General features: G+C 40.7%; 3 protein-coding genes and 1 long non-coding RNA gene across 4 annotated transcripts; 1 reads left to right on the forward strand and 3 right to left on the reverse strand.

The window, feature by feature from the left end:
* Positions 1-14,843: 14,843 nt before the first annotated feature.
* LOC110775302 (uncharacterized) lies at positions 14,844-26,327 on the reverse strand. The gene is made up of 13 exons (XM_021979911.2): positions 25,903-26,327; positions 25,528-25,590; positions 23,314-23,736; positions 21,565-21,636; positions 20,707-20,832; positions 19,812-20,024; positions 19,193-19,240; positions 17,571-17,726; positions 17,168-17,329; positions 16,305-16,398; positions 16,090-16,208; positions 15,937-15,981; positions 14,844-15,430 (listed from the first exon to the last, which is right to left on the reverse strand). Exons 1-13 carry the CDS (start codon positions 26,251-26,253, stop codon positions 15,197-15,199), a joined length of 2,106 nt encoding a protein of 701 aa, XP_021835603.2. The 5' UTR covers positions 26,254-26,327; the 3' UTR covers positions 14,844-15,196.
* Positions 26,328-28,862: 2,535 nt separating this feature from the next.
* On the forward strand, positions 28,863-31,463 carry LOC110775301 (60S ribosomal protein L32-1). Its single transcript, XM_021979908.2, has 4 exons — positions 28,863-28,990; positions 29,138-29,236; positions 30,870-31,051; positions 31,161-31,463. Exons 2-4 carry the CDS (start codon positions 29,147-29,149, stop codon positions 31,288-31,290), a joined length of 402 nt encoding a protein of 133 aa, XP_021835600.2. The 5' UTR covers positions 28,863-28,990; positions 29,138-29,146; the 3' UTR covers positions 31,291-31,463.
* Positions 31,464-32,182: 719 nt separating this feature from the next.
* On the reverse strand, positions 32,183-35,540 carry LOC110775300 (multiple organellar RNA editing factor 8, chloroplastic/mitochondrial). The gene is made up of 4 exons (XM_021979907.2): positions 35,137-35,540; positions 33,516-33,613; positions 33,356-33,421; positions 32,183-33,085 (listed from the first exon to the last, which is right to left on the reverse strand). The coding sequence occupies exons 1-4, from the start codon at positions 35,511-35,513 to the stop codon at positions 32,412-32,414; spliced, it is 1,215 nt and encodes a 404-aa protein (XP_021835599.1). The 5' UTR covers positions 35,514-35,540; the 3' UTR covers positions 32,183-32,411.
* A 5,019-nt stretch (positions 35,541-40,559) lies between these two features.
* On the reverse strand, positions 40,560-41,675 carry LOC130466835 (uncharacterized). Its single transcript, XR_008926976.1, has 3 exons — positions 41,316-41,675; positions 41,101-41,217; positions 40,560-40,768 (listed from the first exon to the last, which is right to left on the reverse strand). It is a non-coding gene; the product is annotated as an uncharacterized lncRNA (long non-coding RNA).
* Positions 41,676-71,818: the final 30,143 nt, after the last annotated feature.

The raw sequence follows: 71,818 nt of genomic DNA on the forward strand, positions 1-71,818 counted from the left end.
ATACATTTATACATTCTTAAATACAAATACATATACATTGTAAATACGTAGATTGATACCCATGCTGTGGTCTAGTCTTCGTATGGTTTCTGCTTAGGGGGCGTAATACGTGTCATGTGTCATCCTCATTGGTACACGAAGGCATGGTAATTTTGCCCACAACATTTGCCCCTCAAGAAGGGCATTTCTGGAAACACTTTCCGGGTATCGCTTCTTGACCTTTGATTTGCATCTTCGTCTTTGGGACAGGCGTTGAGGGGGTGACACGTGTCACCTTTCTCCATTTTGCCCCTCCCTATATATAGAGGGGGGTGAAATTCATTTATTACATTTCGTTTTCACAGAGCTATTCACAGGCGATTTCCGGCGAACTCCCACCACCAGCAGGCGATTTCCGGCCACCGCGAGACCCAACCTGTTCTTCACCAAACTCAACCTGTTCTTCACCAAACTCAACCTGTTCTTCACCAAGTACTTCACAGATCCTTCAAGGTTAGTTTTCGCCTTTCTTCCTTGTTTTTGTTATCCCCTCGTCATTTTTTCCCTTTGTTAGCGGCCGGCCTCCTAGTACTAGGTAAGGGTTTGAAGGTTTTAATTGAGAATTTTCCGCCGTTCGTCTTTTGTCGGGGCGGACGTCCAATCGCGTCTTTTTCTTCTTTGTTGGTCACTCCTAAGCCGTGCTTCGTTCACTATGCAGAAGGCATGGCTAGAACCAAGCAAACGGCAGATCCTACGCGCCTGCGCTTGCGGGAGGAAACATTCACACCCCCTAGGGAGAGATATTCTTCCACCGCCCCGGCAGCCGACGAAGAATATGCCGAGCTCTTTCAAGAGATCGATGAATATGTCGAGGTGGAGGAGCAAACGGCAAGCTCGTCAGGGGGTACAGCGAGCCAGGCAGTGGGGGAGTCGAGCGTCGCTCCATCGCCATCGGCCGACGAGGAGCAAGAGGCTGCTCCCCAGCCTAATAGGCCCAGAGGACGGGAGGAGGCCCAACTGCTTCCGTCGGAGATTCACCCAGACATGGGCTGGATGCGGTGGCTAGACAGGCATGGGGCCCAGATGAGGGACGACCTCTGCGTGGGGGAGGGGTACCAGATGCGTGTGTCGGCCGGTCTGGACTCGACCGTCAGCCTGCTTGCCGAGGGAGAATTCCCAGTGTATGCCGCATCCATCAAGCTCGGCATGAGATTCCCTCCACACCCCTTCGTTGTGGAAGTGTTAGATGGTTTTAACATTGGGGTGGCCCAGCTGACCCCCAACTCGTGGGCTGATATCTTTGGCTATATTGCCAAATGTGCGCTGAACGACGTGGAACCGTCTTTCAACGCTTTTTTGCATCTGGTCCCCCTCTCTCGTTCCCCCAGTGCCGCCAAAGGGTGGTTCAAGCTGAGCAGCCGTGGTACATACCAGACAGTGGTCGGCAAGCTCAGCAAATGGCATATGTGGAGGAAAAGATGGGTCGTGTTTTACACGGACGACCAAGAGATGTACGAGAGGATGAGCCGCTGGAATTGCAATGCCAACTATATGGACCGTGACGAGCCCCTCCCACCCCTTACTGCCGAGGAGTGGGATCAAATAATGGTCATGTTCAAGGCCAACACTTACCACTTAACCGCTGACAAGACTTTCCATGTGCCGGCCGAGTGGTTGCCGCACATTAGTCAGTTTCGGAATGAGGCCTTTCTAGCGGCCGTAGGCTTAGGATATTCTATGACTCGAGGTTGTATGCCAAATTATGTGCCGTCCCGCGTTGGTCTATTCATTTTTTCTAATTTTGGATTTATTTTGTTCACAGCGGAAGGGATGAGCAAGTTATCGGCGGCGGATATTGGGAAGGGCGACATGACCGATTGGATGGCCGACATCTATGAGGCCAAGATGCAGAAGGCCAAGGCCGAGTTGGAGGAGAAGGTGAGTATTCTCTTAGGTTGTAGTCTTTGCAAGTTAAGCTTTTCCCGTCCAGTGTCTACAGTGTGCGTCTTTTTTAGTGACGAGCCGTTATCTTGGCGTGTGACCCGTGTTTGCTAAGGTAGGCCTCGTCACTTTTTAATGAAGGGCCCCTAAGTTAGTGTTTTTCTTGCAATTGCCAAGGTGTGCCTCGTCACCTTTTAAGACGGGCGTCCCTTTGGTGACGAGCCATTTTTTTTTCGCAAGTGACTCGTGATTGATAGGGTACGCCTCGTCATTTTTGAGACGGGCGTCCTTTTTAATGACGAGCCACTATTCTGTGAGTGACTTGCACTTGGTAAGGTACGCCTCGTCATTTTCGAGACGGGCGTCCTTCTTAATGACGAGCCACTATTCTGTGAGTGACTTGCACTTGATAAGGTACGCCTCGTCATTTTTGAGACGGGCGTCCTTTTTAATGACGAGCCACTATTCAGTAAGTGACTTGTGATTGATAAGGTACGCCTCGTCGTTTTCGGGACGGGCGTCCTTTTTAATGACGAGCCACTATCTTGTGAGTGACATGTGATTGAAAGGGTACGCCTCGTCATTTTTGAGACGGGCGTCCTTTTGAATGACGAGCCACTATCTTGTGAGTGACTTGTGATTGAAAGGGTACGCCTCGTCATTTTTGGGGCGGGCGTCCTTTTGAATGACGAGCCACTATCTTGTGAGTGACTTGTGATTGAAAGGGTACGCCTTGTCATTTTTGAGACGGGCGTCCTTTTGAATGACGAGCCACTATCTTGTGAGTGACTTGTGATTGAAAGGGTACGCCTTGTCATTTTTGAGACGGGCGTCCTTTTGAATGACGAGCCACTATCTTGTGAGTGACTTGTGATTGAAAGGGTACGCTTTGTCATTTTTGAGACGGGCGTCCTTTTGAATGACGAGCCACTATCTTGTGAGTGACTTGTGATTGATAAGGTACGCCTCGTCATTTTTGAGACGGGCGTCCTTTTGAATGACGAGCCACTATCTTGTGAGTGACTTGTGATTGATGACGAGCCACTATTCAGTGAATGACTTGTAATTCATCACGAGGCCCAATATCTGACTGTCCTTTACGCTCTTTTTCTTTTTAGCAAGCTAAGGACGCGGCTAAGGCGTCAGGGAAGAAAAAGGGGACGACTCTGTCCCAATTGAAGAAAAGGGCCGTGCCAGCTGGCTCGGAGACTCCGAGTACCTTCAAAAAGCCCAAACCTATACCCCGCCGTCTAGTGAAGAAGGGCGAGTCAAAGGTTGCTGAGGGGGGTCGCCCTGATGACGATGAGATTGGCGTGGACAAGCCGTCTCTGGTTGTGGACTTGGTGTCCAAATCAAACTCTGGTGGGCATCCTGACGAGTTGGAGGACCCTCTTTCGGGAATTCCGGTCGACGTCCGTTCCCAGATTCCTGCGGAGGTGGCCCGCCGAGCTAGGTCATCGGGCGGTAAGTATTATTCAAACGTCGTTCAGACGTATCGATCCTCCTCTGGCAGTTCTTCTTACTCTCCGCGTCATCCTAAGGCCGTTGTTTTTCCTATAGCTAAAGACAAAGGGAAGGACGCAGCTGATGCAGAGGACGAGAACGTACCCGCTACTCCTCACTATTCGTCAAAGGATAGGGTGGCTATATGCCGTAAGGTATTTAAGGCCGTCCCCGCAGAGTATGTTGCTTCTCTTCCTGGCCGCAAGACTGACGCCCAATTTGGTGCAATCCAGGCCACCCTACTCGACGTGAGTCTATTTCCCACTTTGCTTGTACTTGTTTTTCTTTTCTTGTACTTGTTTTTTCTTTTCAAGTCATTTACTAACATGTAGCTCCTTTTGCAGTTGTTCTGCCGCATGGAATTCTGCAAGAGTTGGAAGACGCGCACTGCTGAGGAGCTCAAAGCTCAGGTGGCTGAGTCCACCCACCATGGCGACTATGCGTTCAAATCCATTGAAGAGGTCTGCCTGCAGATGCAGAAGACCATAGACCTTCAAGCAAAGGAGGTAGCTTCATTGAGGTCTGACAAGGCCGAGCTGCTTAAGAAGATCTTGGCGCAGGACAAAGACATGGTGACAATGGTCGAGGAAGCCAAGACAGCGGCAGCGGAAATACGGACGCTTCAGGACCAGTTGCTGGAGTACCCTCAGGTCAAAGAGGCGGCTGAGGAAGCCGAGCATCTTCGGGGGGAGCTGGAGACGGCCAGGTCGCAAGTTCGCACCTTGCGTGAGCGTCTTCTGGAATCCTATGATCAGGGGGAGCAAGCGCCAAGGACGCTGTGAAGCACGCCTGGGAGAGCCACATGCCAGAGTATGATCTCGCGTGGTTCCAGCGGCGATTGGAACACAGTGCCGCTGTGTTGGCTGCTGAGCGTCTCGGTCAGCCGCCCCCTGAGTTTGTACCTTCTGATGATGAGGACGATGCGGCTGCTCCCTGATTTGCTTCCTTCCAAGTTCTTCAAAATTTTATTCAAGTGTTCCCATGCCTAAGGGCAAAAACAATTATTTTGTTAAGTTTTGGCGCTGCTGGCGTCTGTACCATTGTGCCTGCTGAGCACACAACAATTTCTTTATTTTTTGTTTTTGAATTCTGGGCTACTTTTACACGCCTTTCTACGGGCGTTGTTTTATAAGTAAATAGGTTATTTTTGTTGCTTCTTTTATCTCGCATTTATTTGCTCTTCGTAATTTGATTATTCCTTAATCAATAGGCTTAATCAATAGGTATGGTAGCCAAGGTGCAACTGAGTATACACTAAGCACGTTGGTGCCGCAGGCAACTGAGTATGCGCTAGGCACTACTGTGGTCGTCTCTTTCCTTGGCGAGCGTGTCTATACCGATATTGATTGATGCAAGTCAATCAATAGGTATGATTGCCGCTAGACATGCTCGTCAAATGGACTGGACGGCCAAATGTTCGTGCCGCCGCACTTTTGAGCAAACAACCTTTGTTTCAAAGTTATTGGTGCCGCAGGCAACTGAGCATGCGCCAGGCACTACTGTGGTCGTCTCTTTCCTTGGCGAGCGTGTCTATACCGATATTGATTGACGCAATTCAATCAATAGGTATGATTGCCGCTAGACATGCTCGTCAAATGGACTGGACGGCCAAATGTTCGTGCCGCCGCACTTTTGAGCAAACAACCTTTGTTTCAAAGTTATTGGTGCCGCAGGCAACTGAGCATGCGCTAGGCACTACTGTGGTCGTCTCTTACCTTGGCGAGCGTGTCTATACCGATATTGATTGACGCAAGTCAATCAATAGGTATGATTGCCGCTAGACATGCTCGTCAAATGGACTGGACGGCCAAATGTTCGTGCCGCCGCACTTTTGAGCAAACAACCTTTGTTTCAAAGTTATTGGTGCCGCAGGCAACTAAGCATGCGCTAGGCATTACTGTGGTCGTCTCTTTCCTTGGCGAGCGTGTCTATACCGATATTGATTGACGCAAGTCAATCAATAGGTATGATTGCCGCTAGACATGCTCGTCAAATGGACTGGACGACCAAATGTTCGTGCCGCCGCACATTTGAGCAAACAACCTTTGTTTCAAAGTTATTGGTGCCGCAGGCAACTGAGCATGCGCTAGGCACTACTGTGGTCGTCACTTTCCTTGGCGAGCGTGTCTATACCGATATTGATTGACGCAAGTCAATCAATAGGTATGATTGCCGCTAGACATGCTCGTCAAATGGACTGGACGGCCAAATGTTCGTGCCGCCGCACATTTGAGCAAACAACCTTCGTTTCAAAGTTATTCGTGCCGCAGGCAACTGAGCATGCGCTAGGCACTACTGTGGTCGTCTCTTTCCTTGGCGAGCGTGTCTATACCGATATTGATTGACGCAAGTCAATCAATAGGTATGATTGCCGCTAGACATGCTCGTCAAATGGACTGGACGGCCAAATGTTCGTGCCGCCGCACATTTGAGCAAACAACCTTTGTTTCAAAGTTATTGGTGCCGCAGGCAACTGAGCATGCGCTAGGCACTACTGTGGTCGTCTCTTTCCTTGGCGAGCGTGTCTATACCGATATTGATTGACGCAAGTCAATCAATAGGTATGATTGCCGCTAGACATGCTCGTCAAATGGACTGGACGGCCAAATGTTCGTGCCGCCGCACATTTGAGCAAACAACCTTCGTTTCAAAGTTATTCGTGCCGCTGAGGTTTTGAGCAAACAACCTATGTTTCAAAGTTGTTCATGCCGCTGAGCTTTTGAACGAACAACCTATGATTTAAGGTTATTTGTGCCGCTGAGCTATTGAGCAAACAACCTATGTTTCAAAGTTGTTCATGCCGCTGAGCTTTTTGAACAAATAACTTATGATTTAAGTTTATTTGTGCCGCTGGCACTTACTATGCCGTACTGGTTGGCCAGCGGCTTGCTATACTGGGAAGGGAGTTGGATAGGTGATCAGCCTACAACTTGGTGCTAATCTGGGCCACTTCTTAGGCTTCAAACAATTAGTCTTGCTGAGAGTTTTTGCTAATCTGGGCCACTTCTCAGGCCGTCATACAATTAGGCTTTGGTTATGCATTGGAGTGTACATTTTTATATTCATTGTGCGAGCAATAAATATTACGAGACAAATAGAGTAGTATTATTTATAACTTTGCAAGGCGAATTTAGCCGGTTACAAAAGTAATTACTACCCTACTATGACCATTAGAGGCCGCCCCTTGGGCAATGTATCGTGGTACGTAAGACAAAGCTTAGCACATATCTAGAAGAAATACTTCTTGAGATTGTCGGCATTCCAAGTGCGCAAAATAGGCCGGCCCTGCATGTCTTGAATGCGGTAGGTTCCATCTCTAACCTCATCATAGATCTCATAAGGTCCCTCCCAAGTGGGCGTCAGCTTACCCTGTTCGTTTGCTCGTCCTGTGGATTCCATTTTCCTGAGGACAAAATCTCCCACTTTGAGCACTCTATTAGAGACTTTCTTGTTGTATTCTCTTGCCATTCTTATCTTGTACAGCTGTTGTCTGAGCGCTGCATTTCCTCTAACCTCGGGCAGGAAGTCCAGGGCTGCTTTCATTGTCTCCCAGTTAGCATTTTCGTCATACAGCATGACTCTCAACGTTGGTTCACACATTTCTATGGGTAGGACAGCCTCGGCGCCATAGGCTAGCAAGAAGGGTGTTTCACCGGTTGAATTCTTAGCCGTGGTGCGGATGGACCATAAGACATTTGGCAGCTCATCAGCCCATAGACCTTTGGCTTCGTCAAGCTTCTTTTTCATTCCTTCGGAGATAATTTTGTTGAACGCCTCTACCTGACCATTGGCATGGGGACGTCCGACTGATGCAAAACAAGTGTGTATGCCGTGATCTGCCAGCCACTCTTTCAGCTTAGGCGTCTCAAACTGGGGCCCATTATCGAACACGATAGCTTGTGGAATCCCAAAGCGAGTCATGATGTTCTTCCAAATGAATGCTCTCACATCAGTAGTTTTTATGTTTTTGAACGCTTCTGCCTCCACCCATTTGGTGAAGTAATCTACAGCAACGATGACATAACGCCTTCCTCCTGGTGCGGCCGTAAATGGGCCTAGAAGATCCATCCCCCACTTAGCAAATGGAATTGGGCTTGTAATGGGCGTCAGAACTCGTGCCGGTCGGTGTATTAGGTGAGAAAAACGCTGGCATTTGTCACACTTCTGGACCAGTGAAATTGCGTCCTCCTTAAGAGTCGGCCAGTAATAGCCGGTTCGAAGTGCCTTTTCAGCCAAAGCCCTTCCACCAATATGCGAGCTGCACAACCCCTGATGAAGGTCTTATAAAATTTCCTGCCCCTTCTCAGGTGTTACACATCTTAACAAAGGACGGGAGTAGGCCTTTTTATAGAGGGTGCCGTTCCACATTTCAAACCAAGAGCATTTCTTCTGAAGTTTTGCCGCTTCCCTTGAGTCTTCGGGCAAGACTCCATTCATTTTGAAGTTTACTATGTCATCCATCCATGTGGACGTCCTGTCAAGAGTTTCCACCTCCATTTGCTCAACACTTTTGTGCTCTTTTACCTTCCAAAACACGTGCCGAGGGGTATCACAAGACGCGGAACTTGCCAATTTTGACAGGGCATCAGCTTGGTTATTTTCCGAGCGAGGGACTTGCCTTACTTCAAAACTTTTCAGTGGCTCTACTTCCTGATGGACGGCCTGCATGTATTTGACCATAGTCGGATCCCTAGCTTCGTAGGTCCCATTAACTTGGCTCACAATCAGTTGGGAGTCAGATAGTGCTACAATCTCCTCGGCGCCTGCCGCCTTACACATTTTAATGCCACAAAGCAGGGCTTCATATTCCGCTTCATTATTTGACGCCTGGAAGTTAAATCGCATAGCATACTCAAAAGTATCTCCTTCTAGGGAGTGACAGATTATCCCAACTCCACATCCATTCTGTGTGGATGAACCGTCTACATACACTGTCCACACCGTGTTTGTATTATTGGCAAAGTCTGGCCTCGTCATTTCAACAATAAAGTCGGCACATGCCTGCCCCTTGACAGCTTTCCTCGGCTCATATGTGATATCAAAGGCGTTCAGCTCTATTGCCCAATTCAGCATTCGTCCTGACGCCTCCAGCTTTGTAAATGGCAGTTTGAGCGGTTGATCTGTGTAGACCACTATTTTGTGAGCTAAGAAATAAGGACGGAGCTTTTTGCTGGCCATGAACAGAGCTAAGCCAAACTTTTCCACTGTAGGGTATCTAACTTCAGCATTTTGAAGAACATGACTGACAAAGTATACCGGCATCTGTATTCCCTCCCTCTCTGTCAGTAGAACGGCACTCAACGAGTGCTCGGACACGGCGAGATACATGTACAAAGTCTCTCCTAGCAAGGGACTAACAAGACGAGGCAAGGTATGCAAGTGCTCCTTTAATCTGACCAATGCCGCCTCGGCTTCGTCCGACCATTCAAACTTGGCCTTCTTTCTGATTGCCCTAAAAAAGTAGTGGCACTTGTCTCCAGCCCTGGAAAGGAATCTGCCCAGGGCGGCCAAGCAACCTGTGAGCCGCTGGACCTCCTTCACTGTCTTTGGTGAGCTCATATCAATCACTGCCTGGATTTTGTTTGGGTTGGCTTCAATTCCTCTTTCATCAATCAAGAAACCTAAAAATTTGCCTGCCGTCACCCCGAACACACACTTCTTAGGATTCAGCCTCATGTTGTAGGCTCGAATAGTCTCAAATGTCTCCCTGAGATCAGTTATGTGCGCCGCCCTCAGCTTACTTTTTACGATCATATCATCAATATAAGCTTCAATATTTCTGTCGAGCTGCTTAATGAACACAGTGTTAATAAGACGCTGAAAGGTGGCCGGTGCATTCTTTAACCCAAACGGCATCACTTTGTAGCAGTAAAGGCCTTGTTCAGTAACAAATGACGTTTTTTCCTGGTCGTCAGGCCACAACGGAATCTGATGAAACCCTGAGTATGCATCCATAAAGCTCATCATAGCATGCCCTGCTGTAGAGTCGACGAGCCGGTCAATCTTGGGCAATGGGAAACTGTCCTTGGGACATGCCTTATTGAGGTTGGTGTAGTCAACACACATTCTCCAGGTACCTTTAGGTTTTTTGACGAGGACCACGTTAGCAACCCAGTCAGGGTACTGACTAGGCCTGACGAACCCTGCCTCCATCAACTTTTGTATTTCCGCGGCTGCCGCCTGATTTCTATCCTCCCCATGGTTCCTTTTCTTCTGACGAACCGGGTTGAAGTTTGGGTCCACATTCAGCTTATGGACGGCCACAGCAGGATCAATACCCGGTATTTCGTCCACATTGAAATGAGCCCCAACAGGCTCTGGGCGTCTCTCTTCCATGTGCCCTGCTGAGATAGTTAATGTTTCTTTGACGATCTTGGGTTGTGTGTCGCCACATTTTCGTTTATTTCCCGATGTCCCTTTCTCTTCACCCGTCCCCCATGCTTCTGGACTCAAGGTGGTTAGGTAGCAATCTCTAGCTTGTTGCTGGTCACCATGTATAGTGCTGACACTCCCATCATCACAAATGAACTTAAGAAGCATCAGATGAGTCACAATGACAGCCTTTGCCCTATTCAAGGTGGGACGCCCCAAGATGATGTTATATGCCGTCAGGTCTTTCACTATGAGAAAACGGACGTCCATTTGTCGAGATTCCTTTTTATTTCCCATCCTCAGAGGAAGGGCAATTATGCCGACTGGGTGGATGATACTACCTCCGAAGCCTATAATGGGATATTGGATTTTCTCAATCTTTGAGGAATCATGTTGCAGCCGATTCAAGCACTCTAGACTAATTATGTCCGACGAACTTCCTGTATCAACCAAAATACGCCTAACCCTCAGATTAGCAACTTTTAACTCAATTACCAAAGGATCGTCATGCGGGGTGGAGATTTTCCCACGGTCGGCCTCGCCGATTTCAACTTTTGGAAACGGGTCAACTGTGGCCTTGCCGGACAGCATCACTTGCCCCAATCGCCTGGCATAATCCTTCTGGCCCCTCATGGTCGGCCCGCCGGCGGCCAATCCTCCGGAGATGACTGCTACGCACTCTGGGTCGGTACGATTCCCATCTTCCTCCGAGGGAGGGGATTTGTTTTTCTTGTAGAAGGGTTTGCAAGAACCTCCCGTGTTCCTGCTGATATAACTCTTTAAGAATCCCTTGGCGGCTAGGCCGTCCAATGCCCTTTTCAAGCTCTTACATTCTTTGGTGTCATGCCCAATGTCACTGTGAAAGTGACAGTACAGTTTGGGGTCCCTACTTTCTGGTGGCGACTTCATGGGAAATGGACGATCAATGTCATATTTGGACCCGACGTCCATCAGAATTGTGTACATGTCTGTGTTATACTCAAATCGCTCCCGATCATAAGTTCTGGACCGTTTCTGGCCTGCCGCCCCGGGAGCCCTGTCTGACTCTTTTGCAATAGCCCACGTCCCGTTAGGCCGGCTCTTCTTTTCGAATTTCTCCTTTTTTGCCGCCGGCTCGGCGGTATCACTTCCTCTGGGATCTTTTGGGACGCTGCAAATCTCTGTTGCATGGATGAAGGCCTCGGCCTCATCCAGCACTTCTGGCATTGTTCGGACGCTTTTCTTAACCAGATCAAACTTGAAAGAGCCCTTTTTAAGCCCTCGAATGAAGTTATCGAATGCAACACCATTTGGCAAATCTGGAATTTGCCCTGCCTCTAGATTGAATCTCTTCACATAGCTCCTCAGAGACTCGTCTTTCCCTTGCTGAATCCTACTCAGATGCATGCTCGTCTTCTTTTCTTCCTTGTGAGCCATGAACCGAGTAGAGAACAATAGCTCGAGCTCCGAAAAAAAGCGAATAGTTCCGGCTGGAAGTCTCTCGAACCACTTAGATGCTACTCCTTTGAGTGTGCCCGGAAAATACTTACACCAGGTTGAGTCAGTTGTTCCTTGGACATACATGTGATGCCGGTAGACCAAGAGGTGCATGTCTGGATCTGTGGTCCCATCGTAAGCATCAATGTTGGGCGGCTTGACTTTGGGTTCCCTCGGGGCTCTCATGATGGAGTCTGCAAAAGGGGTGGTGTGTCCCAGGGCCATGTTGGACACCCCCTCCTGAATGTGATACACAGGATCTTGACGCCTTGAGTAGGGTGCCCGCTGGGAAGACTCGCGTCCGCGAGTTTGACGGGTTGGACGGGTGACCCCTGGGCGCGCCTGGCTCAGATGCGTATAAGTTGGATAAGGGAGAGGTCTATCCGGCATAACGGGGGTTGACCCAGTGTCAGAAAGTTCAGACTCAGAGTCAGGCAATTGCTCTGCGCGTGGTTGCTCACGTCCTCGGGACGTTTCTCCGATCAGCCTCCGTGGCAGTCGGCGTGGTAGGTAAGACATTGCCTGATTGGGCTGACTTGCTGGCGGCTGTCTCCTCAGGTCCTCGCCTGTCAGCCTGGTCCAGACGTTTGGGGGGCGCAAAGAAAGTGTTGGCCTATTGCTTGCCGGCCCCTCATGATTTGCAACCACAGCAGTGGTGTAGATCAGCATACTCTTCTGTACCTCAGCATTAACTGTCTTTCCCACATCAGCTTGGAACTCAGCCAAAATAGCCCGAAGAGCACCCACAGAGACAGGCATATCCGGGTTCTCCCCTATTACCGTATCCGCCCGAGGATCCAGGTGTCCTCCAGGAGGGGTGCGATTGGCCTGGTCGTCCTCCTCGCTGAGCACCTCTACATCGGCAGCGTGACGAGGGGTGTGCCCGGCCGCAAATATACGCGCGGCATCTCCAGTGATTCTCGTGGCCGGCGTATGATGTTCAGTCGGCATTTCTCTTTCGAGGGGTGGCCGCTCTACTCGCGTAGGCCGCCCAGTATCGTTGTCCTGTCGTTGATCTTCCATGTTACCGTACCTCCCCACAGACGGCGCCAAATGTTGTGGGGTTTTTCCGGTGAGATACCTTGGAGGTTTTCCGGTAACTTTTAAGGATTTCACAAGATTGTATTTTTATAGAGAGAGAAAGTAGAGAGAAGGCAGAGCAGCAATTGCTCTTGAATGTATTGATTGTCACCCCTTTTTCTAGGAAAGTGGGACTATTTATAGTACTAGGTTTTTGTGGGAATGACCTAATATTCCCTTTACATGATTGGCTAGGGTATGGGAGGAGGACATGTGTCCTTTCTCCTTACAATTCCCTGGCCCTTTTGGCAATAGTGGGCTTTTTGGGCCTATTGTGCTAATTCATACCACTTGGAATACCTACTACCTAGGCCCCTTTTCAGGTATAGGTATATTACATACATTTATACATTCTTAAATACAAATACATATACATTGTAAATACGTAGATTGATACCCGTGCTGTGGTCTAGTCTTCGTATGGTTTCTGCTTAGGGGGCGTAATACGTGCCATGTGTCGCATCCTCATTGGTACACGAAGGCATGGTAATTTTGCCCACAACAAAAAGGATATCTAATAATGGTTTGATAAGTTTTTTTCTTATATTTTCCCGATTTAAGTATTTTTGTCGAAACGCTAAACTCAAAAAATCACACTAATCATTTTAAAATCCAAATAAATAATAATTTTCTCTGATTTTCCCAACAACAGTTGATAAAAATAGATTTTATTTTATTAAAAACTTCGTTTAATAAATTATTCAGAACATAATATTTAGTCTCATCCGTGCGTTGCATGGGACCTAACCTAGTAAAGTAATAAAACTGAATAGAGTTAAAATAAGATATGTTTACATTTTTTCACAAATCAAATGTTCAACCTACCTTTTTAAACTTGTAAAAGTCCATCAATATCAAATGATAGTATTTATTACGTAATTTATTTTGTTGATGTGTTCCCCTAGCCACACATTAGAAAAACCAAAAATACGAAGTGAGTTCATCAACCGTGCATCAACTTTTACAAGTTCGTCAATTTTGAGCAAGTATGGTAAGCACCATATACACGCGTTTGTATAATCTATTTTGTGATTTTAATCCTCCAAAGTTTATTATCGGATTTAGTTTTCAATTTTCTATTTTAAAACTAGAAACAAAATGAACGAAATCACATAAAAAGTAATTTAATGTCATTGTTATCGGTTTTCTAAGGCTGTGTTTGGCAATACTAGCTGAAATTGAGCTGAAACTGATAAGTGAGCTGAAATTAATAGTCTGGTACCTGAATTTGATAAGGTGTTAAAACTGATAAGGTAGTTGTTTGATTTAACGGTTTGGTAAAACTTATTTTTTAAGTACCTGAATTTTTATACGTAGTAGGTATTTTTAATTAATATTCTATTTATTTGCATAATTAAATTTTTATTAATTTTATTATAAAAATAACTTGAATATGAACCTTCTTCTCCCTTCACTCTTCCCGTCAAACTCAGAGCCACCAATCGCCAACGAGACTCAAACATCGCCTATACTCATACTAAGCACCCAAAAACTACCAAGCACTAGCCTCCATCTTCAATTAGCCATCTTCTTCTCTTTCTCCTCCTCTCTATAAACTGATTGCTTCTCCGAAATAATAACCACCAATCCCCAATTTATTCCATCTTATCATACTCCGCCCATTTTTTTTAATGATCGACCACCACCACCACGGACGATGCTAATTAGGAACATTTTGATAGCCGCGACGATGTATTTTTGTGTTTAAGCTTCTATTACTATATACTAAAAGAGACACCAGGAATGACACGTGTCAATTCCTGGTGTAAAATTTTCCCGCCAAAAACCATTTCCTAAAAAAAAAATCTACTTTATTCTTTTTTATTTTCTTTCCTTTTTCTTTATAAATGTTTATATATGGAAAAAATTATAAGATTATGTAATATGACATTATTAGACAGTTTTGTTAATATTTTAGTCAAATCTTCATATCAATAGCAGAAAATATTTTTACTCAATATTTTGGTCAAATCATCATATTAAACATTTAAAATATATACTTCGTATAATACTTAGTAGGACGGGCAATGTATATTATAAGATAAAATGATAAAATGAGTAGTTTCGAGATTTACTAATTACGCAATAGATGTAAGGGGTAAATATTTCATATAAAAAAGATGATTAAATAATAATTTTTAAATATCCGTGCGTGCACGGGATTTAATCTAGTTCTGATTCTATAACTCTGTTGTTAGACTATTGTGGTATTTTTTTTAATTTAATTTTATTGAAAAAAAGAAAATCAGTGACTGATTTCCAAACGTTATTCAGAATAACGTTTCAAAATCAGTCATCTTATCTACCTTAAATTTTATATCAGCTCCATGTCAAACACTTCTAATTATTTAAGGTGATTTATATTATTAGCACCTAATCATTTAAGGCGACTGAAAATGCTTGTCAAACAGAGCCTAAATCAATTTAATCATTATAGATACAATTAAATTTAAATTCATAATTCTACGTTAATCATATGAGTTTCAAATTAATAAAATCAAAAACTGAAAATTGCAATTATTTCAAACGAACCATAATTAATAACAAAGTATACCTTCGTACCATATACAACACGTTACAATTTCAGTTACAAAATTTGTATTATTTGCAGGAAAAATAAACCCTATACAGAGAATACATTGATCATACATTCATACAATTTTCTCTCAACTTACCTATTTTCGCCGGGCAACCCAAGATCGAAACTCTATATTAATTTCCATATGAAAAAAACTAATCAAATCAAAATTTTCAAATGATTAACTCCTCATAACTTATGCAATTATATCCCTAATCTTCAAAAATTCTAATTCAAAAATTCTAAATATAACTAGCTGGAAGGCTGTTAATACTTGGTAAGCCCAGAACTCTGTGCCTTGCCTAGAAGAGATTCGACATCAGCAGTTATCAACCCCAGATTTTTGGCCGCGGCAAAACCAGCATACAACCCATCAACGGCTGCACTAACTATTCCTCCGGCAAAACCTGCCCCTTCTCCCACTGGATATAATCCCTTTAAGCTCGTGCTCTCGAAAGTGGCACTGTTTCTTGGAATTTGAACCGGAGAACTCGTTCTCGTCTACAAAAAATATTAACTAAACATGAGCTTACAAAAAGAAAAGAAAAACATGACGAAAAATCTACCTCTGTCACAATCATTTCTATACTTTTATACTACTACTTCCTCCGTTTCACAAAACGTCTCTTGTTTTCCTTTTCGGGCGTTCTAAAGAACGTTTCATGTTTCTACTTTTAACCATACACTTTTCTCACTTTTCCAGAAACTTGTGCCAAAAGAACACTAAAAGAATAAAAATACGATCATTTTTTCTTACACAATTTTGTTTTTTCCCACCCAACCAACCCCACCATCAACTTTTTTTTTTTTTTTACTTTTTCATTAAACAATCTTGTACTTTCTTCCCATTTCCCATAGAAGTACATAACAATGATTGTCACACATGCAATTTCTTAATACCCGTGTTTATTCACACAATAGGAAATGTTTTGTGAAACGAAGGGAGCACTATGTAGAATAATACTTCTATACTTTTTATAGCGTGTATTTAAGAAGCATATCGATACCTCTACTCCGTGTAAAAGGCCCTCTTTTGAGATAAATCCTGGGAGCTGAAATAGAGAATTTAGTGAAGTTCAGAAACTTTCTTGCATATTAGCTGAAAAAGGAGAACAAAATCATCACAGTTGGATTTGGAAGTCATAGTAATGGAATTAAACCTCTTTCTCAAACATCAAGATTGAATCCTGTAGAGCCTTAGTTATGTGAGAAGGAAATAGCTCGTGGAGATTTGAAGCCTTGACTCCTAATCGATAGCTTGACTGTGGCAAACACGTATCTGAGGATAGAAGGAGAATCATGATACTGGCAACAAGGTAACAACACATGAACGGAAATTGCAAAAAAAAAAAAAAGAAGCTACTGATCTTTATACCTGATATTCGCTCTTCAAGAAAGTCAGTGACTGTCTGCACAGGAACAACAAAATTACCACCTCCCATGACAGCTGCTCTTTGCTCTAGTTCTTTCTGAATTATAATAAAACTCGGCGTTAGTAGAGTATGCAGAAGAGGCGTAAAAGGATTATTCACCTAGCATGACAAATGAAATGTAGTACTCCGTACATCATAATAATAAAGCAGTCCCCAATTCTCATACAAGGAAATAAATTTCTCTTTGTGACATTCAACTTAGGCTCTATTGTGTTCGACTTATTTCAGACAAAATAAGTTCAGTTAAGTTTACATAAGTTCTGATAACATAAGTTCAGAAAAATTATGTTTTTTTCATAATTTTCACACACAAATAAGTTTATTTCAGACAAAATAAGTTTCTTTCAGATAAACTAAGTTTAGATAAGTTCAGTTAAGTTCAGATAGATTAGTTAATGTTGCCACGGGAAGTGAGAACATGTTTCTAACCTACTAAGGCTTTGTTCTTCACGTGATTACCCTTATTGAAGTTATTTTAGTTGTGAACTGAACTTGAGTATCCCTTATCTGAACTTCTAGGCCCTTATTTTAAGTTGTGAATAGAACTTGAGTAGCAACTAAGCCGCTCAAGTAATACAATATGATTCTATTTTTCTGAAACTAATTTTTTTAAGTTGAAAAGAATCAAGCGTAAAACTTAGACCATTCAACTTTAACAAGTGTCAATTTTACTCAAGGGGTGTGTCTATGTTTGTGTGAACCGGGCGTCTCCAAGAAGAGGAAAAGAAAAGGCATAAAGTGGAAAACCAATACATGTGCATCCATCCAAATGAAGAACTTACTCATAAGATCAGCAGTGGCTTACCTGAAAGGCAACACCAGCAAGGGCTCCGTGAAAATTTAAGCTCTCAAAATCTTTTGATGAGACTGTAACAACTAGTGCCGAGTTAGCCCATTTCGATGAACGTCGAGAAAATGACATTCCGTTAATACAGAGCTCTGACGGATTTGTACTTGTGAGAACAACCTGAAAAATCATACTAATAAATGTTAACAAAGGGAAGCCGAATTGAACATCAGCAATCTAAATTACCGTAATTTATAAAAAATAACCTTTCACTCCTTTACACTATTTCATAAGATTTTCCAGCACATAAACCCTAGTCGTTTAACACATTTATAATTTAAGTGGAGTCGACATACCATTCAATTAAGCTACAAAGACATCCTACAAATTTAGTAAAAAGAAATTAGCCCATACAGAGTACCTGTCCTCCAGGACACATGCAAAAAGAGTAGCAGCCACGGCTTGCAGATGCATAGGATGATTCCGCATCCTCTCCACTGAGATAGTTTGCAATCTTATAATCTGCAACTGGTACCTTTCCACGTCCTCCTTGAACTTCAGCGGCTAATGCGGCGTACTGAAAGTTCATATAAGAAAATACGTCTTAACATAACTCGAATATTACCATTGCGGCTTGAATTTAAGCTCAATATATATTTGAATTGATCCAGCTAGTTATCTGAAAGAAGACGTGTGCACAACTATGCAGAGAAGGAATTTACGCCAATGTTAGTCAATGATGTCTTGTACATCAGACACTAATGAGTAATGATGCTATAAATATAACTCAAATTGACATTCCACACATATGAAGTCACAATTCCTTCTCTAATGGTGAATAGGATAACAAGAGCTACTTATTTCTACTGATCAGAATAACAGAAAAAGTCAACACTAATTATCAGAACATGAACTGCAGTGTCTAAATATAGTGCCCTCAATATACAAAAACTTTCGCCTCTACATTCTTGCACATTTCATGTAAAAAAATTGGATCCTAGCCTCTCGCTCCTCCGCCTCTAATCCAATCAGTGTCTCTTACTAGTCATTCAAGTATCTCAATACACAAAACATACCTCTCCTACAAACTAATCATGGAATGACCTCTTGGTTTGTTTTGCTTCCTTGGATATTCTTCCTTACCAATACCCTCTCTCCACAAGACTGAACCAGGTATCGACTATGGAAATTAAAGCCACAATAAATAATAACTGTAGGATGTTCATATATTATTCATGTCTTGTCAAGCCAAATTAACATAGATGAGTGGATGACCATATGTTGCTCCATTGAACATGAAAAACAGCAGCAAAGACACCAGAAAGAAGGCATTCAAGGATGAAATACCAACCAAAATTTGTGATTGTCAAAGGATTCTATATTAGTTATGTATGTAGAACGAGGAAACAAGCCCTAAATGGGGAGTCATAATTCATCAAAGACTAATAGTAGCTTTAATTTGTAGAAGAGGGAAGCAAGTCCCCAACTGTCTAATCAGATAGCTGCAAGATGTTTTCTAGTGATTACTGGTATAACCGTAAACTTCAGCAAGTTTTCCTGAACCTGAAACCACAATAAGATCTTCCATAGAGAACTTGCAAGTTATAGTTCAAAGGAGGACATATATGAAAGGTGAATTTCATAAACTCTAACCAGAACCTAGCAGAACAAAATGCACATTCATATACCTTAGCTATTGTTACAAAGTTGTGTTGTTGGTGTTAGGAAATACTTATACTTCGTATAAACTTTGGAGGAAATATGATTACTTTAGTCACTCTGTCATGAGCAAGGAGTACAAATGAAACCATTTATTTCGTATATAGCATACTTGAAAAACAAGACGTTAATAATGCAGCATAAAATCAATCATCGTAACTAAACAAAGGGTCATAAACGTATAAGATACTGCTAAAAATAGTAGACAGGAGAAAAAGGGAATTCTTAATTTTTTTTACTGCTAGAACGGATCAATAATTTACATTTGACAAAGAATTCAATGACAAACGAATTTGCTTCTAACAAAGGACATAAAGGACCTACCTGTATGCTGTTTATCAGTTGTTGGGGATGCTCAATCCGCAGGCCAATCTAAAGGACACCAGTAAATTAGTTCCAGGCAATTGCTAATCTCAGAATATGAAACTGAATATCCAACAACATGAAGATGTCTACAATAGTACAATTAAGCAAAACATGAACAAAACATATCAAAGATAATTTATTTGTACTTTTAAAATAAGCAAAATTTTCAGCTGACAAGGTTCAACTCTGCCCCCTACCCCCACCCACAAAGAAAAGAGGGGAACCAAAGGCTCTACTTGACCGAACCATAGCTGTCCCTCATAGTCAAAAGTGAAACGTCTGTTGAAATTAGTACTCACCTCCAATATCACAACTCACTAGTATGGCAAGAACCCCCTACAAAATCAGAATTCTATTCCCCCCTCCCAACCAGAAGTCCAATATATATCATATGTCTACACAAAGGGCCAAACCCTAAATCACAACCCCACTAATGAAACTTTCCCAGCTACCAGAAGGAACTAGCGTCTACTAAGAGTCCGATGTTATCAATATTTATCAAATTGTTGATACCGTGAAAGAAAAAGAGAGGTTAGAGGCTATTTTGGCGAACTGACGTACAAGTGCTAAAACTTACAGCAAAGTCCTTCGGAATCAATTCCACGTTGTGTGATAAGAGCATCTGGTATACATCTCTTGCAGAATGCCCAACAGCCAGAACCACTGCATCATAACTCAATTCTTGGCTATAGATTAGTGAGTTTTTTGTAACATCTGAAACTTTGACCCCTTTAACAGTCCCGCCCTCTACAAGCAGATCATCAACCCTTGTTCCAAATTTGATTGAGACCTAACGATACCAAAGAACAAAATAACAAAATGAAATGAGAGAATGAGATCAGCAGCACAAGAGGGGGGGGGGGGGGGGATGAGAACAAGATTGAGTGAAATACTTTCTCCCTTTCTAAATAGACAGATGCATAGCATTGACATTATTTTATATCATTTACATATTTCCTCCGTTCTAAAAATATTAGACCCTTTCGATTTTTACACACTCTCCTTTGACCATGTATTTTGTCATTTATACACAAGGAGAAACATAGTCATGTTGGATTTTGTTAAGATAATAAGATTGTCTCTATTTATACTCTCAAGTCTCAACTCAAGATATCAACTTCTTATAATTTTTACTTATAGGGAGTTAAATATATTATTGGTCAAAGTGTGCGTCGTGAAGCGAAAAAATCTACACGGAGCAATATTTCTAGAATGGTGAAGTATTAACTTTGACCACATTAACTTTTTTAATTTGGTGCAATTGGGTTAATGCTTTAATTAAGAACTAGTTGTGGCATAAAGCCAATTACAATATGTTAAGTAGGTGTTCAAACAATAATTAGGGGGATTAAAGATATTGATGGTCAAAATTGTGTATAGGTAATCGTGATAGGTTAAAGCGACGCATCTATTGAGAAACGGAGGAAGTGATCAATTGATCCAGAAAGAACATGATCAATTATGTGACTTACATCCAGGGCCTGCAAATGTTGCCTGAAACTGCGAAGCAGCGGAACCAACCTGTCTGTCCCTAGGTGAGGCTTCCCATCAACCAAGATACTCTTTGGAGCTCCAAAGTGAACTAGCGTCCTCAAGACCTGAGATATAAACAACACAAGTTACTCAATTACTATTAAGCAAATAATTCTAGCCAGAGCACCCATAGCAAGTGTACAAAGGCAATGCAGTCCTCCATTCCCTATGTTACAAATTTACATTATGTAGATAGAAGATGCTATAGGTACTTTGACCATCCTCTTAATTAATTCAGTAGATCATATGACGTAGACAGTAGACATGTAGATATAGTTTTCGATGTAATGGCCAACATTTTTCTGGTTGTGTTAACTTTTGAATCTGATACTAACAGTAACATAAGACTCCATTTCACTAGACATTTCTTAGTAAAAGAATCAAAGACGAGAAAGGCGAGCAATAGATGTTAATGAAATTGTTAACTAAGCACACAAATTTATAATGAATAATTAGGACAATCAATTTGAAAGGATGTAAAATTGAAAGTCGGCTCTCGGGATAGTCCAGGGGAAACAAAAGGAGCAACAAGCAAAAGATATACTCAAGTGAGTGAAGGTAGAAGAATTCACTCAATAAAGATATTTACTCACAAAGTAAAAGGCATTTTTAAACTAAAAGCAATGAGTGAAGGTAGAAGAGTTAATGTTTATTGAGACAGTTACTCTCATGATATGACAATGCTCAGCTCCAGCTAAGAATGCCAGAATGCAATAGGCAAATGTTTGTAATGCAATAAGTCAGCTTCAGAAATCATAATATGTACATGCCTATGCTTCAATAGATAGCATTCTCACCGCCTGAACACTGTCACCATTCTTCCCGATTCTTGTGACAAGCTTCCCATCACTCCATGTACCTGCACCACCCTGCCACACATAAGTACTTTAAATGGCTCAACATTAAACAGTGCAGAATCACAAAGTCATTTAATAACGAAAAAATATTAAAAGAACTAAAAAAATTCAAACACTAAGATTATGGTCCGGGAAATTTCGTCTGCGCTGTCAGTAAACTAGGCAAGTATTGATTAATCCCTCTACAATCTTGAAGAATTCACATATCCATTAGAAAAATTACCTTATAAGCTGCAATAACAATCAATTGTAGAAATGCCCCTCATAATGTCTTCACCAAGCGATTACAAACATAATATACAAACTTGCATAGACGTAGTGGCATATTGGTGGGTGATATGTGTATGCATCGTGTAACTTTATTACTAACTTTGCGACATCTATGACTGAAATGCTAGCCTGTCTATTTGCTTTTGGTGTAAATTAGCTCCTTGGACTTGGTACACACACACACACACACAAAATCCATGCAACCCTAGTGATGAGAAGTTGCAAGCAACTTTCCCTTCATTAGTCGTCACTATTCTGTTTTGGAAGGAGGGGGGATACATTAACTTTTGGAGAAGGAGAACAGACTTAGTTTTAGTTTCCTTTAGACTACTTGAGTTTCTGTAATTGACAATCCAGATTCCACAAAAAAGAGAGAAAAAAGTACGAGTGACTCCATTAATGTGAAAAGAATCAATCTAAGTCGTCTACCCTAGTTACTCATGCTAGAAGCAAGTTCTCCAGTTACAAGAGGGGTGATAAAAGGGGGTAGTCAACACATTGAGGAGTATTAAGAAAAGTTGAGAGACGAATTGTGACTTGAAAGAACACCAGCCTCTTGAAATATTGGCTAGGTTGTGATTGGTGATTCTTATCTTGACTATTATCGATACAGTTACATCTTGCTGTTTCACCTAAATTCACTTCCATTTACCTTCGTAATTACCTACTCCGTACTATCTTCTGTTCTAGTGAGAGGATAGGTAAGGATCATCTTGATTCTTAACATAATGTCCTTTTGGTAACCGTTATACCAACTTGCCAGATTGAATTCTTTTTCTAATCATAGCTGGGAATCTTCTCTTGCTGGGAGGGCAGGAAAAGAGCCCTACACCTTCATATAGCCTTTCCAGGGAAACCAGGCCTACCAGAGTACCAGCCCTTCCAGTAAACTGTCTAATATTCAGTTAGCTCTTGAAAAGATTCTGCAGTCTACTTGGATACTCTCTTGCCTCCAGTATTAATGGGTCAAACATCCAATAATTTCCGACAAATAACTTTATACATACTTCCTCCGTTTCACTAAAATTGCAACACTTGCTAATTTGGGATGTTTAAAATTAATTGCAACACTTCCCTCTTTGGTAACTTTTACGATTTAACCCATTTACTTTAATCATACTAGTCTCACTCATTCTCGTTCCTCTTCTCTCTATCTTCCTTAAAATATTTTTTTTTCTACTTCTTACTTTTTGTGCAAAATCACATAGGCTTGCAACATATTTGCGTCCTCTCTCCTCTTGCCTAAAATATTATGCAAATTGCAAGTGTTGCAATTTTAGTGAAATGAGGGAGTATATATATAGGAATATCCAAAATGCAAAACCGTCAGTGCATTCACAGAAATAAGAACATGCAATATCATAGTTTACAGGAGAAAACAAACACCACAAAGGGAAAATATCAGGTTGAGAAAGTTACCTCCCCAAAGCAAAAGTTACTTTCTGGTTGTATTATCCGGCGAACCACCAACGCACCTATGTCACGCCCTCTTTGTTCTACTGGTTGGCCTCGTTCAATTAAGGTAACATCAGCACCCAGCTCACCGAGCACAAGAGCAGCAAACAAACCCGCAGGACCACTACCAACAACAGCAACTTTCGGTTTGTAAGATGGGATACTACCGTTACTACCAGCATCCACTGTTAAAGTACCTTCCTGATCCTTCTTGCAGTCGTGTAATAAACTAAATAAATCACCAACAGCTTTTTCTTGGGGAATATGCTCAACAAGTCCCATCTTAGGCTCCATCTCGGAGATGAAATCCCATAACCGAGGTTCGAAAGTTAAGAGCTTGTCGACATCCATGTCAACTGTGTAAACAAACTTAGGTGTCTTCAATAGCTGAAAAAAACATGAAGATTATATAAGTCCTAGGAATATCCACACGATCTTCCATTTCAAGAAGATTCTAACCAAAACCATGCTCATGATTTAAACATGCGATGATTCAGAGCACTAGAGGGGCACATCTTATCGAGATACATTGCATCATACTGAGAAGAATTCAAAATTAATAGAATAAAACCAGTAGGTGTGAGAACTCTAATAACCTTTCAGTAGTATGATGACCAATTCATCATCAAGAGATTTAAAATTTTCACAAAAAGAGAGAACTTTAAAAAGACAGCTCTAACATGCATCATCCTTGGACGAATGACAATGTGGAACATAGATCCAAATGAGGAATGTCTCCGCCAACAAGAAAACACGTTCTCTACCAGTATGTCTTCTAGACAAAGGGTTTAAATGTTGTAGCAACATATATGCAATGAGAGGGCAACGTACAAGCTGCTACACCATAAATTCATGCACGACATAAAAGATCTTTCACCTACTTCTTGAAATTCTTTTCATGGAAAATTCTACCACATAAATGGATAACAACCTTAGATATGACTCAAATAGCAGTATTCAGCAGGTAAAATCTGCAAAAAGAAAGATTCAAGTACAAGAAAGACCAATTCTGTGCAATCCTCTTAGGCGCTATACTGCACTAGCCAGGGAACCTACCACCAGCTACGGGTGACAACATCAACACACAGTTATAACGTCACCAGTTGATAAAGAAGACCTAAAGTAAATAACTGATACAGGTAGCACTTTGTTATCAGCAGAGGAGCAGCATGACTCATGTTCCACTGTTCCAGCATGCCTTACTAGAGAAGGAAATTTTAAATTTAAGTAACTTGTGCCACAATTTTCGAAAATTGTTTGAAGTTTCAGCAAAAATGTTGTGATCTACTCATCTACCTTAAGGCCATAACTGTTTTCCTTCGAGTCTCGACTTCTCAAAGAGCTTCCAAACCAACTTTTAGCTAAGTATCGTCTCCCAAATTTCTACTTTGTGCACCCCAAAGAATCATAAAAGTAGCAGACACAAGCAGTACAGTACACTGTACAAAGCTTACATGATTGTTGAAGGGAGAAAACCTGAAGATGTATAATTGGTAGTATTTGGGGAACTGCACTCGTGCATAAAAGCTGAAAATAGGGCGAACAATACTTCCCACACTAATGCTTATAAATCCTTTGCCCTATCTCCATCTTACTCGACTTTTTAAGTACCATGTATTCACGTGTATGCATGAAGGTGGTTGCTAGTGCACTAAGTGCAGTAGGAAAATCTCTCTATTTCTCAACAGTCTCCTGACTCTCCCCATAGGTTCACAACCAAAAGATAGTTTCTTCCTACTTCCTAGACATTTGTATGGGTAGATCTGATGTTGGCATGCAGTGTCCAAGTTTCCACATAGTTTTTATAACTTTAAGAATACATACATTTACACAAATGTAACGGGTGAAGAAATGACATGCCCACTGACATCAAAACTAATTCGCAAGAGTGCTTAAGAACATTGAACCGAGCATCTTGCAGTGCTGACAAAAGTGCGCAACAATAGTGATATCTTTCAGGCTAAAGTAAACCATTCTTGGGTGTTCAGTCACATTAATATGGAACTTCAAGTGCAAAATTGTGCATATCATGAGCTCACACACACTGCATAAATCAACGCATTTCCTGCTGTCTCTAACCACTAACAAATTGGATGACAACTCTAATGAAGTATATAAACGGCTCGTCTGAAACTATGGAATTGCAAGATTGATATAGAACATTGAGGCAGAAAATACCTTTCGCGCATCAAATGACTTTCTAACCACTGTGAATGCTTCTGCTGGAAGGAAAGAGGCAACCTGCAAACAAGGATAGAATAAGCTAAACTTCAAGAAATTCAACATACAGAAACTTCTTTGCAACAGATGTAGGCATCATTAACTCACAATTTGCAGCAAATAATCAAAACCAAAAATTCTTCAAAATCCCCAATTAGCCAAGCATTTAATGCAAAATTCAAACCACAACAATGCGCCTGGAAATAAAATTAAAGCTATAGAAGGCACAGTTGAAAACACCCAATATAACACTTTTCTCAATTTGCAGCATATATACAAGGGTTTTTCGTATAAAGTTATGAATTTGTGACAAAATCACGCCCAATTCATTACCGGGAATTCGAGAACTTTGGCAATTTGTTCAAGGAGACCATCAGAAACACCAAGAAAATCTTTACCAGGGTCTTTATCAATTTCAACATTAAGTTTAGACAATCTCCAAGACCCTTCAAATTTATCCTTAACATCCATTTTCTCCTTATGAATTTGTTTGAGCTTCTTCTTCTCTGATGGGTAACGCAGCTTCCCTGTTCTTCTTGACCTCTTTGCGCATCGAATTACGAAACATTTGGGTGAGTATGAGGTGGGAAATGGAGATGGGTTTGAGATTAGAGAGAAAAATTGCTTAGAATTTGGGTTTGGAGAGAGAGAATGTAGTGAGAGTGAGGTTGAGATAATGGACATGGCTTCAATTTTGGAGGGAGCTGAGAGTTGATGATGTTCGAAAATGTTGCTAGTTTGCTGAAGGGTGTAGGAGTACATGATAAGGTTCGGAGTTTCAAATTGGCTTCTCCATTCTCAGCCTGAACCGTTGAATCCGCTAAATTGGTCAGATGATTTAAAACTCGAACCGTTAATAACCCACGTGCTGAAATCTGAAACTGGATCTAATCCGATTATATTCAACACGAATCTGAACCATACGGAAAATATTAAGCCAATAACAAATCGTTTCGCAACAACTCGATCTTTTACAACCCAACCCAAATGGATCTAAAACCCATTAATGACCTGGTTAGTTTCAATCCAAACCGTTTCAACCCCGTTTAATTCGAACCGTTTACAACCCGAGTTGTTTCAACCCGTAACTCGTTTAATCCAAACTGTTTTGCAACCCGTAACCTGTGTAATCCCCAACCGATCTTAAATTCTCAACCCTTTTAAAAGTTAATTATCACTCTTGTTCCCTAATTAAATCCACAATATTATAATTATACAAGTATTGAAAATTGTGATTTTAGTAATAACCAGATATTATAATTTATAATTTGGAATCGAATTGACCTAACCAAAGTACGACCCGCTATCCATTTCATCCCACTATTAATTCAGCCATACTGTATGAACCCAAACCGATAAGAATCGAAACGATAAGAACTTGAACCGATATGAACATAAACATGATGTAACCCGACTAAACTTGTTCAGTCTGACCTATTACAAACAGTTATTCGGTGAACCTGACCCGATATGAGTCCGACCCGATATGATACGAACCTGTTACAATCCGCCTAAACCCGTTACAACCCGACGCGTTCCAACTCGACTATAATTCGACCCGGTTATAATCCGATTTGTTATTAACTCGACCCGATATGAACCCGTACTTAATCAACTGGAACCGATCTGACCATTAATTTGGAATACGACATGATCTGATCCAGTAGCAAAATGAACTTGTTTCCAACCGATGAACCCAACCCAAAACCGACTCTTTTGACCGAATTGATACCCTATATTAAAACGGTTCTATAAAGAAAGTGTGACAAATAAGGAGCGGAAGAAGTATTAATTAAACATGGTAAAAATTTAGTTTACAAGTTAATATGAAGAATAAAAAAATCCATCTATAGATAAATGGAAGAAATAGTAAAATACATTAATTACTTTATTACTCGTTATTGGATGTTAGGTGTAGTTAATTGATCAGTTGGCAAGATTATTGTTGCACTTCTTCCTTCTGTGGTTCTTTGAAGAATTGAAGGTGGATGTTGAGCATCTAAATTTGGTGAAAACAAGTGAGGCTAGACCGCTAGAGGTGGTAATGTGTGATCAAGAAGGGGTGTGCATAAAACAACATGGCTTCAATCTAGACGATGTCATTGATATTGAAAGAGTGAAGGAGGTAAGGTCGAGGATGGTTCATACCTTGGAGTATTTGTAAGATTTTTTGCTTTGGTGGTAGAAACACATTATGCCTACTAAGATTTTATAAATCGGGTTACTGGACTGGGTAACAGAGTTCAACTCAGTTATGAATGGACCTGATCACGTTAAAATGGATAATGTTGGGTCAAAGTTTATATTTGTACTAGCTCGAGTAACTTTGAATTCATAATTGGGTTAAGTTGGTTTGACTTCAGGTGATTTCATTTCGGGTTAATATTCGTGTCCAGTTTGAACTGGTTCATGCTAAATATGGGTTATACCGGTTTAATTCGGTTTGTGTCGAGTTTGGTCTGTGTGCTGGTGGATTACGGTACACATCAACTGGTTTACCGTGGGTATGTATGAGTCATATTCGAAAGATTAATCTTGGGTTCAGGTCAAGTTTGGATATGTTGAGTATCATATATACTTCGTATATGTCAACTTTAGATCAACTTAGGGTAAATTTCGATTTGGGCATATGGTTTGAGTTCAGATTGAGTTAGGGTTGTAATCTCGTATTGTATAGATTAAGTGAGTCTCAAGTTTACAATCAATTTAAGATCACTTTATTAATCAAATATTCCATGGCAAATTTAGTTTTTTTTAAAAAAGTTTCTATGACTTTGTCTCCGAATTATTTATCATACAAACAAAAGATACTAACTTTTGTAACAACTCGAAACTTGTCTTGATTTTTGAGAATTGAATCGGATTGAAGACAATTCAGTTGAATTTGAGTTCGTGTCTACAACAATGCAAGTTAAATCGGTTATCGAATTTTGTTGGGTTGAATTGATTGTGGTTGTTATCGGAAAAAAACCAACTTTTCTATGGTTGCTGCATCAGATGCGGGTTTGTTTTAGTTAAAAGTTGTTGGGATTTAAATTGAGTTACGAGTCTCCTCAGGTTGCTAACGGATTAATTTCAAAGTCTGAATTCACTATGTTTAACGGATTTCTAATCATCATCAGGTCTGTTCAGATCAATTTCGGAATTTATGTTTCTCAGATAAACTCACTTATGATATCGCTTATTTTCACCGTACGAAACGATTTCTCAAGTCAGGTCGATTTTTGACACGTAAGGCGTAACTACGATCCTATTGAGTATGGCCGGCCATCTTCCCCTCTTCAGTTTTCACAAAATAAAGGCCCAAATACACAAACCCGTAGACCCGTGATAAGAAAAGCCCTAATAAGAACACTATAAACAAAGCTTCTAGGGTTTCACCGAAAGTTTCTCCGTAAGCTTCCCTGTCAAAGGTTTCTCCGTAAGTTTCTCTCGTTCTCTCTCCTCTTCTGCCATTAGTTCTCTTCATTTCCTGCATTTTCAATGATTTATGCACTCAGTTTTGTTCATTTTCCATTACTTTTGAGCTTAATTTGAACAATCCTTTCTTATTTTTGAAACTTTGAAGGAATCAGCAATGGCCGTTCCTAAATTGGTCAAGAAGATCGTTAAGAAGCGGGTTAAGCAGTTCAAGCGTCCGCAACATGACAGGCGGATGTGTGTCAAGGTATATACTTTCACATCCTTCATTTCTGCAACTTTTTAATCTTAGATTTAGCTTTTTTGATTGCTCAAATGTTTAAAATTTTGGAAGAAAAGTAAATTTTTGTTGGATTTCATTGCTAGTAGTCGTGAATTGCAGTGATAATGGTTTAATTTCTACAGATTTTGGTATTATTGTTGACATGAAGTTTACATGAGCTGGTTGCATAAATGTAAGCTAAGTATACGGAATGTGATTTTTTGGCGTAAATGAGTGTATTGGTGATCTAGTTTATGAAAATAGTTGGATATAGAGGCGAAGGGTTTTTGACATGATGAATGTCGGTATCTGATGTTTTTGGGGTAAACTAGGTTACTTTATTGAGATTTTTGTTAAGTGTATTGAGAACGTGGTCAAATCTGCGTTTTGTATTCATATGAATTGACTTTGAACTCGGGCACCCTTTGGATTAATTTTATTCTGGTTTTAAACCTGCTGTCCTCTATGAATATAACGCCTTTATGCAGAATGTCGTTTATTCATTTTTGTACGAAATCATATTTGCAGTAAGCACTCACTTACCTGTCTTGGGGTGATTTGGAAGCACTTCACTTTTTAAAGTTGATGTTTTTTCAATTAAAGTTGGTTGGTTACTGGGTTGTAATTTTCATTTTTATATATAACCAAAATTCAGCTGTGTAATTGTGTGGTATTTCGTATTAGTTTGTTTGAACAGAGCGTCATAAAGGTGTAAAACAACCCGGTTAGTAGTTGGTACCAAGCTTACAATCAAATTCTGATGTAGAGTGTCATAGTTTAGCTCTTTAGCCTTTTCTAGTAGATTTGTTTTACTGTTTGTTATCTGCTTGATGCCTTGACCTATATGCATTTTTAGCTACGCTGGTGTATTACACAAGCTTGTAAAACTAGTAATTTAATGTACAATCTGGGCTATGCATTAATCACTGGGCTGCACACTATCCAGAGTCAAGATATTAAGTTTGTGGGTTGTCATGATTAGTTGTGGGCACATGTCTTTGATATGATATTCATGCTGTCAGGGTTGTAAGTTTTCTGCGAATGCTTGCCTCACAACTGTTGGGGCTAGCCTTTGAATAAAAGTATATTAGTTAATTTATAACACAGAAAAATATTTGGTGTTTAAATGTTATGTTCTAAAAAATACCCCCATGAGAACTGGTCTTTCTATGTCTTGGCCAGAAGGGTTGTGTAAAATTGATTTGTGTTTACTTCATGTTTTAATCAAGATGCTATGGGTGATTCTGATGCATTTTTATGTGTTATTTGAAACCTGAGCGGTCTATATGTTGGGCTTATAGAGTTCAATCTCCTAGAGGCATTGGGCTCAGTTGGGCTTATAGAGTTCAATCCCTAATGCTTGGGTAATTTTAGAGGCATTGTGTCACCTTCCACCTGTGAGGTTGGGGATCCTGTTCCCGTTCCCTTTCCCTGTATTATGTGGTTGTTTCCAGTCAAATATCTTTGGCTCCCCCTCTCTCCTATGAGGGGAGTGTGTGTTGAAAGACAATAGACAATAAATTTCCAAAATATAATGATTCTGCTGTCCTATTTGATTAAGAAGGGCTCCTCTCAAATTTGTAATTTCTCTGTTAATCTGAATGGTTGTCTCCTGCAGACTAACTGGCGTAGGCCAAAGGGTATTGATTCTCGAGTGAGGAGAAAGTTTAAGGGAGTTACTTTGATGCCCAACATTGGTTATGGTTCTGACAAAAAGACTAGGCACTTTCTTCCCAATGGCTTCAAGAAGTTTGTCGTCCACAATGTCAGCGATCTAGAACTTCTTATGATGCATAATCGGTAACAAATAGAATTCCCCCCTTCAACTTTCTTCCTCTCAATCCCTTTCACTGTGTACTAATTTATTGAGTGTGTTTTCTAATATCCAATTTTCTTTGCAAAATTTTAGAACCTACTGTGCTGAGATCGCTCACAACATCTCAACGAAGAAGAGAAAGGATATCGTCGAGCGTGCTGCACAGTTGGATGTCGTAGTCATTAACAAACTTGCTCGCTTGCGTAGCCAGGAAGACGAGTAATCCTTTTGCTGTCTGGGATAAATTTTGTTTTTAGATCAAAACTGGGGGAGACCTTTGTCGAATTCTAGCTTTAGTTGAACTACCCAGTATTTTTATTTGTCAAAATCTATGTTATACGATATCTGCTACTTTGATTTTTGTTCAGGCATTAGTGTTTTATCTTTTTTTCATCATTTGTTTCTCTCCAGTGTGTCCTCGGTCTTTGGCTTCTTACCTTGTTTGTTTGAAATCAGCAGAGTGCATACCACTTGACTAAAATCAAGTGATCTTATGCTAGAGAATTCGGGTCTATTATCTAGCATCTTCACTGGTTTGTTCTTGTGAGTGTGAACAAGATTTGGTCATCCCAGGCTAACTTTGTAAGGGACGATTTAAGCCAAGGTTTGTGGTATCTATTTGAGTTGTGGGTTAGCCTGTTGATCTTTGTGCGGAGGTAGCGTTTAGACCTAGTCAAAACTCTAGTAGATAAAACTAGGGGTGTTTTGTAGGCTAAACGGTTTTCTCTAACATCTTGTACAGTTGCACTAATGATACCATAAACAGATTTCTAATACTGTATCAGTTACACTAAATCGTAATCATGACATTTAATCTAGTTAAGTAATTAGACCTCGTTTAGAATTCACTTCACTTGTTTAGAATTCTTATATTAATGTCATTGTAATTTGATTCGGTTTTCAATTTCGCAATAAAATGTTAAATTTACAAAAGAAGAAAAAACTTTGATTTCATACAACAAGCTTTTAATAAGATGGTTCTATGTGATATGTAGTTTGGTTTTGATGTCTCAATTAATGATACTTAGACTTGATATCAAATATTTCAGTTAAGTACTAAAATAAAGCATTGCATATACACAATATTGAACTATCTTTGTCTCCAGGCTCAACTGTTGAAGAATGATAATTCCCGCTAAACAGAAATTGCGTCAAAATAACCTTTTGTCTGAAAGTGAACAGAGGTACAGCACAAATGTTGTGCAAAATACTGCCATCCCAAACCCTAGAAACATTTGTATACTTGACTTAGTCCCTTCCAAACAAACTAAAACTACTTAAAGTGTACCTACCATAAGGTTCTGTTCTAGGCATTTAAACATGAGTAAGTTATCTACAAAAGCATCACTGATAGTTTGGCCCATCTCTTCCAGGCACATCTTGCTGATAGTTTCTGTTCTGTGGCGGATAGTTCTGGTTCTGATTACCCGTTTGCACGTTCTGATAAGGCATCCCTCCACCTGTTTGATTGGTGTTGCCTCCATAGCCAGGATTTCCTTGACCCCCATAGCTAGGTGGTGGCGCACCCCCTCTGTTATGTGAATATCCTGGATTGCCTTGTGGCATGTTCTGTCTATAACCAGCATTGTTTGGTGGCATGTTCTGTCCATAACCAGCATTGTTTGGTGGCATGTTCTGCTGATATCCGGCATTGTTGGGTGGTGGCATGTTCTGCTGATATCCAGCATTGTTGGGTGGTGGCATGTTCTGTGGATATCCCGCATTGGTGGGTGGCATGTTCTGCTGATATCCCGCATTGTTAGGTGGCGCGCCACCAGGGTAGCTGGGTGGTGCACCTCCAGTGTTGGGTGGACCAACCATGTTGCCTCTGGGACCTCCCGTATTAGCTTCTGGACCATTCCTTTCTCCTTGTCTTCTATCGAAGTTCCTAGAATGATCAGCATTCCGTGGTCTGTCATTACGCCTGTTACGATCCTGTGCCTTTGCATTGTTCCTTACCCATTCCTCATGGTATTTCGGATCATATGGAACAGCATGACCATCAATAAAGGGCTCACCTGTTAACAAGGCAACAAAATCAAGGAACAAACCAAATATACTACCAGGGCAAACAATGACATGTTACTGTATCCTTCCCAGGTCGAATAACCAACTAATTGCAGCATTGCACAAAAAACACAAACTACTTTAACAAAGTTCAAAGCATAATGCAGTAATGCACTAAAGAACAACAAAGATAGATTTCAAAACCAATACCAAAGAATCGCAGAATGTCCCATCTACAAAATAAAATAACCAAAATGCTATCAAATATATCGTTTTCTTACCCCCGTAGTCTTTGTTTTTAACATCCAAGTATGAGTCAGGAAGGACCCAACGAACATTTGGCAACTCTGCATAAAACATAAAACAGAGGGAACAAACCATTAGCTTTTTGCTTTTCACAAACCAGATGCTGAATTGGCTTTTAAGCAAATAAAGTAAAACCTTTAAGCTTGTATGTTAATTCCTCAGACACCAAGGCACCAAAGGCAAAATAATGTCTGGTAGAGACAGAGTATATCTTCATCCTTGCTTCTTCTTCACTGAAATTTTAATAGACCACAACCAAAAACAGAAACCAGAAACCAAGTTAAACACAAACCAGTAGCTAAAACAAAGACCACTCAGAGCAAGAAATGTACACAAATGATCCAATTAAATGTCACCTCCAGTTCTCCACATTCCCGAGCCAGGGAAAAATCAAGAAAAAGAATGAAATAGTAGTTTAAGACTTTAAGTGGCCATACGCATTATACATGGATGAATCCTCACACTTCAAACATCTATTGTTAAGTATGAAGCACCCTCTTTTCAGCTTACCATGCTCTAGCAATAAGCATGCATATTGGTATATTGTTGAGGATAGAATATCATATAAGTATAGACTTCTATAGTTGTATTAGATACCATATTACATAACTCTATCTCATATGATATTCTATCCTCCGTAGTTATCCTCAACATATTAACTACTTCTAGACCAACTACGCACAAGGAGACATGAAACAAGTCACAGCCCTTGTAAACCCTACAGCCACAGCTGTAACCCAAATTAACCTTCATTGTAAGGCTACATTCTAATAGCAAAAACTTATCTTCGTCACAAAACTAAAAACCAGGGTAAAAGTGCACCTACATTGCAGTATTTTAGAGCAGTAGGTAATCATGAAAGGCCAGTAGTATTTACATTACTTCTCTTTATGCTGTCAGACTGCATGATCTAGCAGATGGATCTTTGGACAAACTAATTAATAAGAACGCCACAACTAGGATTGATGAAAACAACAACAAATCAGTACAAATCATGGACATTCCTTTATGCTTTATTGTTGTTTTCATCTCTTAATTCAAGAGAAATTCTTTATTACTTCCAATTCATCAACATAATCCAATTCTTTATTACTGTGAACTCTAAGCAGCCACACAGACCCCGCCACCCCCTGTCAGCACTCAGCACAAGCACGGAAGTACAAAATCATGTAAATGATAATATACAGTGTAAACAAAAATACAGTTGCAAAGAGGAAAATCAATCATTACCGTCAAACACAACTACCCATAGGCTATACCATTACTCCAATCATAACCACATTAATCTATTGCAAACCAAATGGAGGAGTCCTGGGTTAGAGAGTTAGAGACTCAGAGGAGGATGAAAAAGCTTCAACTTTTTATACTTGCCAGAATCTTCTTTATTCATATTAGTGCATATCTTTACATAAAATTGAAAAAACCAAACCCCAACAATATGCAATATTTAAACCAAATAATCGAATTTACATCCAAGAGACATTTAAAAGCAAGAAATCAAAGCAAAAACAAAATGTATTACAAGTAGATGCAAAATGAAACGATAAATCACCAATCAACAAATATATCAAACACTGGATGCCGAAATAGTTTAATTAGGTGATACACAAGACCTCCAACCAAATCCTGTCTACATCACTACGCTTTGTGTCAGTTCACTGTACCCCCAAACAAAATCACCAAACAAAAAACATACTTAAATCTGGAATGTAACCGAAAACGAAAACGAAAACTCTAGAAAAATGAGGAAAAGTACCTTCCGATAACTTGAGCTAGGGTTTTGACGAAAGAGTCAATTATGTCATCGCGGGTAGAATTTTCGGGAGGAGGCTCAGTAACAACAAGCCAGTGCTCAAAATCACAGCCATCAAGCAAGATTGTTTCCTTAGGAGGGCGATTCGTCCAATTAGGTTTATCGTCGCTAAGAGAGTTCTGCGACTGACGAGCCGAGAAGCTTCGGAAAGCGGTAAAGGGTAAAGAAGAATGGTGGAGAGAAACGGCGGCGGCGGCGGCGGCGGTGAGGGGGCGGAGACGAAAGAGAGAGAAAGGGGTGGTTGGAATTTTGGTGGGAGTTGCAGCGGAGAAGCGGCGGGAGAGGAGGAGCAAAGAGGATACAACTTTCTTTTGAGCCATGGAAACTGACAAATATTGTTCAGAAAGGAGTATCTTTGATGAACGTTGATATTTATAGGCCCTGTTCGGCAAAAGTAGCGGTAGCGGGTAGCGGTTCAGTAGCGGGTAACGGTTGGAGTAGCGGGTAGCGGTCAATAGTAGTGGGTAACGGTTAGCTGTCAAAGGTAGCGGGTAACTGATATGAGTGTTCGGTAAAAGTAGCGGTTGATATTATAAAATAAAATAAAAGGTGAAATATTATTTAAAACTTTATTATAAATTTGTCAAACGCTACCGCTACCTTAAACGCTACTAATTTTAACGTTTGATAAAAGCTACTCAACCGCTACCTCTACCGCTAACCGCTACCTAAATCGCTACCTCGCCAAACACTTACAAATTTATAAGTAGCGTCTTGACTCGGTCAAAACGCTACCCGCTACCTCAAAAGCTACCGCCGAACACGCCCTTAGTAGCGTTTAAGGTAGCGGGTAGCGTTTGACAAATTTATAATAAAGTTTTAAATAATATTCTTGCTTTTATTTTTATTTTTATAATATCCACCGCTACTTTTACCGAACACTCATATTAGTTACCGCTACTTTGACAGCTAACCGCTACCCGCTACTATTCACCGCTCCTCGCTACTCTAACCGCTACCCGCTACTCAACCGATAACCGCTACCCGCTACCGCTAATATTGCCGAACATGGCCATAGTACAAGAATATAATAATCCAACTACTACTAAACTTCTTTCTTAGCCTCTTACTCCCTCCCTCTCTTTTTGTTTTTTACGTTTTTTTTTTTGGGTTTCCCAAAATGTTCTTTACATTTCCTTTTATAGCATCACATAAATGACTTAATATTCTATCAAAATTTGTGTCTCATTATTATTTTAACCAATAAAATTCATTGAGTCATTTAATCTCTCACACTTTTTCATTGGGGCAATAGCTTTTTCTCATTTTCCCAATAACAGAATTTTGATAAGAGTGAAAACATTATAAATAAACGTAATATTCCTCGTTTACATAAAAAACTTAGAAGAATCATAATGCACATTAATTAGTCGTTAAAATGCGTGTAAAATAGCAAACGTAAAAAACAAAAAGAGACGGAGGGAGTAGTACTTAGTAGTACTAGGGTTTTGGATCTCTATAATTCTAAAATAATATTCCATCAATTTCTAAATAAAGTGTCATTTTTTCATTTTTGGCGTTCCCTTATAAGCGCCACTTTTCTACTTTTGAACAGGAGAAAACTATTGTGACCCAGTGGGTCGTTTACCCACCTGATGTGGCAAGACAAGTGGCATGCTGACAAGACATAAAAAATGACATGGACTGAGTGATTTCCAAGACAAATTAAATGGATATTATTCATGTTTACCCATCTCAAAATTTGGGCATTAATTCCCCTTGTTCCCATAACAATTAATTGCAAGGATTTAATCTTTTCCAAGCTGCTCCTTTTTTTTTTTAATTGGAAGGGTTCGACTGATATTCGTCATTGTCTTTTATTTTTTTCACTCCCCCTCCCATTTCTTTATGCTTTTTGCATCTAGATTAACATGGAAATTATAGGCATATAAAATAATATAATTTTTATTAGTAGTGTATTTTTAAAACATAGTGAGTTATTTTTATCATTTACTTGTAATATAATGTGTATAATTACTTCTCGTAAAAACATGTTTTTTTGGTAGTTTGGTACATACCGACCCACCCTATGTTATACTCTTGGATTCGTCGTTGTGTGTATTGTCAACACTTCTGCATGGTTTATCTCTACAAATGGGATAAGGCTGGAAAAAAATGCATATGAAGAGACCATTGTGGTTGCGTAGTACTCCTCCAATTGAGGATTTGAGCTGCTCTTTATTAATTATTGTAGGTCCAGACCGAAAAAATGGACCGGATAGAAGGCAATCGGTCCGGTCTTCGGGTCGAGAAATTTCAATTTCCGGTCTTCGATCCGATCCAGCCCAAAACCCGATTTTGAACCGAACCGATTTTTCCTTAATAATATATAATATAACCTAAAATTTTTATTCTCTCCTTTAATATGTTGTAAATATTACTATATTGTAATTTATTTTATTTTAGTTTCCAAAAAAAGCCTTAAAACAATTAGTTTTTTTTAATATATTTTTTCTTTTTTACCATAATTTTTATAAAAAATAAAAAATATATAGAAATAGGTCTACAACCGGTCCAAACCGGTCCGGTCCGGGTTTTGGACCGATTTTCCCAATCCGGTCCGGAATCGGTCCAAGCATAATCGGTCCGATTTTCGATCTTGAATTTTCAAAATTTCGGTCTTCGGTCCGATCCGGTCTGGGTTTGGACCGATGAACCTTACAACAATTCGATGAAATCTGGAAATCAATTGCTTTGGGCATGATTTTCAAATTTAAAAGATTTTTTTAATGTTACTTCTAACCGATGTAATATTTTTAGATGAACCTATATAATCATTAATTTTGTTGTAATTTATGTTAATATTAGTCATTTGTAATATTAATCAAAATATAGAATTTTTAATTTTATTCTTTCAAATTTCTTAGGAATTTTTAGTTTTATCCTTTCAAATTTATTAGGAACTTCTCATTTTATCCTTTCAGAATAACATGCCAATAATAGTACGTAGCTACTCATTTACAGTTGTAGCACATACCGGGATATGAATAAGTCGATGCACTAGGAAACAACTCGTGAACAAGTTAAAACTCCGTCAAATAGAAAGTCGTTTAAGTTATGAACTCGTGAAACTTGTTATCAAGCTTAACTCGAACAACCTAATATATGACTTAGCTCAATGAAATTTGTAAAGATATATAGTCAAGGAAATGTCAATTTCAATTTCAATTTAATTACACGTACTTATCTTATACGATTTGAATTTATTATATAGAGTACATCATATATTTTCGATCAACTCACCTTAATTTTATTTATATGGACAAGGGTTAAAAAGTGCAGATAAATGTTGATTAAGTGTTACTCAAGTTTAGGGTTAGAGTTTAGGGTTAGGGTTTAGGGTTTAGGGTTAGGGTTAGGGTTTAGGGTTTTAGGGTTTAATGTTCATATGGTCATTAAAAATTGATATTTCTGTAATTCTATATTTAGAAACGGAGGTAGAAGTACTTTAACTTCAAAATATGATTTATTGTAATTATAAACATTTAAAAATGGTATTTCTAGATTTTTAGTAAGTGTGTACATAGAATCCTACGATTCTACCATCTAATTTTAAATCGCCCTATCGGTTTAAAGTAGAATAGAAATTCTGTCAACTTGCATATAAATTAGACCTGTCAAATGGGTTAGATGGGTTGGGTTCGAGTAGGGTAAATTCGAGTTCGACTTGAAAAATAGGTTAGGTGTACATCTATTCGAGTAAATACGTGTTGAACGTATAAGTGTTTCATGTCGAGTTTTTTTTTGAGGGAATTTCATGTTGAGTTAGGGTTCAAATATGGTACGGTTTCATTTGTGCTAGTGGATGGAAAATTGTGCCCTAAACCCAAAATAATGGGTCACATTCGAGTTGGGTACGAGTCTAGTTGATTTTTGACAAGTCTACATAAGGTCATATGATCTAGATCACAATGTTAAATGCAACCATACATTTTTGACTAATTTTTAACTTTACACCCTAAACCCCTCGAAAAGAACCTTATACCCTCGTACCTCACAAAGAGTAATGTAATTTTAAATAGTATTTCTTACTCTCCAAACACGACTTTCTTAAAATATCATATATTTGTTTGTATATTTTTTTTTAAAAAAACTCGAGAACATGATATTATGTCAAAAAAATAATTTCCTATTATCTTATGAGAATTATTGTTACCTATTACTCCCTCCGTCTCTTTTTGTTCTTTACGTTTGGTATTTTTCACGCGTTTTAACGATTAATTAATTTGCATCGAGATTCCTCAATTTTTTTATTTAAACAAGATAAATTACGTTTATTTATAATGTTTTCACTTTTATCAAAATTTTGATATTGAGAAATGACAAAAATTTAATGTCCCAATGAAAAGATGTGAAAGATTAAATGACCCAATGAATTTAATTGGTTAAAATAATAATTGGACACAAATTTTAATAGAATACTAAGTCATTTATGTGATAATATAAAAGGAAATGTAAAGAACATTTTGAAATACACAAAAAGGAAAATGTAAAGAACAAAAAGAGACGGAGAGAGTATTATTTGAATATAATGGTAATAATCACATGTATGCATTTGATTGATAGTGTTTTTTTTTAATTCAACTTATGCTATAAATAAGAGATTGGAAAAATAATGGAAAACAGACGTATTCATTGAATATTTATGGAAAAAAAATCTTTTAATCATTAAGGTAATTTTATAAAAGAAATAAAAATAAAAATAAAAATAAAAATAAATATTAATATTATAATTATAATTATTATAAAATAGTAAATATTTTAAAAATGAAATTTGAAAAGATAAATACTCCGTATGATGGAGTGTGCTATAGTTACCACTGATAAATACGTAGTATGATGGAGTACGTACGTATCTTCCCACCTTTTCATTTTACAGCTCCCTTCAACTTCTCCCTTTTAGAAATTAATGTCTTTTGAAAAATATAAAATGTCTCTTGAATTTTTGTATGGGACCAAGGTTTATTTTTACTGGTTCCAAGAAGAAATTGATGAACAAAGAATTACAATTTCAAATGTCCTTTGGATTCTACCATCTAATTGATTGCATAATTAACTGCTAGATATTAGGGCCTAATTTAGCTATACATAAGGGATATTATACGCTAAATATGTGGATATTAAGCTAATTATCAATATATTATTCTCATATGTCATATGTACATTGACTAATTGATTTGGCTATCAAAGTGTTTTTCTTTACCGTGATTGGTGTTTAAGTCCAATTAGAAAAGATTCATAAGCATGCGTTCCTTTTTTTCTACTTGTAGTATCAGTAAGCTCCACCTGTGGGCTGTGGCTGTACATATAAAACACATGTTGCAAAACAAAATCCTTAATGGAGGACCAACTGCATCTCTCCTTAAGTCAATATCTATTACAATTATCCTTAATGTAGTATGACAGTTTACAACTAAACGTTCCAAAACACAACCCATAAATTAGAAGTTCCTGGATCACACAAGTTGTAATCATCTTATATAGAGAAATAAATTATCCCACTTGAATTATCCATGATGTACAAATTGTTTGAATTTGTTCTCATTTCCTGCTCTCCGGTGATAATGGCTTGTACCTACACATTAGATTGAAATATTTAGAATTAAAAATAACAAATATACTATCATAAAATTTAAAATTGGTAGAATATAATCTCTACGTGTAAAAAAAGTCATGGAGAACCTCATATATCAGACAACCATTATAAGCTTCAAAACAATGTAATGCCTCACTATCAAAAGTCAAAACAAGATAAAAAATATCAATGCCCACGAGTCTGTGAAGGTCCATTCGTATTCCGATTTTCAATTTCAAAGAAAGGGGAACTTACATTATCATTTATCATTATCCATGAATGCAATTGCCAAATTGAAGAAAAATATACGAAAATAGTGTTTTGATACATACCTTATTCTTGACTACGATAAGAAATTTGATTAACCGAGTCGCCTTTTCAGTTCGCCATTGTTGCTGAAGGTCTATCAAAGAAGAAGAAGATTGCCTTTGTTCACCTATCTCAATTGGCTTTACGCAAAAAAAAAAATACGGAGTAAAATAAAAAGTAGAAATTATATATTCAAATATTATGTAAACATGGAGGCAAATTGATACAAATTATGTACCGGTAATGCAGCAACTCTTTTTTTGTACACTAGGAATCGGACCGCGCGCTATCGCGCGCGGATGCTCGTAAAAAAAACTGATGAATTTTGTTTATGAAGAAAGGAGCACCAGCAATGTATGTGCCTAATAGACGGAGTGAACTCGACCTTATTTATGATGTTTGCACTTTTTATTACTCCTACGTAACAGAGATGGAAATAATTATTGCAATATTGGCCTAATATGGAAAGAAGGATGCTAAGGAAATCAACCATAACGTTCATAAGCAACACTAAACCAAAATTTACCATCAATAAGGTTTTTCCAAAGGATGTAATTTACACGTATCCAACATAGTATGCAAAAAAGAAAGTAACGTACATAAGTCGAACTAAAAGGCTAAGCACCGAAATGCATACATTATACAACTAACATTCTGTTGGAAATTCTGCACAAAGCAAAAAAATGCTAACTTGAAAAATAATATACTGATGAATTTAACAAATATTATAATAATCAAGAAAGTTTTTTAATAGTTACAAAAATCATATGTGGCGGAAACATAAACATGTTTTCTATCAGCAAAACAGATTAGTGTATTGAACACTCAAAAAATTTATGCTACTTCATACTTGTTTAACTCTTTAACGAAGTTCCAAATTGATGCTTTTATCACCGATCTCAAGAGCATAAATAATACTTCATCATATAGAGGTAGTAAATATGTTGGAGTAGGGTGTCACTAACTTGAGCTCGTATGTCCTGATGATCATTGTAACAAAAAAGATAGAAGGTAGATTATATGAACTTGCAGAAGACCAAGCACGCCTGAACAAGCAGAAAACAATGTGGTAAGCCTTCTAATAAATTCAGAATAGATGTTAAACAAACACTGAGGCTGAGCTGAAGACAAAACATTCATTATTTTGACCATTTTACCTTCTCTCCGCCGCTCAAATGGGAGACCTTCCAATCAAGCATATCAGACTTGAAATTTAAACGCCCTAAAAGACCATTTATTTCATCCAGTTCCTTATCCTCTACAACTTCATCCACTGTTTGGATCACCATTTTATCCAAATCCAGTGCTTCATCCTGGGAACAAGTTCAGTCAAGCTTAGCATGATTTATTCGTCATAAAACAAACCTTTCATGATGCTAAAAGGACCAAAACCTAAAACCACAAGAGAGGAATTCTTAAACAAGGGCTTGAGGCAATGGTAAAAATATAAAGAACCTCATTTTGCTCAAAATAATTTGGGATCACATTGTGTTCCCCTAATATAACTTCACCGGCAGGAGGTTTCTCCAAACCAATAATTAGTTTTAACAAACTAATTTCCCACACCCGTTAGGACTAAATATATCAATTTTCTTCCCCTTCTAAATTGTAAGATTTATTGCGAAATCATACCTGGATTGTACATATATTAATTTAATCACAACATATGAACACTTTTTTCCCTCTCCCCAAGCCTAAAAATAAATAATTAAACGATAACACTTTTCAGGCTCAAAATAGGCATAAGACATAAGGCAGTTTCCTTCATTATTTCCATAGCCAAATTGCAGGTTTTACTGTCAAGACCAACTTCCCGCTCCTCCGCTCAGGTTCAGGGCCGGAATACAATCTTCATTTGTTTCCTTATGAAAGGCTTCTCGACTTGCTCCTCATCTTGAAGCTTTTTCTAATTTCTGTCACAAGAGAATTTTGCAGATACCTCATGATTTGAGCATGTTGGACTGGAAATTACAGCGTCCATAAGTGTAACTACATGAACAGTATTTGTAAAAAGCTAAGCATGCAGCCAAAGCCTTGCAACAAGCTAAGTGTCAGTTGAAGATATCAAACATGGGGAGCGCAAAACTCTTCCTGTCAACTCTAAAGTCTTACTCTCAAACTCGTGTAGCTTTGATCCAGATGTTCAAGAAAAGGTGAACAATGAGTAATGAACAATTGAGGAAAAACTCCTCTAATAGAACAGAAAAGGGTTTACAACATAGGTCATGTGTATCAAAACATACCCTTAAATTTTCTATCAACACAATTTTCTTAACTTGGAAACAAAGAGACTGTAAGAACCAGAAAAGGAAGAGTGGTTTATCTTCATGAAGAAATTAAAAAAAGCCTTGCAACCAAAGCAGCCTCAATATAATTCAATTTCATTCACCAAACAATCCCGAAGAAATACCAATACCAGAATTAGAATCATAAAACAGGTGAAATCCCACGATTACTCATTTGTAAACAATCTTGATCCTTACACTTAACAGAACTCCAGTTAATTTCAGGGAAATTAATCAATCTAATTCACTGGTTAATGAATTCAGACAAAAAGCAACCCCCCATAAAAGTTCAGAAGAAAGTCAGATAATCGCCACCACCAAAAACCAGCCAATCTCAGATTACAGGTTTCACCCGGACCGAAAGAAAAGGCCATCAAGTGAGCCAGTCCACTCCACTCAGTCTCTAACTCTCTACTTAGGTAGTCATTTGTAAGTCTAAATAGGGTCAAACAATTCAAATCCTCACTACCTCAATCATAAAAATCGAAAAATGAAATGGTAATCATAATACTGCCAAACAATTCAAATCCACAATACTTTGAAAGGACTAAGCCGCAAGTAGATCATTCCAGGACACATTTCTCCTCTTTTATGCTCGGTTCAACACTTCAACCAGGTGATGGGGGGATATGAGGATATCAACAACATAAAAAATACCAGGAGGAAAGAACTCTTTCCTCAGGAACCTTTATATGTTCATAACCTTACCCCTACAATAACAACGCAGTCTTAAGGTGGCGGCCATAACAACCACGAAAATTCAAGGCATGGACTTATTTATTACTCCGTCCATGATTTTCTTCCAACAACAAAAAATGAAGTACACATCGCTCTCATCAACAATCATCTCGAATTCGTGTAGTCATCTCAACATGCTATTTCCATCCCCCTTAACCTTCAAAAACTAATTCGAAAGTAGAATCATATAATAGCCTTTAAACACATACCAAAAATAATCCTACACCAAGGAGAATCATTTTGTAAATTATCAATTTTTTTCCTAAAAATAGACAACAAACCATTAAATACCTTTCATATCATACAACAAAGTCAGAATTAACAAAAACAACAACTTCCTACCAAAAGGGTTTTCTGACATGCAACAACAACAGCAGCAACAAAATAGAACCCATGTCAATAAATTAAAACACAATCAACCCACATAAAATTAGGATTTAACATTCCAATCAAAAGCCACGGATGAACAATAAAGAGTTAATTAGTCACCTGGAATCACTAATTAATCCGAAATCAACGAAGAACAACACAACTTTATTCTGACAAAACAAAGATTCACCCAAAATTTCATTGACAGTTTCTGTTCATCCTAACTGTTGGTGTACAACATGCTGCACAGAAGCAGAAACCATTCCTTGTTCAAGCTCATCAGCATGCTGACAAAACTCAGCATATTCTAGAAGCCATGATGTCAGCTCTAACTACCTATCCTATATTCTAGGAATTCTGTTAGTAGTCTGTTAGTACATCTCAGTTGTAATAATATTGCACTGATAATTGTAATTGCTGATGTGTAAGTTTGTAGCTCTCTCATTGGTTGGAACACATCACCAATCACATTGTATTTATAGATTACTCAGCTTCTGTAATCAATTCAATTCATTCGTTCTGAAATAAATAAAATTCTCTCTAAAGTTCTCTGATTTCTCTTTCTCTCAATGCTTACTGATGATCAGTCTCAAGCAACAAACTCTACCTAAATGGTGAGTTCTAACATGGTATCAGAGCAGTGATCAATCGATCCTGCGTTTCTTTCTCTTTTTCCTGTTAATTCTTTAATCAAATCTTCAGAGAAATTGTGATTTCACAACAACAAAATGCCTTCAGATCAGCAAGATTCATCACAGAATCCTAATTCTACTTACTATCTCAGTAATAGTGATTTGAATACCACCAAATTGGTGAATATTGAGTTTGATGGTGAAGGAAAAAGCTTCAGTGATTGGAGAAGATCAATGATGATAGCATTGTCTGCTAGGAATAAGCTTTGTTTTGTAGATGGCAGTCTGAATCAACCAGCAACTAATTCTACAAACTACAGAATGTGGATCAGGTGTAATGACTTGGTCATTTCATGGATATTGGCCTCACTTGAAGTTTCAGTTGCAAGAAGTGTTCTGTACCTCAAAACTGCAAGAGCAATATGGCTCGATTTAGAGGAAAGATATTGCAGAGAATCTGGACCACAACTGTTTACTATACAACAACAGTTAGGAGACTTAACACAAGGAGACGATGAAGCTGTTGCTAGTTTCTTTACCAAGATCAAACTTCTGTGGGATCAGCTGGATGGACTAGAACCTTTACCTGTTTGTGTTTGCACAGGCTGCAGTTGCACACTCACTCAGAAATTGTTGAAAACACAGCAAAATCAAAGGTTGATTCAGTTCTTGATGAAATTGAGTCAAAAGTATGAACATACTAAGAGTACTATATTGATGATGAGTCCTCTACCTACGATTTCAAAAGCCTATGGTCTTTTACTTCAGGAAGAACAGCAAAAGGAAGTACATAATCACAGAGTTCAAGTGCAATCAGAGTCCACAGCATTCAATGCAAGAAGATTTGACAATAAAATCTACAAGAATCAGTACAATTCAAGTTCCAATCCACAAAATTCAGGATCTGGAAACCAGTATAGAAGCTTCAACAACACCAGGAACAATTTGTTATGTGATCATTGCAAGATGAGAAATCACACTATTGATAAATGCTGGAAACTCCATGGTTATCCAAAGGACTTTAAGGGTAAAGGAAAGAGAATAGCAGCAGCAACTCAACTGGATGAGTTTAATTCCAAAGAAACTCAAGAGGAGGCAGATGCAGGGATGATTCATGCTACTTTTACAGAAGAGCAATACACTCAATTAATGAAATGCCTACAAAGCCAGCAAGTTGCTAATCAAGTTGAGAATACTGGCTCTCACTCACTTGGATTAGCAACCAGTTCCCAACCTAAAGGTACATTTTGTTTTCTGTCTAATTTCAGAAGAAAATGGATACTAGACAGTGGTGCCAGTGATCACATGTGTTCTGATCTGTCACTTTTCACTACATTTGAGAGTGTACATGATGACCAACACACTATCACTATACCTGATGGAACTGAATTAAGAGTAAAACATAAGGGTACAATACAGTTAAGTCAAGACATTGTTCTCAGAGATGTTTTACATGTCCCAAAGTTTCTGTTTAATCTGATATCCATTTCTAAACTCTGTTGTGACACTAAATGTTCAATCTCTTTTACAAATGGTGAATGTTATCTTCAGGACCCTTCCAAGAACAAGCATACTCTGCTTGGTAAGTTGGAGAGAGGTCTGTATAGCCTAAGTGAAGATCTCTTTGCATCAGACAAGATTCCAGGTTCACATAAGTATGCTCTTTCAGCAGCCAAACCAGCAGCAATACAAGAAGCCAAGTTGTGGCATCTCAGACTTGGTCACATGTCTTTTGGAAAAATAAAAGGTCTCAAAGGTGTTGATGTACATGGTTGTTTAGCTGAATCATTTTGTCAAATCTGTCCACTAGCCAAACAAACTAGATTTCCATTTTCATCTAGTTGTATCAAAACCACTACACCTTTTGAACTCATTCACATTGATGTATGGGGTCCATATTCTGTTTTAGATACTTCTAGATGTAATCAATTCCTTACAATTGTTGATGATTACACTAGGATGACTTGGACACATCTTATGAGAAATAAAACAGATTCAGCTCAAATCATGTCTCAGTTTTTACTCTATGTTGAAAATCAGTTTGGTCTAACTGTGAAACAAGTAAGATCTGACAATGCTCCTGATCTTACTGAGGGAAGAATGAAATAATTATTTATTGAGAAATGTATTCTAGGACAGACTAGTTGCAGCCATACACCTCAGCAAAATGGTGTTGTGGAGAGAAAACACAAACACCTTCTTGAAACTGCCAGAGCTTTGTTTTTTCAATCCAAGCTTCCTGACAAATACTGGAGTGCTTGTGTACTTACAGCAACATATCTCATAAACAGAATGCCTCTAAAAAGCATAAATTTCTCTACTCCCTATGAAAGGTTGTTTAACAGCAAGCCTGATCTTTCTCATTTGAGAGTGTTTGGCTGCCTATGCTACATAACCACTTCCAAAGCACATAGGTTAAAGTTTGATCCAAGAGCAAATCCATGTGTCTTTATTGGCTATCCCTCAACACAAAAGGCTTACAAAGTTCTAAATCTCTCAAACAATAAAATCACCACATCCAGAGATGTTCTCTTTCATGAACATCACTTTCCTTTCCATTATTCTTCTAATCCCAATACAGCTTACTCAACCAAATTTTTCTTACCTCTTGTGACTTCTTTTTCAGATTCTTTTTCAGTTTCACCAATCCAACCACAAGAACTTCAACATCCATCACCTGAAATTGAATCTCCCTCTAATTCTTCTACTGATATCCTTTCTGAAGGAGTTTCTGAAGAACCAACACACACTTCTCCTTCACATTCTCCTATTGTTCCTACAGCATCTTCTGAACAACTCTGCAGAAAATCCACCAGGATATCTAAACCTCCTACACACCTTAAAGATTTTGTGTGCTCCAAACCTGTCAAGCACTGGTGTAACCTTGTTGCTTATGACACCCTTCCTGACACACACAAAGTCTTGATTGCTGCTCATTTACATCATATTGAACCAACTACCTATAGGGAAGCTGCTACTGATGATAGATGGTTGGATGCCATGGAAAAAGAAATCACTGCATTAAACAACAACCACACTTGGGATTTTGTTGTTTTACCTAAAGGAAAGAAAGCTATTGGGTGTAAATGGGTGTATAGAATTAAAAAGAATGCAGATGGTTCAGTTGAGAGGTACAAGGCCAGACTGGTTGCCAAAGGTTTTACACAAAAATATGGCATAGATTACCATGAAACTTTTTCTCCAGTGGTAAAAATGTCTACAATAAGGTGTTTGATCTCTCTTGCTGCTAGTAAAGGCTGGAAATTGTTTCAGTTGGACATAAACAATGCTTTTCTTCATGGACATCTTGATGAAGAAGTTTATATGAAGGTTCCTGATGGTGTTCATGCTCCTACAGGTCATGTTTGTAAGCTCACAAAATCACTCTATGGTCTCAAACAAGCTTCTAGGCAATGGTTTGCCAGATTGCTTGATGAACTGAAGTGTCAAGGCTACAAGCAATCTAAAAATGACTACTCCTTATTCATTAAACACACCTCTCCTCACATTACAATTGTGGCTGTGTATGTGGATGATATCATTGTTACAGGTTCTGATGAAACTGAAATCTCTTCATTAAAGGCACATCTACATAACACCTTCAGCATCAAAGATTTGGGTTTACTCAATTACTTTCTTGGGATTGAAATCAGTCAGACTACTGATGGTTATATTCTTACTCAAAGAAAATACACAAAGGAAATGCTAACTGACTGTGAGCTGGATATTTCCAAACCAGCAGTCACTCCCTTTCCTCTGAATCTTAAGCTCACACCAGAAGGAGAGGATTATCCCAATGTTGATCTGTATAGGTGCTATGTTGGCAAACTGAACTTTCTTACCCATACCAGACCAGATCTTGCTTTTGCTGTGCAATCCCTCAGTCAATTTATGCACTCTCCTAAGCTTGATCATGTTCAAGCTCTCACTCATACTCTCAGGTATGTCAATCATACAGCAGGCCAAGGAATCCTTCTCAAAGCTACAGATCAACTAACATTACAAGCTTTTTCTGACTCTGATTGGGCAGCTTGCTCTTCAACCAGAAGATCAGTCACAGGCTACATTCTTCTTCTTGGCAATTCCCCAATTAGCTGGAAATCTAAAAAGCAGTCTACAGTTTCTAAAAGCTCTTCTGAGGCAGAATATAGGGCTATGTCTCAAGCTGCAAGTGAGGTTACTTGGGTTGTTCGATTATTGGAAGAGTTAGGCATCACCAATCTGAAACCAGTACAACTAAACTGTGATAATCAATCAGCACTACATATTGCTAGAAATCCCATCTTTCATGAAAGGACAAAACACATTGAAGTGGATTGTCATTTCACTAGGGATAAAGTGCTTGAAGGACTTCTCCAACTCAATTATCTTCCCACTCAGCATCAGTTAGCTGACATTTTCACAAAGATTCTTCCTGGATGTCAACACAGGATTCTTTCTTCCAAACTTGGTATGGTTCATACCTTTCCCACACCAAGTTTGAAGGGGGGTGTTGGTGTACAGCATGCTGCACAGAAGCAGAAGCCATTCCTTGTTCAAGCTCATCAGCATGCTGACAAAACTCAGCATATTCTAGAAGCCATGATGTCAGCTCTAACTACCTATCCTATATTCTAGGAATTATGTTAGCAGTCTGTTAGTACATCTCAGTTGTAATAATATTGCACTGATAATTGTAATTGCTGATGTGTAAGTTTGTAGCTCTCTCATTGGTTGGAACACATCACCAATCACATTGTATTTATAGATTACTCAGCTTCTGTAATCAATTCAATTCATTCGTTCTGAAATAAATAAAATTCTCTGATTTCTCTTTCTCTCAATGCTTACTGATGATCAGTCTCAAGCAACAAACTCAACCTAAATGGTGAGTTCTAACACTAACCTTAAAAATTAAAGGCAAAAACTAAGAATAGAAGAAAAAAGAGAAGGAAAATAAACCCACATGGTCAGCGACTCGTGTATTCCACCCAAAAGAGAAGGCGGCCTTCTTTTCTCTCTCCTCCCCTCTTCCTCTCTCTAAACTCTCTCCCACCTTTATTGAAGGACAGGTAAAGAAGCTTTCAACAATTCTTTAGACAATCCTTTTTTATCATCTGTCTAAAGAATCAAGATTGTTTACAAATTAATTTGATATTTTCTAACCTTGGGCCGACGAAATCAAATAGGAGGGAGAGCCGTAAACCCGACCCTGACAACCTTCCACGTGCTAAATCAACAAAATTATTGCTGGGTAACAATGGTGCAATAGTTCAGGGAGTTTGTCTGGGTGCAGTGAAAGAAGAAGGTTGGGCGCCATTAGTGAGGGAGAAGAGGTTGGGCGTTATTACTGAGGGAGAGGAGAGCAGAACGTAGCTGGCAAAGGTAGAAGGTGGCAGAGAAAGGAGGACCAACGTGGCAACGAAATAAGGGTAAAATTGGTAGTTCAAACAAAATTACTGTTCCAATCTCCAGCTTGTTGCTTTTATAAGGGTTATAGATTATTAGCTGAATTTATTGATTATAAATTTAATAAATTCTTTTACACTCCTAGTCTATTGGATTCTCCACCTACTCTTTTTATGTCCACATGGATTGTCCACCTCAGCTGGGTAGACAACCCAGTGGGTTGCTCAATCATTCTCCTTTTTGAACATATGCTTTTCCCACTTTTCCATACACTTTCCACACTTTACCATATATTTTTCCCACTTTTCTATAAATCATGATTAATTTTACTTACACATTCTATATTTTTTCACTTTTCAATCCCCACATCCACTTTTATTTGTACTTTATCAATAAATAATTATCTACTTTTTCCTTTCCCAAAACATAAACATTCCCAATCATTACATCTTACACATTTTACAATTTTATTAAGCTCCGTGCCGTTCACAATACGTGACACTTATTTAGGAACGGAGGGAGTACTAATCAAAATCAAAGATAGGGTGGTGTGCTTTCAAACTAGACATGGAAAGCTTACGATCGAATTGAATGAGATTTTACCCACCAAGCCTTTGGTTTCCCTCCCAAATGGATCGAGTGGGTCAAAACATGTGTCACCACAGTTTCCTACTCTTTAAAATTCAATGGCTCAACTACAGAATATTTTAAACCTTTCAGAAGTTTCCGCCAAGGTGACCCTCTCTCGCCTTATCTCTTCCTACTTTGTATGAAAGTTTTCATCATTATGCTATCTAAAGCAGGTGATACCACTGCATCTAGTATCGGCTTCAGAATTACACCGCAAACTCCCAAAATAACTTGCCTCATGTTAGCAGACGATAGCCTGCTTTTTTGCAAAGCAACTACTTCAACGTGCATCTAACTTAAAAACTATTATCACTGAATTATGTGACCTTTCAGGTCAACTAGTAAACTTTCACAAACAGTCAATCGTTTTCTCAAAAGAAATTTGAAACACAAGACGACAAAACATTGCTGGAGCCTTCAATATGCACACTTCAATGTCGTCGGACTGTTACTTGGGTGCCCATTTTTCGATGTATAAACCAACTAAGACAGACTATAATAACATAATGCAGGAAAACCAAAATAGAATTAATATGTGGCATTGCAAACTATCTCTAAAAAGCTGGGAGATTAACATTAGTATAGATCAATCTGGAAGCTCTGCTTGCCTATGTGTGCTCCTCCTTCCTCCTACCCCAGAAAATTTGCAACCAACTTGATGCAACTCACATAAATTTTTTCTGGAAGCAAACAAAAGTGGCCAACTCCACACCACTCATTGCATGGGATACAATCTGCAAACCTAAAACACTAGGTGGTATGGGCCTACGCAAAGCTCGACCTCTAAACAGAGCCTTTCTAGAAAAACTAGGCTGGAAAATACTGACAAATCCTTCGAATATTTGGGTTACCATCGTCACCAAAAAGTATCTCAATAACATGCCTTTTCTTCAATGCAAACCGAAACAAAAGAACTCTCAAATTTGGAAACACATCCTTTGCGAACGTGATATTCTCCGTAAAGGAATAAGGTGGAAAATTGGCAACATCAAGTCTGTTCTATTCTGGTTGGATAACTGGCTTTCTCATGAAAACCTACTCTCGCTCATGAATCTAAACCCACAAACGGTTGATAAAGCGCTCTTGGTTTCAAATTTTATACTACCAACACAAGAATGGAATCTACCTTCCCTATCTACACTCCTTCCCGAACACATTGTTAAGAGAATCAAGGGCCTATCTCTTCCTCTAAATACAACGGAGGATATCCCGATTTGGAGGCCCACTGTTAGGTTATGAATAATACAACAATACAATTCATGCGGAAAAACCATAAAGCCAGAATCCAAATTAATTGCCACATAGTCAATTAGCATAATTTAGGTGACATACAATGTGATGTGTGCCTTCCCTTGCTGCTCCCGAACCGAACAAGAACAAGTCTTTAGATCCCCAAATGTTTCTCCTCCGTAGAAAGTCCACAGCACATTCATATCCGCCTTAAGTTCAACCAACTAGGATCTTACTTAAGGTTTTATGTATTCGGGCAGGCTTGTATTATGTTCTCCCTTGAACACAATGGGAAATAAAGAATGAATTTTCAAGTCAATTGATGTGTATAATTATGAGGCCCTAGCCCTATATTTATAGTGTAGGAAATAAGGAATTTGAGTTTTACTAGGAATAGAATTACCAAATCTAATAGGATTGAAATTCTTATTCAATTAGAATTACAACTATAATTAAACTCTTAATTATTTGAATTATAGTAAAACTAGGAATTTAACTAATCGGATATTTCTTGGAGCCCAAGACGAACAACCCCACGTAGCCACAAGGGCCCACGTGGGTTGCCCGAGCTGCCTCGGCCTACGGCGCTGCAGCCCACGCCTCGCAGGCCTCGCAGCTGCTGCACGCAAGCATGGGCGCATCCCATGTGCTGCTGCCTTGCCGCAGGCTTGGCGCGACCTGTAGGGGGTTATTTTTTCCCGTTCCTACAAGAGGGGCGGTTCGTTTAGAGAACCATCGTATTTTTGTACCTCGAAGGAGTCGCCACCAAACATTGTTTAAAGTCTCGTTTGGAGAGACCGCAATTGACTCTATTTTGGATAAGGCTTTGAATCCTCGAAACGGATGGGTGAGATCCGGGCACGGGAACGAAATGTTTATTCCGCGAGCTTTAGAAATATTCAAGTACGTTGGAAAAACATTTTTTCGAAAATATACCCTAGATTAGACTATGTGGGTTTGAATTTAGAGCAAATAGAATCTTTAATTGTATGGTGGTCACTTTGCTTTAAAGATTGATTTAAAGGAACCTAAGGCCGGTTTTTCCAAGAAATTATCTTTGTTAAGCGTGATGTAACCTTGTATTTTGTTGTATTTAGCATGTGCGGTGATGAAAGCAATAAAGCAAATAAAGCAACATCACAATACTAAATAAAGTGCGGAATTAGTAAATACAAGACCCCCTAGAGTAGGACTAGGGAGTAGGTCCACATTGAAAAGAAATGGACTAGGCAAGTAAAGGTGCGAAATTGAAAGTGCGATATTGAAACTGCGGTATTGAAATTGCGGTATTGAAAGTGCGGTATTGAAATTGCGATATTGAAATTGCGGTATTGAAAGGTGCGATATTGAAATTGCAATATTGAAAGGTGCATAATTGTAACTTGTACTTGGGCACATGAGATTCGAACGCCAAGCGGCTCCTTAAAAATAAGTGCGCCCGACACGAATTCAAAGCCAAAAATCTCAACTTGGGAGAGGTTGCTCAACCCAAATATCCTAGACTTGTATATTGAACTTGAACTTGAAAACTTGAATATTGAAATATTGAACTTGAAAATGTTTGAACTTGAAAGGATCCTAGTTTAGAGAAGTAGTCATGAACAACCCTAAACATGGTAGGATCTTGAAATTTGAAAACTTGAACTTGTATATTGAAAAATGGAGTTTTGAATCTCAAAAGACTAAACCTTTAAGGATTAAAAGGTGTCATATTTGATTACTCCATGCTTGAAAGTGATTCTAGTTCAAAGAAGTGATTGTGAACAACTTTAAACATCCTTGAATCTTGAAAGTTTGCATTTTTGTACTTTGAAAAGTTTTGATTTTTGAAAAACATGTATGATTGTTGCAAGTGGCATTTTTAATAATAAAAATACCAACTTGCTAATCATTTTGAAATCAAAACAACATGATTAATTAGAATGGGATTCGGATTTGCCTAGTTAGGTTTAGGCAAGAGCTCCCAATTGCTTTTGAATTAGAGATTTTGTATGTGTTTTGGAGGGTTTTTGATTTGTATTTGAGGTGTAATGTCGGTATTACGACGTTGTATTCTGTTTTTCTCCTTCTTTTGGTGCTAATGGGTGCAAGACGTTAGCACACGCCAGCGCAGCACGCCAAGGCAGCGCTGGGCGCTGGTGACGTGGCGTGAATGCCGCCAAAGCAAGGACGCGGGCTCCGTCCTTGTTTCGTCTTGTAGTGATGTACCTTTTGTACGAATAGTACTAGGCTTGACATTTTGTGTTTGCTTGGAGGTTAAGGCATTATTTTGCGTCTAAAAACATGCCTTTCTCGGGTTTTGAATTCCGGTTGTAAGGGACGGGGCCCGGCATGCTCAGTTTTGTGGGTCGGCGCCTGAATTTGACTTGCCTTATATGATTTTGAGTGGAAAGGGCCTAGTAAAACCAATGGGATGGTCTACTAGATGTGATTGTACTTGTATTTTGAAATTGGATTTTGAAAGTTGTATTTTGTACCGAGTTCCGGGAGGGGCACGACCTCGGGAATTGGACTTTGGATTTTGAATTTGGAAATGTTCTTAGCAATTGGGATTTCCGCCTGGAGTTAATCCAACCACCTAGTAAGGATAATTGCATCGTCATCATCCCAGAGGGGAGACACAAATTAGGTGTCTACAGAAGCCCCCACTTTGACTGAGCGTTCGGTTAGGAAAGCGCAAGTCAAAGTATTTCGAAAGGGACGGAGAATGATCAAGATGTTCTGCAATCGAGACCACTCTTTGTACGCCGGTACCTGCATAAAACAGGCGTTAGAAAAAAGGATAGAGTCTACCTCGGTGCGGTTGTGACGACTCCGATTTGTACTTGTACTTTTCCGCTTTCAGTTCAGGACGAAGCTTGGCATCGAAAATTTTGAATCTTGAATTTTTGAATCTTGAATACCCGGAGTTGATCCGTTGGGGATGTGCTTTGCTGGGGATAAGAGCTTTTTACTGGCCCTTAAAATTTTGAAATTTCGACTAACTTTCCCGGAGCTTGGGTTCGTTGGGAGTTGAACGCCTGAGTTGTTGTATTTTTTGGACTTTGTATTCTTGAGATATTCATCTGTTTGTACTTGGAGATACAGGTGTATACCCGTTTTTTTCGATGGATGGCCTGATGCGATGTTTGATGCTTGGTGCGGAAGACCGTAGCAGCAAAGGACGTGCAATCAACACGGTAGACCGCGCGCGCTGAATATTCGCGCATCCAGCAGGCAACGCTGGGCCTGCGTACGGCGCGGGGCTGCGCTATATAAGCGCCCCTTGCCGTGCCATTTTGAGGAGCAATCTCTTGCTTTCTTGCTCTCTTTCTCTCTCAAAGGTCGAATTGTCTTCCCTTGGTCTTGTTCTTGCCTTATCCATGTAAGTATTTCATGTTTTGCTTATGAAATAACTCTAGGATTGCATGTAGTTTCGATTTTCTCGTACTTTGAAATGATGCTTGTATGCTTAAGCTTCTTGAATCTTGTAGAAGATTGTTTGATAGCCACTTGAACTTGAACTGTTGGAACTTGTAGTTTTGAATTTTTTTGAACGTTTTCTTGAATGTTGTACCTGGTAGTTGTAGGTAGTAGTCTCACTGGTGACCTAGCGGGGTCTCAGGTAGAGAAATAGGTTAGGATGCCTTGATGTTGTTTTGTAGAGTTTTGAAATGCTGGCTTCGGCATGGGTAGCCTAGGCGTTGATGTTGAACTTGTATACCTGCTTCGGTGTGGGTAACCTAGGCGTTGGTGTAGAACTTGTATACCTGCTTCAGCATGGGTAGCCTAGCCGTTGGTGTTGAACTTGTATACCTGCTTTGGCATGGGTAGCCTAGGCGTTGGTGTTGAACTTGTACTTTGAACTAGAGGTCCACTGGGGATTTGCTTTGAATTTTTTGACTTTGTATAGGCTAGTATAGGATAACCCCCAGTTTCAAATTTAGACACTTTGTACTTCACTTGATTTAGCATGCCTCGTCACACTTGGAGAAAGCTCGCCGAATTGTCTGTGGTTCGGGCTGCTGAGGAGGATGCTTCGGATGATGAAGTGGCTGCGATAAACGCGCCAGGTGGGGGTATGGTTCCCCGGGAGGCGCCCACTTTTACTGGTACTGGTTGGAGTCCTTCCGACCTGGTGTTTCGGCCGGAGTGACACTTGTCTCAGCGGCCTAGCGCTGGCTTGGTGAGTCTTGTACTGTATTTTGAGTTTGTATCTTGTACTTGTATAGGTTTGGAACTGACTCGTTCACCTGTAGGCCGATGGAAAGGCGTTTCGTACTTTCTGGTCCTTGGTGGAGGTTCAAAAGGCCTTTAAAGCCCTTCGTGATGATGAGGAGGCCATGGAGATTTGGTCACAGACTGACCTGGCTGAATTCTAGCGTGCCACGGGAGGCACTTCGAGGAGAATGGGGATCAAGCCTCGGCTGTGGGCTTTGTTGGAGCGGTGGTGGGATACCACCAACACTTTCCACATGTCATGGGGGGAGATCACCATTACCCCCTTTGAGTTTGCTATGATCACGGGTCTTCCTTTTTCTGAGAGGAACGTGACCTTTGATCCGGAGCTGACGTGGCGCTCTGCCGCTACCAGGGACTTGCTTGGCCCTGTTGTTGACTTATCGGAGGACGACACCCATGCTTCTGTGACGGCGATTGTGGATGCTATCTGCGGTGTAGTTGTGTCTGCGGAGCAGAGAGTTAGGCTCTTTCTCCTAGTTTTGGTGAGCAGAGTGATGGCCCCGAGCAGGAACAGTCGGGTGCACATCAGATTCTTGTCCGTTATGCGGGACTTGAGAGCTGTTTCGAGCTACAACTGGGGTGGTTTGGCGTATAGCCACCTGTTGTATGAGATGAAGTAGGCCTCCCGGACTGCGCCGGGGAGCGACCCGAGCATGGCTGCTCTGTGGAGTGTGCTGGAGGTATTTAATACTCCTTGTACTTTGTATGCTGTACTTGTATGTTTGTATTCGAGCTTGACTGATGTTTTGCTTGCTTCTTGAAAGATTTGGATATATGAGCACTTTCCGACTATGGGGCCAGATCGTACTCGAGATGCGGCTTACCCGTATGCTGCCTCTTGGATAGGAGCGGTGCGCGCTAGGGTGCCTTTGGCAACCTCCCGCAAAGCGTGGAGAGTTCTACCTGCTACCAAGGTAATCCTTTGTACTGTTTTGCCTTCTTGTATTTGTATTGTTGCCTGAGTTGTCTGCTTTGCAGGTGGTATGGCGTCCTTTTGCCAATGCGCTTGTACCTGCCTCGGCTGCTCGTTTTCTGTCTGGGCGGCGGGTATTGCTTCCAGGGGTGTACCGCCACATGTGGTACCTAGGGGAGCGAGTGTCCCCTCAGCACAATTCGGGGGATAGACTTGTCCCAAAGGACCCACCGGGGTCCTTGCTGGCGTTGGATGAGGAGCTTGCCCGGCTCTATGTGGAGGCTAGGGGCGATGCTGTTTGCCGCTCTTGGAGGGATTTTGTACACAGGAAGGGGAGCTATGACGACTTCCTGAGGAGGCTGGCTCCACCAGTACGCTTCGTACTGCCGGTGAGCTTTTGAACCTTGTATCTTGTATTCTTGTATGATTGGATGATTGTATGATTGTATGATTGTATGTTCGAAGAGGAGGTTGATCCTGAGGAAATTCCCCATGCTGATAGGATCCTCCGCTATGAGAACTCGGACAGGTAAGAAGTGGTGGAGACCATCCCTGTAGCTTCTCCTCCGCACCGGAGATCGTATGATGATGTACCTGAGCATTATGCTGCTGTAAGTACTATTGCACTTTCTTGAAACTGATTGTAATCTTGTATTTGGAAATTGATCTTGAATTTTGTGTGCAGGCGCCTCGGGCGAGAGTGCGTCGCTGGATGCTTTTGCTTGATTCCTGGAAGAGGCATTGTGCCAAGCTTACCTGGAAGCTTTTTGGCCGAGACAGAGAGGTGCCTTACTTGATCTTGAAATTTGTATTCTGGAAATTCGAACTTGGATGTTGATTCTTGAAATTGTATTTTGTATAGGAGCGTCGTCGAGACCGTAGAGGTTCCGTTGACAGGGAGCCCCAGGTGGAGACGTCCTTGAGGCAGGAGGGACCGAGCTTGGAGCTGGGACAGGGGTCCGGTGCTGGTGTTCATCAGAGGCATTCTGATGCTGAGCGGGGAGCTTCCCCTTTTGCACATGTTGATCCTACCAAGCATTCGTTTGGAGGTGCAGGTAGTTCACAGCCCTTTGTTTCTTCCCCTGGTTACTACTTTGGAGGAAGTGGTCCTTAGCCTTGGGGTGCAGATTCCTGGGCTTACTATGCAGAGATGGAGAGGATGCGCCAGGCTCAGATGTTTGGGTCATACCAGTATATGGCGATGCCGCCGCCGTATCAGTATTCCTCTCCTCAGCAGGGAGTTCATCCCTCCATTAGCACACTTCGTATCTCGGAGCAGGATCCTAGTACCCCTGAGACGGAGCTGGATCTGGAGCTGAAGCGCCTCAGGAGGCGGAACAGGGACAAGGCACCTGTGGTTGATATCACTGTTGATGACGACTCAGACTGACCCTGCATGGTAGCGAGTTCTAGCTTGCCTGGGTTGATTTTGTATAGGCTGGATTGTACTGTATTTGTATGGATTTAAAACTTGAATTTTTGTATGGTTGTATGGCTTTGAACTTGAATTGGTTTGAAAATTTTTGAAGATTGGCTTTTGTATGTTTGAATGTTTGGAATTGTATGCGTTGTGTGTGCTTTGAAATTTGTGGCTAGATGCATGCATGAGAATTTTGCAAAAAATTTGAAAAAATTTGCCCCATTTTTTCGGGTGTATATACCCACTATAAGCCCCCACTTTGACTGAGATTTTTTGGTTAGGAAAAGCGCAAGTCAAAGTATATTCAACTCTTGCTTATGCACATGCAGACTCGACTTAGGACGCCGATCTAGGACTAGAATGCTTGAATTTTGAAATTGATCCGAAATCTGCCCGAAGCGTTGATCCGGACTGCTTGAAATTGCGCGGCTTGCGGCTTTGGAATCTTGAATAATGGAGGTTGTACTCTGCTGTCCGAAACACTAAAGAGTGTGTACTCGGAGTCATAAAAGAGGATGGTGGCCTCGTCCTTCGCTGCAGGTCCCTGCGTCTGGCGCAGGCTTGGCGCCTGGCGCCTGTGAGCTGTCGTGCAAGCCGAATCTTGTATAAATAGGGAGGTTTTCGGATCATTTCTTCCATCAATCCTTCCCTGCTATTATTGCATACTGCTTCCTCTCGAAAAGAAAAGAGAATATGGCTGCGTCTTTTGAAAGTGCCTTGAACTCGTGGCTCAATTCGCTAGGCAAATTGGAGAAAAGAGAGCTTGATGGCATGCATCTTGGGATGCTCGTCTCTTTCTGGTTTGTAAAATTGGATTTGCACTTCATTCTTGCTGCTCAGGAGGCTTGGGATCCAAATCATCATGTTTTCCGCTTTGGAAATAATGAGGTATGTCCCCTCCCTGAGGAATTTAGTGCTGTATTGGGGTGGCCCATTATGCTGGAGCCATGCATTCCCAGTGTTGAAGAACACTCTTTCTTGAGTTTTGAAAGGTATTTGGGCTTGAAGCCCCCACTTTTGAGTGCTGTTGTATATGGCAGAGGGGTGGATTTGTCCCTCTTTGTCGCCTACTTTGCTAGGCTTGATGTTCCCAAAGTATTCCGCCTAAGAGCCTTGAGTTTTTGTATATTCGCTCGCTTTCTCTTTTCGAAACAGGGGTTTGGCAATGGTGATGCCTCCCTAATAGAAATTGTAGAGCAGTTTGCTAATGGTTGGGACCCAATGCCGCTTGTGATTGGCGAAACATTGCTGGGCCTTGACATGCTGAAGTCGGACCCCTCTTCTCTGCCGTCGGGAAGTCCGGTATTACTCCAAGTAAGGGTCTGGAGCCTTCTTGTATGTTGAATTTGTACTTGTATTTGAATTTTGAATGTTGAATTTTGAAATGCACTTCTTGTATACTCCCCAAGGTTTGGCTTATGGAGAGGCTCATGCTGGTGGCACCACCAGAGAACATGGTGAGCTATAATAGGAAGGGATTCACTGTGCGGCCCATGCTGCATGGCCGACTTTCATTGGATGAGTGGCGGTGCGCACTCTCTGGGATTGAATCTTGTATAAGGTGGGTAGTTCCTTTGTGGGGAATTTCTGCTATGAGACATCCCCCTGGTTCTACTGCTTTGAGGGTGCCAAGCCTCACAATGCTGGTCTTCTACTCGCCTGCTCGAGTGATGAGACAGTATGGCTTGAAACAGGAGATCCTGGATTGTACTGAAGAGAATCCGAAACCTGTTGTGCTGAATGCAAATCGTCTTGAAGTTTGGAGGCGGTATTGGGTCGCCAAACCATTCTTGAATATTCAGTTCCCACCTGTAGGGGTTTTTGTGTGTGTCAAAACTTGTTTCCCGTTCTACAAGAGGGGCGGTTCTTTAGAAAACCGTAGAATTTTTGTACCTCGAAGGAGTCGCCACCAAACATTGTTTAAAGTCTCGTTTGGAAAGACCGCAAGTGACTCTATTTTGGATAAGGCCTTGAATCCTTGAAACGGATGGGTGAGATCCGGGCACGGGAACAAAAATGCTTATTCGGCGAGCTTTAGAAATATTCAAGTACGTTGGCACAACATTTTTTCGAAAATAAACCCTAGATTAGACTATGTGGGTTTGAATTTAGAGCAAATTGAATATCTAATTGTATGGTGGTCACTTTGCTTTAAAGATTGATTTAAGGAACCTAAGGCCGGTTTTTCCGAAAATATCTTTGTTAAGCGTGATGTAACCTTTGTATTTTGTTGTATTTAGCATGTTGGTGATGAAAGCAATAAAGCAAATAAAGCAACATCACAATACTAAATAAAGTGCGAAATTAGTAAATACAAGACCCCCTAGAAAAGGACTAGGGAGTAGGTCCACATTGCCTAGAAATGGACCAGGCAAGTAAAGATGCGGAATTGAAAGTGCGGAATTGAAATTGCGGTATTGAAATTGCGGTATTGAAATTGCGATATTGAAATTGCGGTATTGAAATTGCGGTATTGAAAGGTGCGATATTGAAATTGCAATATTGAAAGGTGCATAATTGAAATTTGTACTTGGGCACATGAGATTCGAACGCCAAGCGGCTCCTTAAAAATAAGTGCGCCCGACACGAATTCAAAGCCAAAAATCTCAACTTGGGAGAGGTTGATCAACCCAAATATCCTAGATTTTGCATGTTAAACTTGAACTTGAAAGCTTGAATATTGAAGTTTTGAACTTGAAATAATTGAAATTTGAACTTGAAATGATCATAGTTTAGGGAAATAACTATGAATAACCCTAAACATGGTAGGATCTTGAAAATTGAAAACTTGTACTTGTATATTGAAAATGGAGTTTTGAATCTCAAAAGACTAAACCTTTAAATGTTAAAAGGTGTCATCTTTGATTACCCCATGTTTGAAGGTGATTCTAGTCCAAGAGGTGATTGTAAACAACTTGGACATCCTTGAATCTTGAAAATTTGTATTTTGTATTTTGAAAAAGTTTGTATTTTTGGAAAACATGTATGATTGTTGCAAGTGGTGTTTTTTAGTGATTAAAAACACCAACTTGCTAATCATTTAGAAATCAAAGCCACATAGTTGATTCATGGGATTCGGATTTACCTAGTTAGGTTTAGGCAAGAGCTCCCAATTGCTTTTTTTGAATTTAGGAATTTTGTATGTGTTTTTTGAGGAGTTTTTGAGTTGTATTTTGAGGCGTAATGTCGAAATTACGACGTTGTATTGTTGTCCTCCTCCTCATTTTGCTGAAAATGAGGGGTATTTATAGAAGGAATGGGTGCAAGGCACCAGCACACGTTAGCGCAGGGCGCTGGTGACGTGGCTTGAATGCCGCCAAAGCAAGGACGGGGAATCGTCCTTGTTTCGTCTTGTAGTGTTGTACCTGTTGTACGAATAGTACTAGGTTTGGCGTTTTGTATTTGCTTGGAGGTTAAGGCATCATTTAGCGTCTAAAAACAAGCCTTTCTCGGGTTTTTGAATTCCGGTTTTACGGGACGGGGCCCGGCATGCTCGGTTTTGTGGGTCGGCGCCCGAATTTGACGTGCCATATATGATTTTGAGTGGAAAAGGCCTAGTAAAATCAATGGGATGGTCTACTAGATGAGTTTATACTTGGATTTTGAAATTGGATTTGGAAAGTTGTATTTTGTACCAAGAACCGGGAGGGGAACGGTCTCATGGGTTGGATTTTGGATCTTGAACTTTGGAAGCATTCTTAGAAATTGGGATTTCCGCCTGGAGTTATTCCAATCACCTAACAAGGATAATGGTATCGTCATCATCGCAAAGGGGAGACACAAATTAGGTGTCTACAGAAGCCCCCACTTTGACTGAGCGTTCGGTTAGGAAAGCGCAAGTCAAAGTATTTGGAAAGGGACGGAAAATGATCAAGATGTTCTGCAATCGAGACCACTCTTTGTATGCAAGTACCTGCATAAAACAGGCGTTAGAAAAAAGGATAGAGTCTACCTCGGTGCGGTTGGTGATGACTCCGGTTTGTACTTGTATTTTTCTGCCTTCAGTTCAGGACGGAGCTTGGCATCGAAAATTTTGAATTTTGAATTTTTGAACCTTGAATTTTTGAATCTTGAAATTTTGAATCTTGAATTTTTGAATACCCGGAGTTAATCCGTTGGGGATGTGCTTTGCTGGGGATAAGAGCTTTTTGCTGGCCCTTAAAATTTGGAATTGACTGACTTTCCCGGAGCTTGGGTCCGTTGGGAGTTGAACGCCTGAGTCGTTGTATTTTTTGGACTTTGTATTCTTGAAATATGCATCTGTTTGTACTTAGAGATACGGGTGTATACCCGTATTTTCGATGGATGGCTTGATACGATGTTTGATGCTTGGTGCGGAAGACCGTAGCAACGAAGGGCGTGCAATCAGCACGAGAGACCGCGCGCGCTGCAGATTCGCGCATGCAGCAGGCAGCGCCGTGCGCTGGGGAGGCGCTTGGCGCGGGGCTGAACTATAAAAGCTCCCCTTGCCGTGCCATTTTGAGGCACACTCTCTTGAATTCTTTGCTCTTTTCTCTCAAAGGTCGATTAGGCTCTTCCCTTGATCTTGTTCTTGCCTTATCTCTTTAAGTATTTCATGTTTTTGCTTATGAAATAACTCTAGGATTGCATGTAGTTTTGATTTTCTCGTACTTTGAAATGATGCTTATATGCTTGAGCTTTTTGAATCTTGTAGAAGACTGTTTGATAGCCACTTGAACTTGAACTGTTGGAACTTGTAGTTTTGAATTTTTGAAAGTTTTCTTGAATGTCTATTTTTTTGTATCGGCTTCGGCATGGATAGCCTAGGCGTTGTTGTGGAATTTGTATACCTGCTTTGGCATGGATAGCCTAGGCGTTGGTGTCTTAGCTTGTATACCTGCTTTGGCATGGGTAGCATAGGAGTTGGTGTTGAACTTGTATACCTGCTTTGGCATGGGTAGCCTAGGCGTTGGTGTTGAACTTGTACCTTGAACTAGAGGTCCACTAGGGATTTGACTTGAAATTTTTTGACTTTGTTTAGGCTAGTATAGGATAGCCCCCAATTTAGAATTTTGACGTCTTGTGCTCCACTTGATTTAGTATGCCTCGTCACACTCGGAGGAAGCTCGCCGAATCGTCGGTAGTTCGCGCTGCTGAGGAGGACGCTTCGGATGATGAAGCGGCTGCAATAAACGCGCCCAACGGAGGTATGGTTCCTCGGGATGCGCCTTCTTTTAGTGGTTCTGGTTGGAATCCTTCCAACCCGGTGTTTCGGCCGGAGTGGCACTTGTCTCAGCGACCTCGCGCTGGCATGGTGAGTCTTTTATTGTGCTTTGAATTTGCATCTTGTATTTGTATAGGTTTGGAGTTAACTCGTTCACCTGTAGGCCGACGGAAAGCCGTTTCGTACTTTCTGGTCCTTGGTGGAGGTTCAGAGGGCTTTTAAATCTCTTCGTGCTGATGAGGAGGCCATGAAGATTTGGTCGCAGACGGGCCTGGCCGACTTCTGGCGTACCATGGGAGGCTCTTCGAGAAGAACGGGGATCAAGCCCGGATTGTGGGCTTTGTTGGAGCGGTGGTGGGATACCACCAACACTTTCCACATGGCGTGGGGGGAGATCACCATTACCCCCTTTGAGTTTGCTATGATCACGGGTCTTCCTTTTTCTGAGAGGAATGTGACCTTTGATCCGGAGCTGACGTGGCGCTCTGCCGCTGCCAGGGACTTGCTTGGCCCTGTTGTTGACCTGTCAGATGATGATGCTCATGCTTCTGTGACGGTGATCGTGGAGGCTATCTGCGGTGTGGGTGTATCCGCGGAGCAGAGGGTTAGGCTCTTCCTTCTAGCCTTGGTGAGCAGAGTGATGGTCCCGAGTAGGAACAGTCGGGTGCACATCCGGTTCCTGTCCGTTCTGGGGGACTTGAGAGCTGTTTCGAGCTATAACTGGGGTGGCTTGGCATATATCCACCTTTTGTATGAGATGAAGCGGGCTTCCCGGACTGCGGTGGGGAGTGACCCGAGCATGGCTGCTCTGTGGAGTGTGCTGGAGGTATTTAAGACTACTTGTACCTTGTACTTGTACTTGTACTTGTATGCTTGTATTTGAATTTGATTGATGTTTTGCTTGCTTCTTGAAAGATTTGGATGTATGAGCACTTTCCGACTTTGGCGCCGGATCGTACTAGGGATGCGGCTTACCCGTATGCTGCCTCTTGGACAGGAGCGGTGCGCAGCAGTGTGCCTATGGCGGCCTCTCGCAAAGCTTGGAGAGTCCTACCTGCTAACGAGGTAATATTCTTGTACTGTTGTGCCCTTTTTGTATTTGTATTTGTGTTGTTTTCTGAGTTGTCTATTTTGCTGGTGGTATGGCGTCCTTTTGCCAACGCGCTTATACATGCCTCGGCTGCTCGTGCCCATTTCCTGTCTGGGCGGCGGGTTTTGCTCCCAAGTGTGTACCGCCATATGTGGTACCTAGGGGAGAGAGTGTCCCCTCAGCACAATTTGGGGGAGAGACTTATCCCCAAGGACCCACCGGGGTCCATGCTGGCGTTAGATGAAGAGTTGGCCCGACTCTATGTGGAGGCTAGGGGCCATGTTGTTTGCGGCTCTGGGAGGGATTTTGTACACAGGAAGGGGAGCTATGACGACTTCCCGAGGAGGCTGGCTCCACCAGTACGCTTCGTACTGCCGGTGAGCTTTGAACCTTGTATTCTTGTATTCTAGTATTCTTGTATTCTTATATTGATGTATTCTTGTATTGATTGGATGATTGTATGATTGTATGATTGTATATAGGAGGAGGAGGTTGATCCTGAGGACATTCCCCATGCTGATAGGATCCTCCGCTAGAACTCGGACGGGGAAGAGGTGGTGGAGACCATCCCTTTTGCTTCTCCTCCGCACCGGAAATCATATGATGCTGTACCTGAGCATTATGCCGCTGTAAGTACTGTTTGCATTTTTTGAAACTGTTTGTAATCTTGTACTGGGGAATTGATCTTGGATTTTGTATGCAGGCGCCTCGGGCGAGAGTGCGTCGCTGGATGCTCTTGCTTGATTCTTGGAAGAGGCATTGTGCCAAGCTGACCCGGAAGCTTTCTGGCCGGGATAGAGAGGTGCCTTTCTTGATCTTGAAATTTGTATTCTGGAAATTCGAACATGGATGTTGGCTCTTGAAATTGTATTTTGTAAAGGAGCACCGTCGAGACCGTAGAGGATCCGTTGACAGAGAACCCCAAGCGGAGACGTCCTTGAGGCAGGAGGGGCCGAGCTTGGATATGGGACAGGGATCTGGTGCTGGTGCTTTTCAGAGGCATTCTGATGCTGAGCGGGGAACTTCCCCTTTTGTACATGTTGATCCCACCAGGCGGTTCACGGCCCTTTGTTTCTTCCTCTAGTTACTATTTCGGAGGAAGTGGTCCTCATCCTTGGGGTGCAGATTCCTGGGCTTACTATGCAGAGATGGAGAGGATGCGCCAGGCTCAGATGTTTGGGTCGTACCAGTATATGCTGATGCCGCCGCCGTATCAGTATTCCTCTCCTCAGCAGGGAGTTCATCCTACCGTTGGCACACTTCGTATCCCGGAGCAAGATCCTAGTACCCCTGGGACGGAGATGGATCAGGAGCTAGAGCGCCTGAGGAGGCGGAACAAGGGCAAGGCACCTGTGGTTGATATCACTGCTGGTGACGACTCGGACTGACCCTGCATGGTAGCGAGTTCCAGCTTGCCTGGGTTGATTTTGTATAGGATGTATTGTATTGTATTTGTATGGATTGAAACTTGAATTTTTGTATGGTTGTATGTGTAGACACCTACTTTTGTCCCCATTCCCGAAAGGGAAGGTTCGATGATGAGAACATAATTCTCCACTTGTCAACGCATCTCCTATAAAATAACGAATCTCAATCACCCTTTCATTTCAGCTAAAACTGCTATTTATAGAAACCTGCTAAAAATAGTAGCTGCCGTAAAAGGTAATTGCTAAAAGTAGTAAGAATAAAAAGATAGAAACCTGTCAGAATTAGGTGTTGCACTCCAACATAAATCCTAAAAGAGATAAAAATTGTAAAAGGAATTCTATTCCTATCGCAATTCGGTAAAAGAGTTAACGTATTAATTAAACTCATAACGAACCTAGAGTTCGTAACGGGCCCAGACGCATTCCGTCATAAGTTAATACGCACTAAAAGACCCAGATTAAGTCTCTTAATGGACTCCGTACTCTAGAGTCCAATCTGACAAAGAATTCTGCCCAGATCCTATTTTCAACGCCCAGCTCTGGGCCCCGAAATCTTTGACGCCCAGTGCTGGGCGCCGAAAATACCTGGGACGGATTCTTTTCCTAATCCGTTTCGTATTCATATTCCTGAAAATCTATCTTTCTACGCCACTTTTTCCTATAAATAGACCCCTAAAGCCGACGTGAACACAACACACACAACACACAATTCATAATCTGAGTATTGACTCCAACCCTAAGCCTAAGCCTCACGCTGCGAAATTGATCCCGCGTTCTGTCGCAATCGACCCAAAAGTCGAACAGAACGTATCCTGTCCCTTGTAGCTGATGAATTAAGCCTAAATACTGGAACACTGCTCAGAAACCCGAGATTCGTTAAATAAAAGGAGAAATAGCAAAGCCAAGTGGTTAGTTTTCTGAGAACCGTGACGCACCTCTGAAGGGTGCGTTGTAATGTGTCCATCATATGATTTAATCGCTTTCATCACCCTTTTATAAAATTGTCAAACTATTAACTTGATTGATCTATCACGCCTAATAAGATAATACCCTGGACAATTGAATTATCATGCTAGGTACCTTAAATCAATCTAAATAAGATAATCACGATGGATTTAGTATTATGTGTTGCATATTTCCAAAATCAATTCAGAATAGTTTAATAGTTTAACGCATGTCCCTTCAATTATTTATGCTGAGCTAGTAAGGATAACCTGCCTCTGGAGTTATCGATGAGCACTCCTCTAGGTAGTTACAGTCCCCCGAACTCTCAATCTCTGCCATGCGGGTGTACGTTGAGCGATCCCCACACCAGGGATCACAAGGGAACCTATGACCGTCGTGGTTGAACATAATTGCACTCCCTTTATGTCACGATAACCGGGTTTTGTCAGTTTTTCTCATTGTCGTTAAAAACTGAATGGCGACTCCTATATTACTAGTCGATTGGGTGTAAACTCATAGGAAATCTAACTACACTTGATCTGACGACGTCACGCCCACGAGGGACGAGGTCATGCATTAGCCTCGTGCTTTTTCGACCCCCTCACAGTATGGTTTTGAACTTTGAATTGGTTTGCAAAATTTGAGGATTGGTTTTTTGTATGCTTGAATGTTTGTAATTGTATGCGTTGTGTGTGCCTTGAAATTTGTGGCTAGATGCATGCATGATAAATTTGCCAAAAAATTTGAAAAAAAATTTGCCCCATTTTTTCGGGTGTATGTACCCACTATAAGCCCCCACTTTGACTGAGGTTTTTTTGGTTAGGAAAAGCGCAAGTCAAAGTATATTCAACTCTTGCTATGCACATGCAGACTCGACTTAGGACGCCGATCTAGGACTAGGATGCTTAAATTTTGAAATGACCAGAAATCTGCCCGAAGCGTTGATCCGGACTGCTTGAAGTTGCGCGTTTTGCGGCTTTGGAAACATGAATAATGGAAGTTGTACTCTGCTGTCCGAAACACTAAAGAGTGTGTACTCGGAGTCATAAGAGAGGACGGTGGCCTCGTCCTTAGATGCAGGCCCCTGCGCCTGGCGCCCGTGGGCTGTCGTGCAAGCCGACTCTTGTATAAATAGGGATATTGTTAGATCATTTCTTGCATCAATCCTTCCCTGCTATCATTGCATACTGCTTCCTCTCGAAAAGAAAAGAAAATATGGCTGTGTCCTTTGAGAGTGCCTTGAACTCGTGGCTGGGTTCGCTAGGCAAATTGGAGAAAAGGGAGCTTGATGGCATGCATCTTAGGCACTTCATTCTTGCTGCTCTAGAGGCTTGGGACCCGAATCATCATGTCTTCCATTTTGGAAATAATGATGTATGTCCCCTCCCTGAGGAATTTAGTGCTATATTGGGGTGGCCCATCCTGCTGGAGCCATGCATGCCCAGTGTTGAAGAACACCTTTTCTCGAGTTTGAAAGGTATTTGGGCTTGAAGCCCCCACTTTTGAGTGCTGTTGTATATGGCAGAGGGGTGGATTTGTCCCTCTTTGTCACCTACTTTGTTGGGCTTGATGTTCCCAAAGTATTCCGACTGAGAGCCTTGAGTTTTTGTATATTCGCTCGCTTTCTCTTTTCGAAACAGGGGTTTGGCAATGGTGATGCCTCCCTAATAGAAATTGTAGAGCAGTTTGCTAATGGTCGGGACCCAATGCCGCTTGTGATTGGCGAAACATTGATGGGCCTTGATATGCTGAAGTCGGACCCCTCTTCCTTGCCATCGGGAAGTCTGGCGTTACTCCAAGTAAGGATCTGGAGCTCTCTTGTATGTTGAATTTTGTACTTGTATTTAAATTTTAAATGTTGAATTTTGAAATGCGCTTCTTGTATACTCCCCAAGGTTTGGCTTATGGAGAGGCTCATGTTGGTGGCACCACCGGAGAACATGGTGAGCTATAATAGAAAGGGATTCACTGTGCGACCCACATTGTATGGCCGACTTTCGTTGGATGAGTGGCGGTGTGCACTCTCTAGGTTAAATCTTGTATAAGGTGGGTAGTTCCTTGGTGGGGAATTGCTTCTATGAGACATGCCCCTGGTTCTACTTCTTTGAGGGTGCCAAACCTCGCAATGCTGGTCTTCTACTCGCCTGCTGGAGTGATGAGACAGTATGGGTTGAAACAGGAGATCCCGGACTGTACTGAAGAGAACCCGAAACCCGTTGTGCTGAATGCGAATCAACTTGAAGTTTGGAGGCGGTATTGGGTTGCCAAACCATTCTTGAGTATCTAGTTCCCACCTGAGTCAGTTACTCCGTCTGCGGGGTATATTGTATGGATGAGAGGCCTAAGTTAGAGGGACATTTCTTTCTCCGGACCAGCTAGAGTCCGAGGTTCTAGAGCTAGACGTCCTGCATCAACTGACTATGAGGAAGGTGACCGGAGTGTGGCCCATCCGATGCTTGACCGTTCGGAATCCAAGGGAGGTTCGTCATCCTCCCGTCTTGGAAGGCTTGCAAGTTCCTTCTCCCGCCGCTTGGGCAAAGGGAAGATTGATGATTGATTGCGGGAGGAGCCAGGGGATAGTATTCAAGGTGCCAAGACTTGAGAGCATAGTCGCCCGACCCTAGATCTTTGTAGGCTAAATGTGTTTGGAATGAATTGTGTTTGGAATGTGTTTGTAATGTGTTTGGAAGATGTGTTTAGAAGATGTGTTTTAGAAAGTGAAAAGGCTTTTGAACTTTGCTTCACTTGATCCTGACTTTGTATTTGAATAAGCTTTGAAGTCCTTAGGATGCCCTTAATTGAGGAAATTTTGAGTTTTGAGTTTTGATTTGATTTGATTTTTAGGATGCCCTTAATTGAGGAAATTTTGAATTTTTTTGTATTAAAGTGGCCGGGCCTCGAAATGAGGTTGCCTACGTGTCCCGTTAGGGAATCAGACCGGACGTAGTTCTGACTACCTTATAGGACTTGAATTTGGATTCTTGAATTTGAACATGGAACTTAGACATAGAACTTCTTGAGTTGATCGAGGTTGGTCAGAGATCTGAATTCTGTTTCGTCGATGTCTGTTAGTTTGACTGCTCCACCGGAGAGCATTTTCTTGACAATGTACGGGCCTGCCCAGTTGGGTTTGAATTTTCCCCTTGGGTCCATGGTGCTTTTGCGAAGGGCTTTCAGGACGAGCTCGCCTTCCTTGATGTTCCGGGTTCTGACCCTTTTGTTGAAATGTCTGGCCACTCGGCGCTGATAGACTTGTACATGGTGAGCGGCTTGAAGCCGTCGCTCATCGAGCATGACTAGTTCGTCATATCTGGCTTGTACCCATTCAGCTTCTGGGATTTTGCTTTCGAGGACTATCCTTAGAGAAGGTATCTCTAGCTCGATAGGTTGTACTGCTTCCATTCCATAGACCAATGAGAACGGAGTTGCACCAGTTGTAGTGCGAATTGAAGTTCGATATCCCCACAATGTGAAATGCAGGCTTTGGGGCCAATCCTTGTAATTGGTAGTCATTTTCATGATGATGGTCTTGACATTCTTGTTGGCTGCTTCGACTGCCCCATTGGTTTGTGGGCGATAAGGTGAAGAGCGATGATGTTGAATCTTGTACTCGGTGAATAGATCTTCACACTCCCCTTGAAAATGGGTTCCTTGGTCGCTGATGAACTTGTGAGGAACACCATATCTGCATATGATGTTTTCTTGTATGAACTGAGCCACTTGCTTGGAACCCAATACTTTGAATGATCTGGCCTCGACCCATTTGGTGAAATAGTCGATGGCGACCAGTATGAACTCATGACCCCCGGTGCCTGTTGGAGTGACTTTGCCGATGACGTCGATACCCCAGGTTGAGAACGACCACGGTGATGATTGAGAGTATAGTAGTGATGGAGGAATGTGCTTCAGATTCGCACACTTCTGACATGTAGGACATTTCTTGACAAAGAAGTAGCAGTCCCGTTCGAGGGTAGTCCAATAGTATCGTGCCCTGATGATCTTGAGGGCTAGCATTTTCCCATTCATGTGGGTGCCACAGACTCCAGCATGTATGTTGTCCATGACTCTTTGAGCTTCGTGCTTGTCAACACATCGGAGGTTAGGACCGCCAAGGGACCTTTTGTATAGAACGCCGCCTTCTATAACGAAATTGGCTGATTGTAATCATAGATCCCTTCGATTTTTGCTTGCAAAGTGCAGGGGATACTCTGAATTTTGTAGATACCTTTGAATGTCTGTAAACCAAGGCTCATCTTCGTCTTGCTCGA

Source organism: Spinacia oleracea, chromosome 2 (genome assembly GCF_020520425.1).
Source record: "Spinacia oleracea cultivar Varoflay chromosome 2, BTI_SOV_V1, whole genome shotgun sequence".
In the NCBI taxonomy this organism is placed as follows: domain Eukaryota; kingdom Viridiplantae; phylum Streptophyta; class Magnoliopsida; order Caryophyllales; family Amaranthaceae; genus Spinacia; species Spinacia oleracea.

Bases quoted from the DNA above. Each gene is read 5' to 3' on its own strand.
- LOC110775302 (XM_021979911.2), bottom strand. From the start codon at position 26,253: ATGTCCATTATCTCAACCTCACTCTCACTACATTCTCTCTCTCCAAAC. The intron at 25,591-25,902 runs GTAATGAATTGG...CCTTGTTTGCAG, and splicing joins CCAAAGTTCTCGAATTCCCG to GTTGCCTCTTTCCTTCCAGC. The intron at 19,241-19,811 runs GTAAGTTTTAGC...GGTGTCCTTTAG, and splicing joins TGATTCCGAAGGACTTTGCT to ATTGGCCTGCGGATTGAGCA.
- LOC110775301 (XM_021979908.2), top strand. From the start codon at position 29,147: ATGGCCGTTCCTAAATTGGTCAAGAAGATCGTTAAGAAGCGGGTTAAG. The intron at 29,237-30,869 runs GTATATACTTTC...TGTCTCCTGCAG, and splicing joins ACAGGCGGATGTGTGTCAAG to ACTAACTGGCGTAGGCCAAA. The intron at 31,052-31,160 runs GTAACAAATAGA...GCAAAATTTTAG, and splicing joins CTTCTTATGATGCATAATCG to AACCTACTGTGCTGAGATCG.
- LOC110775300 (XM_021979907.2), bottom strand. From the start codon at position 35,513: ATGGCTCAAAAGAAAGTTGTATCCTCTTTGCTCCTCCTCTCCCGCCGC. The intron at 33,614-35,136 runs GTACTTTTCCTC...TTAAAATTTCAG, and splicing joins CTAGCTCAAGTTATCGGAAG to TGAAGAAGAAGCAAGGATGA. The intron at 33,422-33,515 runs GTTTTACTTTAT...TGTTTTATGCAG, and splicing joins ATTAACATACAAGCTTAAAG to AGTTGCCAAATGTTCGTTGG.